The sequence below is a fragment of the Pistacia vera genome, unplaced genomic scaffold (assembly GCF_008641045.1).
Source record: "Pistacia vera cultivar Batoury unplaced genomic scaffold, PisVer_v2 Contig802, whole genome shotgun sequence".
NCBI classification, from domain to species: Eukaryota; Viridiplantae; Streptophyta; class Magnoliopsida; order Sapindales; family Anacardiaceae; genus Pistacia; species Pistacia vera.
Genome location: NW_022196671.1, coordinates 29349 through 101437, shown reverse-complemented (window position 1 = coordinate 101437; position 72089 = coordinate 29349). Strand labels below are relative to the sequence as shown.

The 72089-nt window shown below is 34.6% G+C and overlaps 1 pseudogene; it reads left to right on the top strand.

The window, feature by feature from the left end:
- The first annotated feature begins 16966 nt into the window (after positions 1-16966).
- Positions 16967-60076, top strand: LOC116117288 (annotated as a pseudogene).
- Positions 60077-72089: the final 12013 nt, after the last annotated feature.

Here is a 72089-nt window from a genome sequence, read left to right as displayed (position 1 = left end):
TCCAGGTAATCCATCACGGCTGGGTCGAGTTGTGAGCTCGAAGGAATATTCGTCATGGTACTCTACTGGACTGGAGGCACTTCGGGAGAAGTGTCATCCTGTACCCCGGGGATCTGCTCATTGTCAAGGTTGGTTTGCTTAGTTTCAAAACCATGAGCCATTTGCTGATGGATAGGACTGATCGGTCAGATATTCCTGATGAAGAGCAAATACTAAATCAAGCCCTTCTTCTAGCACCAAACTGTTGATGCTTGATTTTGACACCAACGACTCGCACGTGTAGAGTGCTAAGCGGACTTAGAAATTGCACGTGATATGGATATGTGCAACGAGAGAATAAACAAGAGATAATTTTTAAAGTGGTACAGATGTTCAAAAGCGAATCCTACGTCCACTATAGTTGTATTAATGGGTGATTACAACCAGGTCGTGTACAACAAGCTGAGTTACAATCTAGAGAGAATTTAAATACACAAAGAGAGAGTCTGCTTTAGAAAACTAAAAATGAGTGAATCTCGTAAATGAGAGAGGAGCCCTCTATTTATAGTCGAGGGATTCAAGGTAATAATCATGATTCTACAATCGGGTAGGTATGGTACAATTCCTAATTTTCTTCCCATTGGCTGATTGTACAGGAGATATTCTTAAATCGTGTAGGGCTTGGGTAGGTGGACAATTCCTAGCCACTCACAACCCATGCTTTCACCTGCTACATTGACGACAACTTTACCTCTTTTGTCCTTGCGCGACGTGGCAGCATTTGGAAGGCACAAAGCCTTCCTGAATTCTGATTGGCCCTTACTGGTGTGAGCTTATGTTAGCCCTGATTTTTTAGGCATAACAATACTTTTTTGCCGTAAACCCTATCATACACGAAAACATCAAACACATTTTTTTGCCATTAACCCAATGGTAAACGAAAACAATAGCATAAAAATCACTTTTTTTTTTCTTCTATACAACATATCGTAAACTTAAACAACAAAAGAATAAAAGAAGATGACTACCTACAAAAGTTCAAATAGTCGCAAATGTAAACCCTATCGTTAATAGCCTCAACAATGAAACAAGTCAAAAGTCTCGAGTAAAAAATCCAACTCATCACTCGAAGTCGCCTCAAAACTCGCCATTCACAAAAAAAAAACTAGCTGATAACAACCCGAAACCCTTATCATAAACACCATAAATGAACCCTAAACTCTAAACTCGCGAACCGCTAGTCCAACCGATCAGTGTAAGTCGCTGTTAACACTCACTAGTCACCGTAAACAATCATCAAAATCCAGTCGAACTCGTCAGCTGAAAGTGTAAAAGTCGTCGCTTCTAGAACACACAAAAGTAAAATAACTTTTGTGTTTCCTTTTTTCTTACTAAGGTCAACATGGGTTGGACACGTGTCATCGCCCCAACCCTACAATTACCCACACTTCAATTTTAAATTTTGATTTTAGATGCAAAATGTTAATTGACCACCCCACCCTTACTCATAACGGACTTTTGGCCATCTTGCTCTTCTTCATAACGAAATTTATTAACGGAATTCTTCTTTAGGTAGTAAAGTGGTATTTTAAAAATCTATGGGTTGGAAAGTGTCATTAAAGCAATATTCGGGTGGGAAAAAAGTCAGTTTACTCGATTTGACATCTCTATATATGATTATGATACAATGGTTTTCTTTACTCTCCCAATTTTGTTTAGTAGTTTTATCTTCAATTTCGAGTGAATGCAAAATAATATTACTACTAAAATAATAAAAATAAAGTGGGAACAATAATAAATAGCTTATCATCTTAATCATTGTGAACTGAAAAAGAAGTTGCAAATTTTCAAAATATTAATTTGCTTAGGAAATTAAACTCAATCCGAGGATAATTAAAGCCAAAGAAAGCAAAAGAGTTTCCCTCAAAGCAAAAGCAAAAGCAAAAGAGTGGTGAAAAACTCAAAAAAGTAAATAAAAACAAAACAAGCATAAAATTAAAGAATAAAACAACTTTTGTGTCTTACTGATTTTGTTAATCTCTATAATTATAAGCTACTGATTCTTGTTCCTATTTTACTTCTTATTAAATATTATTATTTTACCCTCATTTAAAGTTGAATATGAATTGTGATTTTGGAACCCTACCTGTTTTATCTTTAACCCCATCTTCAATTTTTTTTTTTCATTTTTGACAAGTTTAATATTAAACAAATTTACTATAAAGGATATTATATATATATATATATTATTTTAAATCATTATTTTATTTTACATAAACCCTAATTTTTAATTGTCAATAAAAATGAATTTGGCAACTCTTTTTGTATCAATAATTGTAAAATATTTTAACTACATATTTTTGTACCTCTAATGGGAAGTTTTGATGACAAAATTAAGTAGTGCGTATCGCAAAAGTCAAATTTCTTGTAGCATTAAAAGATTACATATTTCAAGCAAAACTAGTTGATTAGTTTACGTTGATTAGAACTCTATTTCTTTTAAATAATTTTACCTATGATTAAGTTCTTTTAATTTCATTAAAAGGAAAAAGAAAGAAGTACTGAAGTGCTTTTGATCTATTTTCATACCTAAAAGTCAAATCAAATTCGTTGAAGCAAAGGATTCCCATTCCCATTCCTATATGGATTCTAGTGAAGCAAACATGTAGTGACTTCTCGAATGAGTAGAATATTAATTTTTATATAAAAAATTTAAATTACATTATTTTGACCCTTTGTTTCTTTTATCTTTGTATGAGCAGTACACAAGTAGAATTTCATAAGCCAATACAAATAAAAAAAGAGTAATGCTATACCCACAATCTATTCTCATAAACTTTTTCTTACAACTCCTACGTGACAACTCGCAATTGGTTGGTCGTAATTTATTAAGTGGGACCCATTACGAACTGTTATGTCGAGGTTCTAAAAGGATGCTTGTGAGAAGAGGTTGTGGGTATAGCATTTTCCATAAAAAAAATCTTTTCAATCATATCTTACTATCTAGAATTATGGAAGCAAAAGTTCATTAAGAGGTTGATTGAAATAGAGAAAAGAAAAGATAAGTGCAAATAAGGATCCAACATAGCGACTCCATAAAGTAATACAATAAATGAAAGGATGAGGTAATTGTTATATGACACAAATTGAGCTTATAGGTCCCATGTTTATTAATTTCTTGAGACATGTAGATACAACAAGGGCATCTTTCACCCACCACTGAGTGACCTGATGATAAAAGAACAAATGAGGATCTAACATGGTCTCTCAAGTTCGAGTCCTCTTGAGAGTAGAAGAGTAGAAGGAGAATCTAAAATGATCTCATGAGTTTGAGTACTTACGGTTGCTAATAAAGGTAGCCATTAGAGCTCTTACCCAGCTGGTAGTTCTAGGGTTTCGGGGGATTAGTTGAGGTATGTGCAAACTGGCCTAAACACCCCTGGTCATTAAAAAAAAAAAAGAGCATCTTTCAAATTATATTGTACATATATTCATTATATTTAAGATCTCTCTAATAACCGCTAGTGGTTGAGATTTTCCATAACTTATAAGTTTACACCTAATAACCACTAAGTTATTTCATAAAGAAAAATCTTATCCTTAAGCTTATGAATTTATTACTCAACAAATATAAACTTAAAAGATGGGTGAATAGTTTTTTTTTTTTTTCTCAAAATTTACTCTAGTTTAAATTATAATCAATTCAAATCTTAATTAATTTTTTCTGATAAATCTAATTTTAGGATAATTTAAGGGAAAAATTTATTTTATACACCTAATAACCACTAATGGTCCTTGTGTAGTGCCCGCATTTCCCCAAGAGCAAAAATATAATTTCTGTAGAGGATATTACTTGCTTCTAAGTAAATAATTCAGGAGATAATCTCCTAAATAGGGAGTAGAATCATAATTAAATAGAGAATCGATGGGAATAAAAAATATGAGTCAAAATAGGAAGTGAATGTGGACAAGATATGGTATAAAGAAGGAAGAAGATCCCACATTCTCCTAAACTCTAACAATCCTTTCTCAACCCAAAAGTCCTACAGCGACAAGGAAAGTAATTCTTTCAAACTCTTCACTATTTCACTATATAAAGGGAGGCTAATACCATGGAATGATACATAACAATTCATACCGAAAAACCTCATATTCTTATGAAAAACAAAGCAATTGATTAGTTTGTAAAAGTGATTTTTTTTCCCCTAAATATCTAAATTTTGAATTATGAATTTGAATGAAAAGTTTGTACATGTAGTATTATTCTTTTTATTTTTATTGCAACCTCAAGGGGATTCATACATTCATTTCAATATTAGAGGGATTATTATTATTAGAACAATAAATATTGATTGATAATGAACGGATAAATACATATAAAAGGTTAACCCATTAAATACTTAATAAATATTGATAAATAATGTGTTTAATGAAAGCATGATGCCACATCAGTTTATATACATTAGTTTTACAAGGGCATGATCAACATCTCTTTATTTGACATGCTTTTTGACAATGATTTTCAAGCTTAAGATATACTAGTTTATATATTTAATTTGTATATGTAACACTACTCTTATGAGTAAGTTAATATGATTTTGAAATAATTTAATGACATGATTATATTTCCATAAGTTTTTGCCATTATGGTGTTCATCTTCACCTTCTTAAAGTTTCTCTCTCTCTCTCTCTCTCTCTCTCTCTCTCTCTCTCTCTCTTTTAATAGATAATCGCTGAAAGCTTTCCAGGTTTTCTCATCAACAATTAAAGAAATTATCCAAACAATTAGATTTTAAATTTTAAGTTGCTCCAAATTCATCTGATTTTAAATTTTCCATGTTAGTTACAACAAAATCTTGTAAAAATTGATTAATTTTGATCTAAACTAACTTGATCTAGTTTATTGGGAATTTTTATGAAAAATTAGGAACAGAATTTGGGGAAAGTATAAATTCCTTTTTATATTATTATAAAAAAAAAAATAAACTATTTAATTTATAATAGATGAATACAATAGAATGATAATGCTTAAGCCAACTCCTAAGCCATAAGATAAAGCCTACTAGTAATCTCAAATTAACTCTAATCAGCTTAAAATATGTTAATTGTAATCTAACTATAAGATAATGGAACTCAACACTAACCCTTGAAATAATAAAAAATAAAGAAAAACTATAATAAATTAGATTGTATAGGTGATAAAAAAATATTGAAGAATGAAAGTGTTATAATTTTAGTGGTATAAGGGTAATAGATTAAGGAGGACAAAATGTTAGGAAAGTAAAGTCGAAGGGGGCTATAAAACTTCGTTGCTTTCTCAGTTAATTGTTGTAGTAAAAATGAAGGGGAGGGAGGGTTTTTATAGCCAATGCCCCCTCCCCCATTCATCGCCTCAAAGTTAAGGCAGTGGATGGCCAATTACAGCACTCCTCCTTGGACATCCACTGCTTACAGAAAATTGTATTTAACCTTATTGAAGAGAAACCCAGTGAAAAAAAAAAAACTTAAGTAAAGAAATACAACTCTACTATAACGTAAAATTGGACGTGCTTCATACTGCCTCATTAAACACCTGGTCAAGAAAACCTTGTGGGACAAAACCTGATCAAGGAAAAAAGAGTACAGTGCACATATGTCTAGTACAATAAACAATATAATAAACTTTTCTAAAAACTCCCCCTAATTGATGCTCTTCTTGATTAATGCTCCCCCTCATAATGGTAGAATTAATTTAGTAACTTATTAAGCCATCGCATAGCGATGTTATACACTAACTTGTCAAATGTTGATGTTGGTAAGGCCTTGGTGAATAAATCTGCAAGATTATTGCAAGCGTATTTGTTTGACATCAATCTCTCGATTTTGCTAGAGTTCGTGAGTGTAAAAGAACTTCGGTGAAATATGCTTGGTTCTGTCTCCTTTGATATATCCTCCCATGACTTGGGCAATACATGCTGCATTGTCTTCATTTATAATTGTGGGAGTATCTGAGGTATGTGACAATTTGCATGTACTTTCAATATGATGGATGACAAATCTTAACCATAAGCATTCTCGGCTAACTTCATGAAGCGCAAGAATCTTGGAGTGATTGGAGGATCTAAAAACTAATGTTTGTTTTGTAAAGCACCATGATATTGCAGTACCATTGTAGGTGAAAACATATCCCGTCTGCGAGCGAGCTTTGTGAGGATCAGAAAGGTACCTAGCTTCTGTATAGCCAACTAATTTAGGATCATTAACATATTTCCTTGGATAAAATAATCCTAAGTCTTTTGTTCCATTGAGGTAACGAAAGACATATAACGAAAGACATGTTTGATCAGATTCCAATGTCGGCGAGTTCATGTACAGCTAAATCTTGCCAACAGATTCACTGCAAATGCTATATCTAGTCTCGTACATTGTGCCAAATATAATAATGCATCTATTGCATTTAGATACGGTACTTGAGGACCAAGTATTTTTTTGTCGTCTTCTTTAGGATAAAATGGATCCTTTTTAGGATCAAGAGACCGAACTACCATTGGGGTACTCAAGAGGTGAGATTTATCCATATAAAATCGCTTAAGGATCTTTTCAGTATAGTTTGATTGATGGAGCAAAACTCCATTTGAACAATGTTCAATCTCAGGCCGAGACAATACTTTGTTTTCCTCAGATCCTTCATTTCAAATTCTCCTTTTAAGTGTTTGGTAGCTTTTGCGAGCTCGTCAGGAGTCCCTCTTAAGTTCATGTCACTGACATATACTGCCACAATTGCAAATCTTGATTCTAACCTTTTTATAAAGACACACGGGAATACAGGATCATTGATGTATCATTCCTTAATCAGATATTCATTAAGACTACTATGCCATATTCATCCTAATTGTTTCAACCCATATAATGATCTTTGTAATTTTATTACATACATGTTCCTTTTATTTGCTTCTAGCACTTTGAATTTCAGGGATTTTCACATAGAAATCAGTATCCAGTGTACCATACAAATACGTAGTGACAACGTCCATGGGACACATATCGAGCCCTTCTGAGACTGATAAACTAATCAAGTATCAAAATGTGATAGCATCCATCACTGGTGAATACATCTCCTCAAAGTTAATTCCGGGTCTCTAAAGGAAACCTTGAGCCACTAGTCTGGCCTTATACCTAGCAATCTCATTTTTCTCATTTTGTTTCCTTGTGAATACCCACTTATATTTTACAGGTTTCACGTTTTCAGGTGTTTGAACTACAAGTCCAAATACATTACGTTTTGCGAGAGAGGTCAATTCTACTTGAATTGCCTCTTCCTATTTTAGCCAATCATGTCTTTGTCGACATTCATCAACAGAATGTGACTCAAACTCATCATTCACAATTTCAGTAGCTAGTGCATATGAGAATATGTTATCGATAATAGTTGTCTCACGATTCCACATTTCTCTAGAGTGAGCATAGTTTATAGAAATTTCTTCATTTCTATGTTCTTGTATTCCTTCAAGGATTTCTTCCTTTTTCAGGGGTTTATGTCCTTTTAAGGACTATTAAAAGTTAGTTTAGAAGATGTGAAATTATCTATTATTCTAGTATTGTCAACATTGGCACCTATTTGGTTCTATGCCTTTCATTTCCGAGGAAAAGTATCCATGGCTCTAATCGGCCTACCATGCTTCTAGCGTGTAACAGATATATCAATCGTTGCCCATATAGATGTTCATTGGTAACATCAATCCTTGCTAGTGACACCAGGAATTTGATCTCGTTATTTTTGCTACATCTGTAAATGCACCAGACATTTGGTTGGCAATATTTTGCAAATGTGTTATTCTTTGCACTTGAATTTCAGATTGAGATGTGCGAGAATCTAAATGAGACATAGAATTCACTTTCAAAGAAATTTCAAGCCTTACTTTAGAAGGCTTTACCTTTTTCCCTAAGGGAGGAAATATTGTCTCATCAAAATGGCAATCCGCAAAACGTGCGATAAACATATGACCTGTCAAGGGCTTAAGATATCTGATAATGGATGGTGAGTCATACCAACATATATTCCCAAACGACGTTGGGGTCCCATTTTCGTACGTTGAGAGGGTGCAATTAGGGGTGTAAACGAGCTGAGTGTCATCTTAAACGAGCCTGACTCGGTTAAGCATTAGACGAGTTCGAGTCGAGTCACGAGTCGATTGAGTTCGAAAAATTTGGCTCGTGATTGGACTCGAGCTCGTTTGACTCGACTTAGAAAGCTCGATTATGACTCGTTTAACATGAGCTCGAATTGGCTTGATTATGGCTTAATTATGGCTCGTTTGGCCCTTTTTTAATATAACCTGCAGATCTTGTTTTACATAAATCATATCCAATTTTTGATAAATTTGCATGTAAATCAACATAAATCACATCCAAATCAACATAAACAATGTATTACACAACAAATTATACAATCCAAAAAAAAAAAAAAACACGAATGTCCATCAAAATACATCAAAATTATCATCAAAACGGCGTAGAACTCAAACTTTTGGAAGTTGAATCTCCAATGGTTCCTTTTGTATCTGAAATTTTTTTTTTAAAAAAAAAAAGTTAATATCAAAACAGCAACAAATCAGAAAAAACCAATAGCAAAAACAGGGGCAGCAACAAATCAGCCTAACCAACACAAACAGCAAAAGCAGGGGCAGCAAAAAATCAGCCCAGCCAACACAAACAACAAAAGCAACAATAAAAAAGCAGAAATCTTTTGCAAAGGGATTCGAACCTTTCAAAGCCAATAACATATAAATAATTGTGATTTCATCAATGTAATTCAACTTAGAATATAACATTATTCACACAATTAAACCATGAAGCGAAGTAGTTAACCGTAGACACAACAGGATGATAAATGCACAAGGCTTATGAAAAAAACCAAAAATTTCCAGCAAGAATTAGCTCAAATGCAGTCATACTTGACATTCAAAAACAAAATATTTTAAGAATATCATAAGAAAGCTCCAGAACTAACACTAAAGTAGCAATAATCCATAAGGCTCATATAGAAACCCAACTACAAACAACTAAACGCAACTACAACAATCCAAAACAGAAACCCAACTATAGACAACTAAACACAACAAATTTACAGAACAAAAACTAAAAACAAAGAAATTCCCGGCGCAAACCTGCTTATATAGCCAAAAAAATCCAGATTTTGTGAAGGAACAAACTTGTTGCAGTCGAGATATGCTAGTTAATGAACTCCTCACAAATTCTTCACAAAAATCGGTGTTGTCGGCGATGGACAGGGCGACGAGAAGCTGTGGTTATTGGTGATTGGGTAGTTCTTGTGTTTGTGGGTGGCTTGGTGTGATTTTGGGGAAATTGTTTTTAGGGAAATCGGGTTTCTTGATTAGAAATGTGAAAATAGGGTTCTTGATTTTGGGGAATGCATTTACGCAATTTGGGTTAATTTTGTAATTTTTTAAACCTTTTAGTCTTTTACATATCAAATTACAAAACAGACCTAAAACTTGTATTATGCGCAAAAAAACCCTAAACGAGCCATTATTGGCTCATAAGCCGAATCGAGCCGAGGCAGGGTAGACTCGAACTCGGCTTGGTACCTAACTCGAGTCGAATTCAAGCCAACTTGGCTTGATTAAACTCTTGCCGAGTTCGAGTATTTAATGAGCTGAGTCGAGCCGACTCGCGAGCTGCTCGGCTCGGTTGACACCCCTAGGTGCAATTGGAACTTACAAAACACAACCAAAAGTTCTTAAGTGGGATATATTAGGTTGATGTCCAAATACAAGTTGTATGTGAGAGTATTGATGATATGCAGTGGGTCTTAGGCGAATTAACACCGCAACATGTAAAACGGCATGAGCCTAGGCAATAGTCAGTAATTGTGTACGTAATAGCAAAGTTCTTGCAATTAATTGGATACACTTTATAAATGACTCCGCCATACCATTATGGGTATGTACAAGTGGTACTGGGTGCTCAACATCAATTTGAATTGCTGTACAATAATCATCAAATGTCTTTGAGGTAAACTCACTAGCATTGTCCAAACGGATTGCTTTAATTGGGTAATTTGAAAAGTGTGCCCACAATTTGATAATTTGAGCCAGCAATTTGGCAAATGCAACATTAGATGTAGATAGTGAACAAACATGTGATCATCCTGCCGATGCGTCAATCAGTACCATAAAATAGTGGAAAGGTCCACTTGGTGGATGAATAGGTCCACATATGTCCCCATGAATTCTTTGTAAAAATGATGGGGGGGTTGGTGTTGGTGGGGTGGGGTTTCTAGACCAACTTTACTGATGGGTGGCTTAAGTGCGAATTTGCCTTATGAGCAAGCAAGACAAGCAATTTCATTAGGTGATAGAATCTTCAGGTTCTTTAATAGGTGCCCATGTGAGTTTTCTACGATCCTACACATCATAGTAGATCTTGGATGACCAAGAGGGTCATGCTAAATCTTAAAAAGTTCAGGATCAATGAACTTCTGGTTCATAGCTGTATAGACTTCAACATCCTTTAGGAATGTGTAATATAACCCTGATGAGAATGTAGGGAGTTTCTCTAGTACATGCTTCTAGCATGAAATATTAGCAATGATGTATAGAAACTCTCCATCTTTTTCACTTAAAGTTTCATCCATTGAGTCGTATATCTTTGAAACTAAGCAAATTTCTTCTGAATTTGCTAGAATATAAAGCATCATGGATACTTAATTTAGTTCCGCTTGGTAACAAGAGTGTTGCTCTTCCCGAGCCCTCAATTATGTTTATAGACCCTGATTTGATATTTATTTTAACTTCAATAAATGTCAAATCTGAAAAATATTTTCTATCCCGAAGGATGGTGTGCGTCATTGCACTATCTATTATACAAATGTCTTCATCATTATTGGATATCAATGTTTCATTTTTTAACTTCATCTTTCACTAGGGGTGCACTATTACTCTTGTTAAACTCTTCGTACTGATAACGTGTTATAATTTTAGTGGTATAAGGGTAATAGATTAAGGAGGACAAAATGTTAAGAAAGTAAAGTCGAAGGGGGCTATAAAACTTTGTTGCTTTATCAGTTAATTGTTGTAGTAAAAATGAAGTGGATGCGGGGTTTTAATAGCCAACGCCCCCTCCCCCATTCACTGCCTCAAAGTTAAGGCAATGGATGGCCAATTACAACAGAAAGAGAAATTTCAAGTCAATATAAATTAGGGGTGGCAGAACAAGTATTGATACGCCAACTTGACACAAATACAACACAGTTTAAGCGGTTTGAGTTGATATGAATAATGTTTGGGTCCAAATAGTGCTACCATCGACTTTCATGTTGACACCACTGCCTAGACTACCTGGAGATCTAAGTAATGTCGATAGTATTGTTGGATAGACTGTTCAATTTTTTAACTTTTAATACTTTTTATCTTAAATTTTACTGTTAGTATGTTTTATTAATTAAACAAAATTATTCATGAAAATAGTTATTCTATGCAATATAAAGTGAACATTCCAACAAATTTAATTACTGATGTATCAGTACTACGTTAATTATTGGATTTTGTGGAGTAATATATTGAGAGTGTTTGATCCCACATTATAACTTTTAACTAAGGTTCATTTGTACAAGTGACTTAAATCTAATTACATGCAAATTTAAATGACTTAAATTGAGTCATTTAAACATTAATGACTTGTTTAATAATTTTTCAACTTATGCAAAATCTTTTAAATGAAAAAATAAAAATAAATCATTTCACTTTCGTGTGTTGACTCTAATTAATACCTTTATTAAATTAATCAAATTTACTAATCTAACAAAAGCTTTCTTACTTGCTTTTATAACCGTTAAGACGCCATACTCATCCTACTTGTAATTTGTAACATAAATCTGAGTATTTTGACATAATTTCATTTTCATCATGAATTGTTTTTGAAAATTTTAGCTACAACTAAATCATATAAAAATATAATTAATTTTGATTTATCAGGATCATCGTATAATGGAGAAACTATTTCTATCTCTAATTATTGTCCACATTTTAGAAAGTCTATCAATAAAAATAGATGAATAACAAATAAAATTCCGATGTCCAATCAATAACAAGGATACTTAATTTTCGTTTGTCAAATCATTTATTTAATTTAAATTGACCTCGAATTTATGAGATTACCTAAGAATGTCTAATACCTTAATTGGGCACACTATCACTTTGGATTTTAGACACAGATCGATTTGTATTTGTAACATCAAAATTCAAATCTGAGTTCTCATGCAGAACCTCTTGTTATGATTTAATTAATTTCTTTATTTTTAAAATATCTTATACTTATAACAAATTCTTCAACTATGATTTTGACATAATTTTATTTTCATCATGTTTATGTCATTATGACGTTCATCTTCAACGTAATTGAAATCCTTTAATTTTTTATTTATAAAAAAACAGTAAAAATAAACTTTTCATGTTTTCTTATGAACAACTAATGGAATTATCCGGAAATTTTTAATTTTATTTCTAAGTTTCTATAAATTCATATGAATTGTTTTTGAAATTTTAGTTAGGGATATTATTAACTTAGGTGCAACATTTCTTGAAATGCTAAAAACAGGACACAAGTTTTAATTTGTTCAATTTAGCACCACTAAAATATTAACTTTGTTTAATTTAGGAACAAAACAAAGAAAAGTATCAATTTGTTCAATTTAGGGACACTTGCTATTAATTTTAACAGAAATCAACAAAAAACTTAGATACCCCTAATTATACATTTGGCTTTAGTCCTTCAATTTTAATTTTAAAAACTAAAATAAAAATAAAAATAAAAAAATTAGATAAATATTTAAAAGTATGTTTGATTTCAAAGTTTAAATATTACAAATAAGGGAGAAAGTCAAAATAGAGGACACATGTCAATAAAAACAATTGAAAAGAGACAAGTTTTTAAAAAGACAAAAATAGGGCACTTAACGGTATAAGACCATTTAAGTTAAATAAAAAATGTGTTAGGATATGAAAAGTCTATTATACCCTTATTAATTATCTTCCACGAAATTGACCGTTATAATATGGATATAGAATATGCAAAACGATTATTCAAACCTTTTAAATTGACAAAATTCCAAAAATAAAAATTAAAAACTATATCAGGTAATTGATTTTATTTTGGTTTAGTTTTACTTTTTAACATTGGTAGTTATATTGTATTCTATAATATTAAGTATAAAGGCCTGAAGTCCTTGTTGATATTTCAGGGTTGTATTTGTAATGTTTACAACTATACTAGGGTTTTTTTTTTTTTTTTTTTTGGTAACAAAATAGGTCTTTAAGTGGTACGGTGCGTTTTGATATAACCACTATTATAAATGTTGCCCTCCTTCTGTAACAGAATTTTAAGAAATGCAAAATTCAATTTTTTCTCTTCTACTAAATTTTGCTCTGTTATATTTCGTTCAATTAGTTACGTTCTTGATTTTGCTTCTTCAATCGTTTCATGGTATCAAAGCCCTAGACAAGCGTCAATAGCTAACTCGATTCCTGAATTCTCCAATTTCAACTCTAAACGTGAAATTGAACTAGCCACTGGTTCAAGCTCTGGAAATTTAGTTGTTCATTAAATTCTTCCTGCTCTTTTTGTGAAATTAGTCGAAAAGAATTATGGCTATTGGAGGTCGGAAGTCTTTCCTTCTCTTGCCTCTCACGGCCTCGATGGATTTATTACTGGTGAGAATATCTATCCTCCTCTGTTTTTAATCGAAAAATCTACTGAAAGTGAAGAACTAATAAAGAAATCAAACCCTAAGTTTTACAATTCTAGTTAGCTGGTTGTTTGCATCTATTTCAGAATCTATGTTCAGACATGTAGCTAAGTGTGTGAGTGCCTATGAAATTTGGAATACATTAGAACTCCATTTTCAATCAATTTCGAAAGCCAGGACATTACACCTAAGAAATATGCTACAAAACACAAAATAAGACTCCTTAAGTATGAATGAGTATGCATATGTTTTAAAGATGAAGGAGTTAGGTGATGAGCATGTGGCTAGTGGAGTTAATGTTAGTGATGAAGAGTTACTCTTGTACATTTTGGATGGTCTTGGACCAGAATATGACGCTGTAGTGGCAAGTTTGACATATAATAGTAACACAACAAGTATTCAGGAAGCTCAATTTGTTCTTCATAAACATGAGTTACGGTTGGAAATGTGGAATAATGCCTTGACCAACTTTCATGAACATCTTACCTCTGCACTGATTGCCTCCAAGCAAAATTCTGTTGAGTCTTCTATAAGAGTACCTACTATGGCTAGAAACTCATTTAAGAACAACTTGCAAATGCTACAGTCAGGAATATCAGGTTACTCTCCATCCTCAGATTTTGGTTATCAACATAGTGTTTCACCTAGTGTTTCTGTGAATCAGTTAACTCATCCTATAGGAGGGAATGTGAATTCTGTGAATAATGGTTATCTAGGACGTAATTTCGTGCTTAACAGACCAATCTATCCTCAAGCTTTTACATCTGGTGGTGCTCCTTTTCCAAACAACATGATGAAAGGAAGTAGCAGAGGTAGAGGATATTTTAAACCAAAATTAATCTGTCAAGTTTGTGGCAAATTTGGTTACTCTGCTCTGCAATGTTATTATAGATTTGACTAGGGTTATCAAGGCTTTCTTAACTCTTCTTATGTTGCTCCAGTTCAGTCCTCTACTTACAATGTTCCAAGTCTATCACAAGAAAATTTTACAGCACATAAAAATTTTGTAGGACTTTCTGCTGAATCTGTTCAAGGTCTGCTAGCTACTAGTTACCTACCTAATGGTTCTACTCATAATTCCTATGCTAGATTTCATGATATTCTAGTGTTAAACCATGTCTGAATCACATTTGATCAGTTTCACTTACTGATCCTTCTTCATATCAGCCCTTACCTCAATATCAGAATACTAATGTTGGTCCTTCTACTGTCTCATCTACGACTGGTCTTGAGGTACCATAGTCTGTAGGAACTTCCTATCTGGTAGTAACAACACCACATACAATAAGTGATCAAGCTTGGTATTTGGATTCAAGGGCATCTTATCATATGACAACAAGTGGCTCTAATCTTATAATGAAGTCTCTTTATCCAAGAGGTTCCAAAGTGCAAGTTGGTAATGGAGATGCTATTCCCATTACTCACACAGGTATGCTTATGGTTTCTTCTTTTGATACTCATAAAGTTTTTCAACTTAAAAATATCCTCTGTGTTCTGCAAATTACAAAAAATCTGTTGAGTATTTCTTAGATTACTAATGACAATAATGTCATAGTTGAATTTCAATTGGATGTTTGCTTGATAAAGGACAAAACTAGTAAGGCTGTTCTACTCCGAGGCACTGTGAAGAATGGCTTGTATCAACTGGAACTATCAAAGAATGTTGTCTCTCCTCAACATTTGTCCAGCAATAATGTCTCATCCTCTATTGTGTGTTCATCAGCACCAACTAAGTCTTATTCCTCTTCTAAGTCTCATAATACTACTACTAGTTTGTCATCAGGAGTTGTTAAGCAACCTAATTCAGAATTGTTTAGTATGGTTAACTCGTTTGCTTATGGTTTGAGTTGTAATAAAGACATGCTTAGATTTGTATTTGTTATGGCATGCACGATTGGGTCATCCCAATGTAAGAACACTTCATGCAATCTTAAATAAGATGAATGTAAAGAATAGTTTGAGTAATATAGCTGTTTTTTGTGAAGCATTCCAGTATGGCAAATTACAACAGTCTCACTTTCCAATTTCCAATTCGAGAGCTAAAGTTCCCTTAGAACTGGTACACTCTGATCTATGGGGTCTAACCCTTGTTCTCTTTAAAGAAGGTTACAGATACTACATTATTTTTGTTGATCATTTCAATTGCTTTACCTGGATTTATCTATTAAAACTCAAGTCCGAAGCTTGTGTTGTGTTTGTCCAATTTGATTACTTTGTGGAGAAACAATTAAATGCTAAATTGAAGTGTTCACAAACCGATTGGGGTGGAGAATATAGGTCCTTCTCTGGTTATTTACAAAAGTAGGGGATTATGTTTTGACATTCTTGTCCTTATCTCCATCAACAAAATAGAAGAGTAGAGAGAAAACATAGGTCTATTACAGAATATGGTTTATCCCTCTTCGCACATGCTGTAATGCCTTTAAAATTTTGGTGGTCAGCCTTTAGTACAACTACTTATTTGCTCAACAAGTTACCTACTCCAGCCTTTGATTTTGTGTCTCTATATTATGTGTTGTTTAATCAAGAACCACTTATTGTGAGTTTAAAGTCTTTGGTTGTAGTTGTTGTCCTTACCTTAGACTATACAATAAACATAAGTTGGTTTTTCACACTAAAAAGTGTGTCTTTCTCGGCTACAACTTGTCTCACAAAGGCTATCTATGTCTTTCCTCCACTGATAGAGTTTACATTGTCAAGCAAATGAAATTCAATGAATCAGAGTTCCCTTTTAAATCTGGTTTTCAACCTTCTTCTGTTGATGATTGTCTAGTTGAGTTAGCCGTACAAAGTTCTGGTCAACCCTAGGTACTACCAGCATGCGTGTCTTCTATTGAGTCTACCTTACTTCATTCTTCTTCTGCTCAGTCTACTAAATCTTCATATTCCAATGTTGCTAAATCTGTTGCAGTTGCTCTTGGTCCTGTTATATCAATGTCTTCTTTTGCCTCTCCAAATAGTTCCTCTTCTGGTGGTATAAATGCTTCTCCAATACCTCATTCCTCTTGTCCAGTGCCTACTTTAGAACAAGATTCTCTTTCAGCCATAGATGTTCCTAGAATTCAATTGGAAGTGGTGCTTTCACCTTCATCTAATACATCTCCAAACACACATTCAATGATCACTAGATCTAAGAGTAAATCTGCTGCCTATGGATATCAGGCCCCGGTCTCTACTTCCATTATTCTCCTTGAACCAAAATTAGTTATTGAAGCTCTACAAATCTCTGAGTGGCAATAGGCCATGGATCATGAATATCAGGCATTAACGAGGAACAAAACATGGGAATTGGTTCCATATGAGGAAGGCATGAATGTGGTTGGTAGTAAATGGGTTTTCAAAACTAAATTAAACTCAGATGGTACACTCCAAAAGTAAAAAGCCAGGTTGGTAGCCAAAGGCTTCCAAAAAACTCCTTGGTTGGACTATTTCGACACTTTTTCCTTGGTTCTTAAAGCTGCTACCATTAGGATCATGTTGTCCTTGGCTGTCCATCATAGTTGGTCCATATAGGAACTTGATGTCAATAACACATTCCTAAATGGGTAACTCACAGAGCAAGTTTTTATGGCTCCTATTGAAGGATTTTCTGTTTCTAATTCTTCATAAGTTAGACATGTTTGCAGGCTGAACAATTCGTTGTATGGTCTTAAACAAGCTCTTAGAGCTTGGTTTGACAAATTAAAGAATGCCTTACTGTCAATTCCACCTCAGATGTTAGCTTGTTCTACTATCAAAAGGAGAAACAAGAACTATATCTTTTAGTGTATGTTGATGATATACTTGTGACAGGTAATGACCCTCAGCTTATCTCCCAAGTAGTGACTAATTTAAATGCTACTTTTGCTCTAAAGACTCTTGGAGAGGTTCAATATTTTCTTGGCTTTTATAAAACAAAATTCTTCTGGTTTGTTGTTACCTCAAGCCAAATATGCCAAGGACCTACTTCTAAAGGCTAGTATGCAAGACTCTAAACCTTGCCTAACACCTATGGTTATAGGTTTGAAACTTGGTAAAGAAGATGGAGAAGCCTTTGATCAACCCACATTATACAAAAGTATTATAGGTGGGTTACAATACTTAATTTTGTCTCGGCTAGAGTTAGCTTTTTCAGTCAATAAATTGAGTTAGTTTTTACAACATCCTACAGTTGTTCATTGGACAGCATGTAAAAGAGTTCTTTGGTATCTTAAAGGCACTTTGGATCATGACATCTTGTTCACCAGAGACAAACCTTTTACGTTAGAAGCTTTTACAGATGCAGACTAGGCTGGAGATGTTATTGATCGTTGGTCCACTAGTGGATATAGTGTATTTTTAGGTGGAAATTTGATCCAATGGTCATCCATAAAACAAAGAGTTGTCTCTTTGTCCTTAACTAAAGTAGAGTACATGTCACTTAGTCAAGCTGCTACTGAGTTAGTTTGGGTGCAAAATTTGTTTAAGGAGATTGGTGTGTCTATAGCTAATACTCAAATTGTGTGGTGTGACAACATGAGTGCTGGGGCACTGTCATCAAACTATGTATTTCATGCCCGAACAAAACTCAGCAAAATTTATATGCATTTTGTTAGGGAATTGGTAACTAGGAAGTTGCTGCATGTTCAGTACATTGCCTCTGAGTATCAGATAGCAGATGTCCTGACCAAGGCCTTATCAAACTCCAGGTTTGCAATGTTACAAGACAAGTTGAAGGTTAGTTATGTAATTCCAAAAAATGAAGGTAATCAGTCCTGCAGTTCAGGTGATCAGTTCTACAGTTCAAGTACTCAGAGCTGTTAGTAGTTTGTAATACACTACTCTGAAGTACATGACATGCTATTGGTATTTGAAATCAAGTATTGAATTTGGAGGACTGACTGAAAGAAACAACATGAAGAGGTGGCGAAAATGTAGATTGAAAACATGAAAGATTGGATTAATAGGATTCAATAATTTCAAACAAAGTTTGAGAAACATTATACCTTCTCCTTTGCTTAAGGTTGATGAAGCCAGAACTCAAAGAGATGAGTACTCCACACTTTAACATCACCTTGAGAAAGTAAGAGAGTGGCCAAACCCTAAGAGAGAGATATTGATTTCCTTTTGAGTGAACAAAGTGAATGAATGACCTAAAATGCAACCATTTGCATTTATATATACATGGGCCATTTTGCAATGAGTTGTTTTTCACTTCTATGCCCCAATAAAATATTATTTTAAAAGGAGCCCACGCATTTATTATTTTACCCTTTGAATAATCAATATTATTCAAGGGCCAATGTAAACTAAACTAGTTTACATTAACAACCCATAGGTTTACCCTTTTGCCCTTTAACTATTAAAAGGTTATTTTCGTTCATCTCATTTATCTTAACGCTTTAAGATATAATAATTAAATGCAATTAATTATTGCTTGACCATTTTAACCCTTAAAATGTCACAAATAATTTTCTATGTAACTATTACCATAAAAATCCCGTCATTACCCTCGGAAGGTGCTAGCCCTCTTCGGATAGTCATTTCTCTCTCTTATCCTTCTCTAACTTCTCAAGGCTATTGGTGTGACCATGTAGGTCCACTGTGGATTAGCTGTGAGCTGGTTCTAGATGAATTCGGAAACCTGTCCGGAGGCCAAACAACTATGGTAAACATCTAGCAATGTGCCATAGTCCCTAAACCACGATGAAGAAAGACTTCATCTAACCCATTTCAGATCATATGTACCATGCAGGTAAAGTCCCTCCATTGATATATCCTAATCGAGCACGGATTCATGGAACGTCAAAATCCTAAACTCGATCTGAAACCGAATCGTCGATCAATATGTTCGGAACTCGTCATCATGAACTTGCTTTCGTATGACTAATAATAGACTTTGGCCAGAGATTCTGATTTCCGACATTTATCGACGTTCGACCAGGAACTCGAATTCGGATGGAGTCAGCGGTACTCCTGATCCTATATTTCCGAGTCAATGGATCCTTTCTTGACCATCGTTCGTTTCTGCATATGAACAACACATGACCAAATAGGCTTTATCATACGAAACATGGCTAGTCTCGTAGTTATACATCGTATGAACCATACGCATCCGTATCGGATTTGACCACAATGTCTCAGGTCAAAGGATTATATCGTGCACTGATATAACCAAACGATAAATCATTGACTACATGCTTTTCCAAGTGATTTGTCGTTATTCAGTCATGTTCGAAAAACAGTTCACCAACCGCTAATCCATACTAATGCCCCAGTGACATGACTATCGTCGTCATCCATACTTATATCAACTCATGATATCCTTTGGAAGCATCCAGTATGCCTACTATGCACTATAATTGCCCAAATTATATTGCTTCCGTAGGGAACCCTTTTGATAATTCATTTAGTGATTAAATGAACTATCTGGACAATTCATATACATACTTTATTTTAAATGCATGACTAAATAAATGAAGCAACTTATATTTATGAATTGAAGAACTCTTTCTTCTATTATTTATGATATATTGATACAAGACAAAATACTCTGAAACCAACAACACGAATGGTTTCTAGGGCATACACTAATATATTCTAACACTGACATGTTCTGGCAAAATATTATTGATAAAGTGAATTCTCCAGGCATCATTTTTTGTTTGTAACCACCAAAACATTAGTTAAGAATTGGTGGGAGAAGCTGTTAAGGAAGTTTAGCTTACAGGAGCATATTGAGTATCATAAACTCAACACTTGAAGAATTCAAAAGTTCTTAAGTTTTTAACGGAGTTCAGTTTATGGGAAGATATTGAATATTATAGATTCAACAATTGAAGAAGTCCTTATTGTTAGGAAACGACCCGGTTGCACAGCGGAAAACAAAAATTTTATACAACCGTAGATCGTTCCTTTAAGCCCAAAATCAAGGCACAAATTTTACAGTTTATGTATAATATCAAGAATCTGCAGAAAATAAAATAAATCTAAAGTTTAGATTCATACCCACGTTGGAGGCTCCACCAATATTGTCTCTGAACGTGTTTGCTACCGATCCAAGTATAGGATCGAACCGTAGAGGTCCACACGAAGACAATCAACAAGAACCAAGGAGGGATTTGCTAGATCCTCCTTGGCCTTAAGAAATCAAGAAGAAAAGGAGTATTTGATTTTTCATCAAAAGGATGAAAGTGGCGTGGAGAGTCTCCAAAACGCTGCTGTGTGTTTATCTTTTCTTTAATCAAAAAGGCAAAAAAATGAATTAAAAATTAATCACACAAACACTATTCTTTTTATAGGCAAACCAAGTTTCCCTATTCCCACATGGAATGGGGGGCTTGGCTCCACCCAAACACCCCATGTTCCAAACACTCCCAAATTAGATATTTTATTTATTTCATCATTATTTCAATTAAAAATCAATTAAATTATATATATATTAACATTTAACATAATGAATAATTTATTTAAATATATGCGAACAAATATTTAAACGAATTTCACATTATTTAATTTCTAATAAATTAATAAAGGCTACGACCGCAGCAAATTTAATTGCACTGTGAAATTACCAAAATACCCTTTCCCCAAAACAAAAACGCCCTTCTTTCTTCTGGCTCTTAAATTATCTTCTATGTGTGTGACCTAGGCTCCTCATCATACCGGTATTGTATATTACGCGATTAACACCAATTAATCGTCTCACTAACACAACCACGATTGGCCCCTACAAGGCATCATGGCCACCCGTAATAGATTCGATTCAGCAAGTAGCAACCTGTCAACGATATGGTTTCGTACATAATCCTTTCATCATCTTTATCTCAACAGACGAAGCATAGCAAAGTGTCACCTTCGGTTACTCTCGATTTATGTATTCTTTTCTGGACCAATGACCTGTATTAATCCGGATAGAGCAACAACTCAATCCCACTGTGGCCACAGTTTTAGTGTCATGCCATTACTGAATTGCGCTGTGGATAACTTCTCCCCTACCCGGGAGTGATGATCCTCTGTCAATCCACCATAGTCTGATACCTCTTGATGCACCAATCACCACCGTATTGACAGCTCTGAAAGAACTGCATAGGCTAGTGTCAAACTCACCAATCGGTGCACAAGGCCTCTCGGGATCTCAAGTCTAGGATCACATGCACCACCATTGTTAGAGGATTTTTCATAGACATAGGGTACCATCCATATGGAATCCTCTTGGGTCAGTCCTGAACTTGCTGCATGTATCGCCTACAGCAAGCACCCATGTGTTGCACCAGGTTCACCAAACACCTTGACAAGTGGATCAGTCACTGCCTTTACAGGGTCTTTCAACACTATGATAGCCTTACCGTATTATCTGTGCCCTTACTTCAGAAAATACTGGGCTACGACGTTTCTAGAATGGCCACCATATGTGCTCATAGGGTTTCTCACTATCAAGATTTGAACACTTGATACCCTCGTCACGATTTACCATTTAGGACATATATCATACATATGCAATAATATGATTTACGCGATATAGAATAAATGCCTTTTATTATTGATTAATGCATTATTACAAAGAGTCAATTCTACAATAATTGATTGGCTCTAGGGCATCTACTCTAACAATCTCCCACTTGCACTATAGCCAATCATTCTGTATTTGATACCAATGATCTCAAGTGCCTTTCATGCTTCTGCTGCGATAAGGCTTTGTAAGTGGATCTGCGAGATTGCGTCAGTATGCACTTTACTAATCTGCACTGTCTTTCCTCTCAACTATCTCTCTTATGAGATGGAATTGTCGGAGTATGTGTCTGGCTTCTGATGAGACCGTGGTTCCTGGCTTGAGCAATTGCTCCATTGTTGTCCACTAGATGTCTATAGGATCAACAATCATGGGAACCACACCAAGTTCAGTGACGACTTCTTAATCCAGACTGCCTCATTGGCCGCACTGACAATGCAATATACTCAGCTTCCATTGTAGAGTCCGCTACAGTGCTTTGCTTGGAGCTCTTCCAGCTCACTGCACCGCTATTGAGATAAATACAAACCCTGATGGCGATCGATAATCATCTTTGTCCGTTTGGAAACTGGCATCACTGTATCCTCTTACAGTGAGCTCATCTTCCTCCATAAACCAAGAAATATCCTTATTCCTCTTCAGGTACTTAAGAATATTCTTGACAGCCATCCAGTGACGCTCACCTGATCCGATTGATATCTACCACAAGTGCTCAAAGCACATAAGACATCAATCCGAGTACATAGCTTGGCATACATGATAGATCCAATTGCTGATGCATATGGGATCCTCTTCACCTATCTCTCTCATCTTGTGTTTAGGACACAATTCCTTAGAGAGATTAACACCATGTGACATAGGAAGAAATCCATTCTTGGATTCTTCCATACTGAATCGTTTCAGTACTTTGTCATATATGCACTCTGACTTAGGCCAAGCAACCTACGCGATCTATCACGATAGATCTTTATACCAAGGTGTAGGCTGCTTCCCCTAAGTCCTTCATGGAGAAGCACTTGGATAACCAAGTCTTTCCCGACGTAAGTTTGGTACATCATTCCCGATCAGAAGTATGTCATCGACTACAACACTAGAATGCTACTGTGCTCCCACTCACTTTCTTGTAAACACAGGGCTCATCTTCGTTCTAATGAACCGAATTCTTTTACGGCTTCATCAAAACGAATGTTCCAGCTCCTTGAAGCTTGTTTGAGTCCAAATGGATCTCTGCAACTTGCATACCTTATTAGCTTGAGTATCAAGAACGACCATCAGGTTTTTCATATACACATCCTCCTCAAGGTTTCCGTTCAGGAAAGCAGTTTTGACATCCATTTGCCAAATCTCATAGTCATGATATGCAGCAATTGCAAGCATAATCCGGATGGATTTAATCATGGCAACAGGCGAAAGGTTTCTTCATAGTCAATGCCATGAATTTGTTTGAAACCTTTGGCACCAGTCGTGCTTTATAAGTATGCACATTGCCATCCATGTCAGTCTTATTCTTGAAAACCCATTTACACCCTATGGGTTTTAACCCCTTCAGGTGGTTCCACCAGAGACCACACTTGGTTTCGGGTACATGAGTCCATCTCAGATTTCATGGCTTCAGCCATTTAACGAATCTGGATCCGATATAGCGTCTTCGTAGGTTCTGGGTTCATCGTCTTGGTAGACAGTGTCACCATATTGAGTCACGAGATAACCGTATCTCTCGGGCTCATGGCGTACTCTTCCAGATCTACGTAGCTCTTGTGCTACCTGAGATGGTTCACTTTGATCCACAAGTTGTGGAGTAACCTTCTCATGATGCTCAACCACTTCTTGTGGCACATCATCCCGTCCTTCGTCTATTATATCTTGTGGTTCTAGAACTTCATCGATTTCTACTTTTCTCCCACTAGTACTTCTTAGAAAATATTCCTTTTCTAGGAAGACACCAGATCGAGCATCAAAAATTTTGCGCTCTTCTGGGTAGTAGAATAGTATCCTTTGGTCTCTTTGGATACCCCACAAATATACATTTACAGGATTTTGGGCCCAGCTTGTTCGAATCAATTTCTTACATAAGCTTCGCAACCCCAATCCTTAGATAAGACAAGTTGGGCTTTCGCCCACTCTATAGCTCATATGAGTCTTATCTACAACTTTGAGGCACATGTTCAAAACGTGAGTCGCAGTCCTCAGGGCATAACCCTAAACGATACAGTGTAATCACTAAAACTCATCATGGACCTTACCATGTCAAGTAAGTTCCTATTCCTCCTTTCTGACACTCCTTGTGTTGGGGTGTATAAGGAGGGGTGAGTTGTGATACTATCCTCCACATTCCTTCAGGTACTCTGAAAACCCTGAGCTTAAGTATTCACCTCCTCGATCCGACCGAAGAGCTTTAATACTTTTGCCCAACATATTCTGTACTTCATTCCTGAATTCCTTGAATTTATCAAAGGCTTCAGATTTATATCTCATATGGTAGACATAACCATATCTACTAAAATCTCAGTAAATGTGATAAGTATGAATATCCACCTCTGGCTTCAACTGTTAGTGGACCACATACATCACTATGATGATGCCTAACATTTCATAACCCTTTCACTTTGTCCTGTGAAAGGAGACTTGGTCATCTTGCCTAAAAGGCTGACTCGCATACCTCAAATGACTGCAAGTCAAAAGGGGCCAAAACTCCATCCCTTTGAAGTTTTGCAATGCAAGTCTTATTAACATGACACAATCTACAATGCCAGAGATATGTTTGGTTTTGATCGCTATGTTTAGCTTTCTTGGTTTCAATATTGAGAATATCTTTATTGTTTAAATCAAGAACATATAATCCATTATATACCCTTGCAATTCCAAATAGAATACCATTCAAACTAAGGCACAATCCATTAGATTCTCAAAATGAACCCCATATTATCCAAAGGATACTAAATAATATTTCTAGAATAGAAGGTACGTGATAACAGTTATGTAGTTTTAATACAAGGCCGTAGGCAAAGATAAACAATAAGTCCTACAGCTAATGTAGCCACATGAGCTCCATTTCCAACTCGTAGTCAACCTCTCCCTTGGCAGCACTCTACTCTGCCTTAGTTCTGTATTTAGTACAAATGTGAGTACCACATCCTGTGTCCATGACCCAAGATGTTGAGGAGAGAAGTTAATCTCAATCATGAATACCTGAAGTCGTATCTCTGACTTCTCTTGCTTGCGAGGAAAGCCTTGCAGTGTTTCCTCCATGGCCAGCTTGCCACAAAAGAAGCAGACTACCTTGCCCTTTCCTATGCCACTCTCAGGCCCAAGAGCAACCTGTCCTTTGGGCTTGGGCTTGGGCTTGGGTTTGGCCTTGCCTTACCCTTGCCGTTACCCTTTGCTTTACTGGCAGCAACTAGTAAACAGGCTTGGACTTTTTCAAGTCCTGCTCTGCAGTCCTCAGCATGTTCAGAAGTTCTGACAGGGTTTTCTCCATCGTGTTCATATTGAAATTCATTATGAACGGAGCATAAGAGTCAGGCAAGGATTGCAGAATTAAATCCATTTGTAATTCTGCATCCACCCAATCCCAAAGTCTCAAGCCTCTCAATGTGCTCGATCATCTTGAGCACATGAGGACCAACTTGGGCACCCTCAGTCAGACGACTCCTAACAGGGCTTTCGACACCTTGTACCTCTCATGTCGAGCATTGTTTCGTAAAGCTCCTTGAGGTGTAGAATAATGGAAGAAGCATCCATATTCTCAGCTGCTTTTGCAACATAGGTTCATCGATGCTAACATCAGCATTGTACGCTATTAGCATCATCAAGGAACTTTTGATAAGTATCCTTAACTTCCTGATGGCATCAACAGGCTCAGCCATGTATGCTTTTCAAGGATATACAATTTTTTTCTGACTTGAGTATAATCCGAAGATTACGATATCAGTCTGAGAAATTGGTCCATCCAACCTGTTTCTTTTTTGATTATCTGTCGCAGGTTCATAATGCTCATTTTTGGTGAATCTACAATTGCAGATAAGATAAAGTTATTATAAAGTTCATTATAATTTAATATGTGTCTTTTATTAAACGATGCTCCCACTATTTTACTCAAGCCAATAGCCCTCCTATTAACTCGGGAAGCTCGTTGGCTTTCCTAGTGGACCGAGATCCCTCCTTCCCATTTCAAACCTTTGCTTTGGCGACACAGCAAAAATGAGTTGATTAGTGGGCCAACAAACTTAATCCCACCAGTTGATAGCTCCCACTATCAACCTCAAATGTGAAAGCCAACAAGCCAATCACACAATCTAATGGCTCCAACCATTGTCCTCGTTGATTCTCGTATCAGTAGATGGACACTACTGTCACCACGTACACACAATATGTGTACTGCTCTACTTTGCCTATGACGCATTCATCAACCTTCGCTTTGGCGAACAAGCAAAACCATCATTTTAAGTCGACCCATCACCATTAAGGAAAACTCCATGAATTTTAACCTCCCCCTGGTAGAAGTGTACCCTTCGCTTTGCGAACAGGTTCCGACGAACAGTGGTTTGATTAAAACCATGGTGATGGAACATGACTTAATATACTTAGTTGAGGTTTGTTATTTATGTCTCATCAGATTATTATCTTTGTTAGAAAGACATTGTTTGGCATGTTATTCAACATTCAACCTTAGCATGCATTCTAAACAAAATATTAAACGTGCCGGTACATGGCCCAACTAAAACCGATCTCCTCAGCCTTGAGGAATCGGTGGGTCACCTAGGGGTCCTGTAATAAATCTTGAGTCTTCAAGTATGGTTGCCTCGTCCTTTGCTCCGACTCCAAGTACATTACAAAAAACATCATTCTAAATTTACAGTAAAAATTAATATTAAACTATTTTACATCAACAAATTTAGAAACCTCGATTTACATTCGAGGGGAATGAAGAAAAAAGAATGTACACAGAGAGGAGAGAAGGCAGGACCCGCATGCCCTATTTAAAATATTACAGCCATCATACCCAAATAATTTAAAACATTCACCCTTAGGTCTAGCTCATGTACCGGCACCATGCAATATCAACCAAGTACAAAGCATACATTTCAAAAATATCAAATTTTTTTTTTTTTTTTTTGAATTGGGTGGGTTTATTAATTAATTACCTCTAAAATGTGCAGAATGTATATTGGCTTTACAGGTTATTAAAACTACAGATTAGCCCCTACGCAAAAATACAGAATTGGAAAGCTGCAGGCTTCGCCGCGGCGAAGGTTTTATCTTCGCCGCGACGAGGTTTACAGTATGTACTTTGCCGCCACGACTTCGCTGCGGCGAATGTTTATCTTCGCCGTTGCGAAACTTTCCAGAGGCACATCGCCGCGCGAAGCTACCTGGAAATCCCAATTCGTACAGTTCGCGTTTTTGTAGTTTTTCGTGTACAATCATGAATCCAAACAAATCAAACGCACACACATTCAACCAGGATATTAACCAACCAATAATACTTCATCAACCATTATTAAAACAATTTAACAATTGATTCATTCATTCAAAAGTGGATTTACAGATTTTTCAGATTTCAAATCTGGGTTTTTCATGGCAGATTCATCAGGGCAGCATGTTATCAACAAACACATGAATCAACCATTCATAAAACCGTAAAATCTAGTACCTTAGGCTCGATACCACTGTTAGGAAACGACCCGATTGCACAGCGGAAAACAAAATTTTATACAACCGTAGATCGTTCCTTTAAGCCCAAAATCAAGGCACAAATTTTACAGTTTATGTAAATATCAAGAATCTGCAGAAAATAAAATAAATCTAAAGTTTAGATTCATACCCACGTTGGAGGCTCCACCAATATTGTCTCTGAACGTGTTTGCTACCGATCCAAGTATAGGATCGAACCGTAAGGTCCACACGAAGACATCAACAAGACCAAGGAGGGATTTGCTAGATCCTCCTTGGCCTTAAGAAATCAGAAGAAAGGAGTATTTGATTTTTCAATCAAAAGGAAGAAGTGGCGTGGGAGAGTCCCAAAAGGCTGCTGTGTGTTTATCTTTTCTTTAATCAAAAGGCAAAAAATGAATTAAAAATTAATCACACAACACCTATTTTTTTTATAGGCAAACCAAGTTGCCCTATTCCCACATGGATGGGCTTGGGCTCCAACCCAAACACCCCATTTTGCCAAACACTCCCAAATTAGATATTTTATTTTTTCATCATTATTTCAATTAAAATCAATTAATATATTATATTATATATATATTAACATTTAACAATAATGATAATTTCTTTAAATATATGCGAATAAATATTTAACGGAATTTCACTTATTTAATTTTTCTAACAAATTAATAAGGCTACGACCTCAGCAATTTAATTGCACTGTGAAATTACCAATAACCTTTCACCCAAAAGACAAAAACGCCCTTCTTTCTTCTTGCTCTTAATTATCTTCTATGTGTGTGCCCCTAGGCTCTCATCATACCGTAGTGTATAGTATCGTGATTAACACCAATTATCATCTCACTTATACACAGACCAAGATTGGCCCCTAGCAAGGCATCATGGCCACCCGATAGATTCAGATTCAGCAAAGTAGCTACCTGTCAACGATTGGTTACCGTACAATTCGATCCTTTCATCATACGTTCCTCGACAGACGAAGGCAATAAATAGTGTCAACCTTCGGTTACTCTCGATATTATGTATCAGTTTCTGGACCAATGACCTGTATTATAATTCGGATAGAGCAACAACTCAATCCCACTGTGACCACAATTTTAGTGTCATCGCCATATACTGAATTGCGCCATGAGATAACTTCTCCCGTACCCAGGAGTGATGAATCCTCTGTCAACCCCCATATCTGATACACTCCTTGATGCACCAATCACCACCGTATTGACAGGTCTGAAAAGAACTGCGTTAGGCTAGTGTCAAACTGCACCAATCGGTGCACAAGGCGCTCCGGTGATCTCAGTCTAAGGATCACATGCACCACCATTCTTAGAGGATTTATTCCATAGACCTAGGGTTACCATCCATATGGAATCCTTTGGTGGGTCGTCCAGTGAACTTGCTGCGATAATCGCTTACAGCAGCACCCATGTGTTGCACCAGGCTGTCACCAAACAACCTTGACAAGTGAGATCAGTCACTGCCTTTCGACAGGTCGTTCAACACTATGATAGCCTTACCGTATTATCTGTGCCCTTACTTCAGAATAATACTAGGGCTACAGACGTTTCTAGAATGGCCACCAATGTGCTCATAGGGTTCTCACTATCAAGATTTGAAACACTTGATACCCTCCACGGTTCTACCATTCTAAGGACATATATCAATACATATTGCAATAATAATGAGTGACGCGATATAGAATAAAATGCCTTTTTTTATTGATTAATGGACTTATTACAAAGAGTCAATTCTACATAATTGATTAGCTCTAGGGCATCTACTCTAACCCTTATAAAGTTGTTGAGTATTTTGGTTTAAGGGAAGATATTAATTATAAAGGCTTAAAGTCCTTGTTGATATTTCAGGGTTGTGTTTGTAAAGTTTACAACTATACTAGGGTTTTTTTTGTAACAAAATAGGATATAAGTGATACGGTACGTTTTGATATAACCCACCTTATAAATGTTTCCCACCTTCTTAACATAATTTTAAGAAATACAGAAATCATTTTTTTCTCTTTTACTAAATTTTGCTCTGTAATTTTTCGTTAAGTTAGATACGTTCTTGATTTACTTCTTCAATCCTTTCATATAATGTCCAATAACTCTCCCTAATTTTTTTTTTTTTTTTTTTTTTTTTTTGTAACACATTATATAATGAATAACATTTCTTCTATATAGATTTTGAGTTTCTTTTTGTTTTTTTCCCCTTGATTACACAGTGTAATACATTGATCAAGTTTTAACTTTTGGTGAAAATTAATAAAATTTCGCGAACATGAAATTCACATGCTTGTTACATGTACAACTAAACCTAAATAAATAATATTTACTATTATATACCAAGTTTTGCTAGCGATTTAATGAATTTTCCTTTCAATATTTTTCTTGACATAAGTCACATAATATTGTGATATGTTATTTCCTTATAAGTTATGGTTTTTTTTTTTTATAGATGTTTATCTTTTAATGGCTATTAATATATTTTATAACTCATTTAACTTCATCTTATATAATCAAATAGATTTACCAATATAACCATTTTAAAGTTAAGTTAATGTGAAATTATGTTATCTAACCCTAATTTGGGTTGTAAATTGAAAACTAGCTTGAAAGTGTAAAATATCTAACCACCCTAGCCAAACCTAAATTTTAATTTTTTAGAGTACAAAATTACCCCTAGTTACAAAGTCATAACTCTAAAGCAAAACTCACTATCTAAATATTCAAACTATACCAAATCTTCATTTCCCTAATTGAAGGAGGTGTTACTGAATGATTTTGTTCTCATTTTGCGTTATTCAGAACTCCATAAATAGAGAAAAGGTATGTTATGTTACTAGAAACTTGTAAACATTTAATTATTTGTAACTTGTCAAATGTATGTTTAGAAAACGTGTAAACTAAGGTATTTTTGGTAAATAGTTGTTTTAATATGTAAATTGAGTTTATATTTCTCTGAGCATGATGAAAATGGGTGGTATTCGGCATATTTGGACGTGAATAGATAGGGGTATCATATACATTGGACCTATTAATAAAAAAAGCGTGCTAGAGGTTGAAGACGATATGTGTTTGATACCTTCTATAAAATAAGTATTGGATAATACGGTTACTGATACGTGTCGAATAAGGGGGTTTCGGTTAACTTATGTTTTGTCCAAATGACATATATCCCTATCAAACACGTATAAGTCGTTTTGGAAAATTTATCGAATTTTACAGATTTTCCTTGCATATGGTCCTTGTGTTTTGTTTATTGATGAATCAATGGTTTTTTTTTTAAAGAAAATAGGGCCCTTGGCTGGTGTTCTTGTTAAGTAAAGAGGACGATAGGACATTCAGAATAATAGTTCACATAAATATGTTGAGTACAATACAAAAGCACTTAGAATACCTAGACATGTGAACTATGAAGACCTTGTGGTTAGGGCTATGCAAAACCGGGTACCCGAACTGGTTTTGTCCAAAAAACCGGCTACTCGAATATTTGAGTACCCTTAAAAGGGTACCCGCAAACCAAACTGCTTTTTAGGGTACCTGCTTTTCCAGGTACCTAAATATTCGGGTCAATTCTGGTTACCAGGTTTATTTTTCCATGAATTTTTATTTTTCATGAATTTTTACATTTGTTTTTCACAGCGGAAACCAAACCTTCCATGAATTTTTATTTTTCACATTTCAATTTGCAGATACAATTCCTTCCATATACTACATCAACTTCTAATTTAATACCTTAAATACTTAAGATTTAATATACACCAAACATCAAATGTTTTGCAAACAAATACAATTCATAATTTCCAAAAAAAAAAAAAAAAAAAAACAGTAATTAAAGTCTTTTACATTTGTTCCACCAAAAAGCGAAAGAAAAAAATGTCTCTACATTTAATCCACCAAACATAATACTGCAGCAGCAAAAACTTGTAGAAAATGGCAAAATGCCCTAGAATCAGACCAACAAAGAGCAAACTTTTAGCATCACTACCATCAAAATCAACACTACAATTCAAAACTTTACTCATCATTATAAGCAATTCAATTAAAACAACATAAGAATAGTGATGAATAAAAGTATAAAACCAAACCTTGAATCAAAGACTGAAGAATGAAGAAGCCAAAACGTGAAGAAGATGTCTGACGTGATGGACAAAAGTGAGAGAAAGATTTGAAAAAGAAATCAAGTAGATGTAAAGTGCAATTAGAGTGAAGAATTTGAGAGAAATGTGTAGGTTACTGGGTTAAAATTTTAGGGCAAATACAATTTGGGGCTTTTGCCTCTTGAAAGTTCAAGGAAAACGAGGTTTAAAAATCGGGTTTTTTATTTATTTATTTTTTTAATAAAATCGGGTACTGGGTACCTAGTTCTCTTAAAATAAATACCTGATACCTAAACCGAAAATTCGGGTATCGCATAATAAGTACCCGAAACCGACCTGAAAAATCGGGTTCTATTCGGTTCGATTAGCGTGTTCGGTTCGGTTAACGGTTTTTTTCACACCCCTACTTGTGGTTAATCAAAGTACGAAACTGCTTCTGATCTTAGGATCCAATTTTGACCTCCTTCTACAACCCATTGCTTTTATCCATACTTCCATCTTCGCATACTTATGAAGATTAGTTCTTACAAAAGATGAGCAACCCGTCCAACATCGAATTGCCTATATTTCACCTGTTGGATTGTTAAGAAAGAGACAAGATGCATGGACAAAAATTTGTATTGGACTGCTATCAGGCCTAATAACACTTGACTCCACTTTGGAGACCATCAACAGACGACCCAATGCCATGACCCAACTCTCGGTTGGTCCTATATTAGAGCCAACCCCTTAGAAGGTTAACTCTATGATATGGACTACTCTACAACTTGGGCCCATTTATGAGTCAAACTACTCAAAAGGGTTAGCACCACTTTTAGGACTTTGAGTCTCATGAGGATTCTAACACCCCAAGGACCCTGAGTCCTACAGGACTTCCAATATCTTGAGGATTCCAAGTCTTGCACAGATTCTAACTCTTTGAGAACTCCGAGTTCTACAAGAACTTAGACCACCTTGGCTCTATATATATATATATATAAAGGCCAGTCCTCTCAAAAAGAGATTCGAGTCCATTCACTAACTCACACAGATACAATTCTCCCTTCTTACTCTCTTGCTCTATCACTAGCAGTTGTTCCTTACCGTAAAGCCAAGTTTTGACCACTCTATGCTGGTAGTTGCGCCTTAGCTCCACAATCATGGTAAACCCTTCCTCTTTTCTTTCCACTCTGGTTTCACGTCACAATTGTGCTAACTTTAGCATCAAAGTTTCTACTTGCTTATCATTGTTATTATTTTAAGTTCTTAACTTGAGTGATTGGTGAAAGTTTTTATTTCGTAATTATTTTTAACCCCCTTCTAGGAATAGTTTGCCATATAGGGTTTTACACACTGTATCAATATTTCCACGCAAATTTAAAGAGATGATTTGATCAAGTTGTTACCGAACTCTTCAATGACAAGTTACGAGTCTTTTCATAAAAAAGACACTCCAGTTGTTTCTACAAATTCATTTATGCATGACAATGGTGATAGTACAATTACAATTAAATTCATATCTCCAGCAGCTCCCACTGCTCCACCTTTAAATTTATGTAGAACACAATTTATGATCACTCCTATCTCACCGATTAAAGCAAACTCTAAACCTGGACTTCCAATACACTCATTCAAAGCTTCTAGTGCTCCTGTATATCATTTGTATGATCTAGTTATAGGTCATAAACCTCTTGACCTCGATTGCCAGTGTTTCACATGTCTTGATAACCCTATGAGTGAACCTAATGAATATTATATTCCAAGACAAAATTCTCAAATACAGAAAAGAAAGAAAAATAGATGTAGTAAGAAGGATCTCCATTCCATATTTGACAAAAATGATATAAAAGTTGGCCTCCTTGGTCAACCATCAAGTAAATTTGACTATTATATCAAATATTCCAAACTAGTCTGGAAAAAACCTAATATAGAACCCTCATAGGATTCCTTTGAGAATCTTGATCCATCACCACCTACAACTCCCAAACACTTACCATATTTCATCAAACCTTTACCTTGTTATAAACAAACTCTTAAGTGGATTGCAAAAGAAAACAAGACGGTGACATCCCCTCTTGTTTCTTGCCCCCCAGTTCAATCAGTCATGATGTTTCAGCCAACTAATCCACAAATCTCAACTTAAAATTTCTCTTATAACAATAATTTTCCTTCTCTTAAGGAAACGATGACTCAGTAGCCAAAAGTCATTCCTTCCAAAACCATACAACCTGAAGACTCTACAAAATATTTATCACAAGCTGAAGCAATTCTTAATTGGAAAATTAAGAAATGCTTTTGCTTAGATTAAAGTCATGACTAGAATTAAGCAAAAAATCAATATGGTAACTCATCATGTGGATTTCCAGTTCCAAAATCTTACAATGTTGATTTCTTGTCTACAAAACCAAATTGATTAGCTTCAACAAGAATGCTTCCACATGATAAAACACTCTCATAGCCAGTCAGCTCAATTTCTTCAAAAGGATGTAAAAAGGAGATCGCTCAAGATCCATACGGCCTTACTCCAACATGATTATCTCAAACAGAAACTCAAAGAACCATAACCTTTTCTTACATCTCCCTAGATGCCTAATCCTTTTGACTCTTCACACAACTAGAAACCTTCCTTATCTTCATTTCCAAAAACCAGTCAACCTTTAGTCTCACCACAAATGACTTTTGTTGTTGTCCAAGCCTTTTGAAATACTGAACAATTAAATGCCAGACTTCGTAAAGAACATGATGATCAATACAGACATGTAAGAGATCAAAAGCAGAGTGAGAGATATGTATCAAAAACACTTGAATCACCTTGCAAACCCTTTAATAATCTTCCTAATGCACTTTCATCAAGTCATTTAGTTCTTGTATCACCAAAGCCTCATCGTCCTTTATCTAAGGAAAAGGCTCCTTTGCAAATGATGATGGAAGAGCAACATAATCCTACAAGCACTGTCGACTCAAATGTTGTTAGTTCTTTTCTTAAAGAAATGGCAATAAAAAAACTTCCTATAGTCTCTGGTGCCATTGATGATTCTCAATCAGAAGAAGTTTCTTCCTCTTTGCCCACAGAGAATGAAGAAGACATGTCCACTATTTGTTTGTAGTCTTGATTCACACTTGGATTTTAATCCACAATTAATGGCTTATTAGGCAGATCCTTCAAAGCAACCTTTTGTCTCAGAAGTTGATATTGAAATACCGCAAGATGATGATGAAAATATGCCTCCACTTTGTCAAAATACAACTAAGAGTCATTTTAATGTAGCCTCTGCCAAGCTCCATACGTTTACTCTTGACGATCTTCCTCCATCCAAATAGAGAGGTTGAATATTTGAATTTCAAGCTTGGTTACAAGCAAAAATGCTTAAACCTAATGCTCAGGTTTATATTGGTCTCACTTAGTTCCCAACTCGTTTAGGTGGAATCCTCTGTGATTGGTGGATTATTCTTGGTGAATATAGGAAAATGTTATTTATCCAACAACTAGATATTAATCAAGCGTTATATGTAATATATGATGAATTTTGTGGACTTCCTCACTTTCATGAGGATCAGATGAGAGAAAAATTTTTCAAGATGAAATGTTGTTCTCTCAATAAGAAAGATCTTGACAGACACCATAAAGATATGTTGAAAATGTATCATGTACTTAAAGGTATGGATGATCCAAATAGAAGCAAGGTTTCTTACCTTCCATTACAGAATCTTTAAGTCACTAAGCCACTAAAATCATGCAATCATAGAGCAAATCTTTGGGCTCAACTTCTTTTAAAGAAATTCATCAGTGTGTCATTCTTGCTCTAGAAAAAACTTTGTTCTCAAAAGAAGTTTTTCGATGATTATTTAAAGTGGTCAAAGCAACTCATAAAAGTTTGTCAAAGACCAGATTTGCAAATCAAATGCAAAGCGGATCGTTCTTGCAACTGTGCTACTAGAAAAAAGTCTAATTCCAAACACATCAAGTTCAAGCCCTATAATGCTCATTTTAGACAAAAACCTTGACATTTCCAGTTTTGACAATTTCTTCAAAAAAATAAAAAATAAAATAAATAAACACTGTGGAAAATGTACTAAACAATGTTTCTTGTGCTAACACCTTGGTCATTTTGCAAAAAATTGCTCAAATAAGCCCAAACAGTCAACCAAAATTATCTAGCAACTTTCTCAGCTTACTAGTCTCGACTTTTCTGATGATGATATAGAAAGTTGGTTTTCTCTTGATGATGAACCAACTCCAAATACTGTCCTTCAATTTGCAGCCACTAATACTAAATCAAGTATATCAAATTCTGATTCTAAAGACTATCATCTTTCTTACCAAATCCAACATCTTTCTCAACTCATGCCAGAACAATAGAAATAGCCTTTTCATGTTCTATCCCTTTATCCAAAGTCCAATTTTTCCCTACCAAATATTCCAACCTTATTGCTCTCATATCTTTTTTTGATATTGGCACTTCTCGCATTATTATCCACCCTAAAATCCTCACATCATTCCAGTGGAAATCTCATGATGAATATTTTCAGACTGTAAATAGCGAAGTTTTTACCATTCATCTTATCAATAAACCATCAAAATCCAAATTTTCCCAGAATGCTTCACATATTATAAGGTCATTGATTCCAAATAACTTGGAAAAGACATGGTTCTAGGTGTTAATGTTTACTCAAAACTTCATAAACTTAGAATTCTTCCAAGTGATATTCATTACAATATGTTTTTCCAATCTTGGATGACTCAACATAATCTCTTTCAGCTTGCTCTTGAACCCATTGAAAAAATCAAGTCTTGGCTCATATCTCATTCTTGTGCAAATTCTCATGTAGACTTTCTTCACAATTGTTCTCACCTATTATGGCAGAATCGAGAATTTTTCATTCATCTTCCTTTTATCAAAAGTGAAGATATCAATCCAACCAAAGCCAATCACTTTGTTATGTCTCCTAATCATCTCAGTCTTGCTCAACAAGAATGTGAGTAGCTCCTTTCTCAAGGGCTCATTGAACACACCGACCATCAATAGGCATGTGAATCTTTATATGTCAATAAATGTGCTGAATAGACCAGAGGAAAACTTTGCCTTGTTATTAATTACCACCCTTTGAACTTTTTCCTCATAAATGAAAAATTTCCTTTACCATCCAAGGATACCTTATTTGCCAATTTGCATGCTGAAAGAACCATGAAGAGGTGGCAGAAAATGTTGATGGGAAGCATGTAAACAAGACATGCATGCAAAGATGTGGATTAATAGGATTCAAAAATCGTAAATAAAGCATAAAAGCATTATACCTTCTCCTAGTGCTTAGGTTTGATGAAGCCAAGATTCAAAAGTATGAATCCTCCACACTTTAACACCACCTTGAGAGAATGAGAGAGTGCCCGAACCTAAGAGAGAGAGCTTGTTTTTCTTTTGAGTGGACAAAATGAACACTTAACCTAAAATGCAACCATTTGCATTTATATATACATGGGTAATTTTTTAATTACTTGTTTTTCACTTGCATGCCCCAATAAAATCTTATTCTACAAAGAGCCCAAGCATTTATTAATTTGCCCTTTGAATAATCAATATTATTAGGGTCCATGTAAACTAAACTAGTTTACATTAACAACTAATAAGTTTACCCTTTTGCCCTTTAACTATTAAAAGGTTATTTTAGTTCACCTTATTTATCTTAATGCTTTAAGATATAATAATTAAATACAATGAATTATTGCTTGACCATTTTAACCTTTAAAATGTCACAAATAATTTTCTATGTAACTATTACCATAGAAATCCTGTCATTACCCTCGAAAGGTGCTAGCCCTCTTCGGATGATCATTTCTCTCTCTTATCCTTCTCTAACTTCTCAAGGCTATTGGTGTAACCATGTAGGTCCACCGTGGATTAGCAGTGAGCCGGTTCTGGATGAATTCGGAAACCTGTTCGGAGGCCCAACGACTATGTTAAACATCTAGTAATGTGCCATAGTCCCTAAACCACAATGAAGAAATACTTCATCGAACCCTTTTTAGATCATATGTACCATGCAAGTAAAGTCCCTCCATTGATATATCATGACCGAGTACGGATTCATGGAACATCAAAATCCTAAACTCGATCTTCTATCGAATCGTCGATCAATATGTCCGGAACTTGTCATCACAAACTTACTTTCGTATGACTAATAATAGACTCTGGCCAGGGATTCTGATTTTTGGTATTTATTGATGTTTGTCTAGGAACTCGAATCCGGATGGAGTCAGTGGTACTCCTGATCCTATATTTCCGAGTCAATGGATCCTGTTTCCGAATATGAACAATGCATGACCAAATAGGCTTTATCATACGAAACAAGTCTCATACTTATACACCGTATGGACTATATGCATCCGTATCAGATTTGATCATAATGTCTCAAGTCAAAAGACTACATTGTGCACTGATATAACCAAACAATAAATCATTTACTACATGCTTTTCCAAGTGATTTGTCGTTATTCGATCACGTTTGAAAAACAGTTCACTAACCGCTAATCCATGTTAATGCCCCAGTGACATAACTATCATCGTCATCCGTACTTATATCAACTCATGATATCTTTTGGAAGCATCCAGTATGCCTACTATGCAATATAGTTGCCCAAATTATATTGCTTCCGTAGGGAACCTTTGGATAAATTCATTTACCGATTAAATGAATCATCTGGACAATTCATATACATGCTTTATTTTCAATGCATAACTAAATAAAGGAAGCAATTTATATATATGAATTGAAGAACTCTTTCTTCTATTATTTATGATATATTGATACAAGACAAAATGCTCTGAAACTGACAACATGAATTGTTTCTAGGACATACACTAACATACACTAGCAAACTCCCACTTGCACTAAAGCCATTCGATGTTTTATCTTATACCCATCTTCTCAAGATGATGGTCCAATTACTTCAGTATCATCGCCTTAGTTAGTGGATCAGCTACATTTTCTAGTGAAGGTGTCTTCAGAGTTATAATCTCTCCAACTCTAACAAATTCTCTCAAAATGTGATACTTGCGCTGAATGTGTTTGGATTTTTGGTGTGCCCTTGGTTCCTTTGCCTATACAATAGCTTCAGTATTGTCACAGAACATGCTTATCAGGTAAGCCATGTTTGGAACCACACCAAGTTCAATTACGAACTTTCACATCCAAACACCCTTCTTTGCTACTTTTGAAGCAGTAATGTATTCAGCTTCTGTAGTGGAGTCTGTTGTAGTTGTCTGTTCGGAACTTTTCCAACTAACAGCTCCATTACATATAAAAATGTACCTTGACGTAGACTTTCTATCGTCAATATCTGATTGGAAATAAGAATCTGAGTATCCTTGAATGTTTAATTCTGAACATCCATAACTCAGAACTAGATCCTTAGTTCTTCTTAAGTACTTAAGGATCGACTTTACAACCGACCAATGTTTCTCCCCTGGATTTGATTGATATCTGCTCGTAACACTTACAGCATAAGCTATATCAGGTCTTGTACATAGCATTGCGTACATTAAGCTGCTTATGATAGACACATAAGGCACATTACGCATCCGCTGTCGCTCTTCATCAGTCTTTGGACCTATCTCTTTGGAAAGATGAAGACCGTAAGTGAAGGGCAAGATACCTTTCTTAGAGTTCTCCATGCTAAATCTTTTTAGCATTTTCTCTATCTACAATTTCTGGGATAATCCAATTACCCTTTTTATTCTATCTCTATAGACACGAATGCCAAGGACATAGGTCGCTTCTCCTAAGTCTTTCATCGAGAAGGTTTTGGATAGCCAAACTTTAACCTCTATCATCATGCCTATGTCATTTCCCATCAAAAGTATGTCATCTACATATAGTATGAGAAATGTGATGGCATGATCTTTAACCCATTTGTATACATAGGGCTCATCCGGATTCTTGACAAAACCAAACGATTTGATTATGTTGTCAAATTGAATGTTCTAGCTTCTTGAAAGTTGCTTCAATCCACAAATGGATCGATGCAATTCGCATACCTTATGTTTTTCAGCAAAGGATACAAAACCTATTGGTTGTTCCATATAGATGTTTTCCTTAATAAACCCATTAAGGAAAGCTGTTTTGACATACATCTGCCAAATTTCATAATCATGGTATGCTGCAATGGCTAGCATTATACGGATGGATTTAATCATAGCTACAGGCAAGAAGGTTTCCTCATAATCCAATCCTTGTTTTTGAGTATAACCTTTCGCCACCAGTCGAGCTTTGAAGGTCTCTACCTTCCCATCCTTGCCAACTTTTCTCTTGTAGACCCATTTGCAAAACCTATAGGAACTATTCCTTCTAGTGGATCCACAAGTGACCATACTTGATTAGAATGCATTGATTCTATCTCAAAATCCATCACTTCCAGCCATTTTCTTGAATCTCTATCCAGTATTGCTTCTTTGTAGCTTCTAAGATCATCACCATGATCATCTACTCCCACTAAGTAAGATTCAAAATCTTGCTCATGTAGGAACCCATATCTTTCTGGAGGTTTTAATATTCTAGAAGACTTTCACACTAGAACCATAGTATCTGATATTGAGGTTCGCTGAGTGGACGTTCCAGCTTCAACAATCTTGGTTCTTGGCTCTTCGAACTCTTTATTGAGTTCAATATTTTTTCCAACACCGCCTTCCTCTAAGAACTCGTTCTTGAGAAAGCGCGCATTTCTATTGATCTAAACTCTTTGATCACTTGGGAAGTAAAAGTAATGTCCTAAACTATCTTTAGGATATCCAATGAACTGACCCTTCTCGAATTTAACATCCAGCTTATTAGATTTAACTAATTTAATATAAGCTGGACAACCCCAAATCTTCATATAATTCAGACTTGGACGTTTTCCATACCATATCTCAGATGGTGTTTTCTGGACAGTTTTAGACGGGACCTTATTAAGGATGTGCATAGTGGTCTGGAAAGCGTACCCCCACAGAGACATTGGCAAGTCTATAAAACTTACCATCGATCGTGCCATATCTAATAGGGTACGATTTCTCCTTTCAAACACTTCATTAAGCTGGGGTGTATAGGGATGAGATAATTGTGAGATGATCCCATTTTCTTTTAAGAACTCCTGAAACTATGTACTCAAGTATTCACCCCCACGATATGATCGTAGTATTTTAATACTCTTTCCAGTTTGATTTTCTACTTTATTCTTGAATTCTTTGAAATTTTCAAAGGATTCAAATTTGTATTTCATTAAATACAAATACCCATATCGTGACATATCATCTGTAAAGGTAATGAAGTATTCAAATCCTCCCCTAGCTAAAGTGCTGAATGGTCCACACACATTTATATGTAAGAGTCCTAATAGTTCTTTAGCTCATTCTCCTTTATTCTTAAATGGAGACTTGGTCATCTTTCCTTGGAGACACGATTCATCGGTTGGATAGGGTTCAGAACCCAATGAGTTTATGATCCCACGTTCTCCAAGTTGTACTAATCTTCTCTCTCCTATATGACCCAACCTATGATGCCATAGAATTTTAGGATTTGATTCAGATCGAGCTCTTTTAGTGGAAATGGTATTGATTGAAGCATAGTCATTTAGTTCCAAGACATACAAACCATTTGTATTCACAACTTTACCAACTAAAACATTTCCAAAATTTATTGAACATTCATTTCCATTAAACAGTACATGGTAACCTACTTTACACAAAGCAGAAATAAAAATGATGTTTCAAGTGGCTTTTTCAAAGTACAATACTTTGAATAAATTCAAAACATGTCCTAAAGGTAGTCTTATTGGGCAAGTCCCCATGGCCTCAGTTGCAACTCATGTCCCATTTGCCATCCTCAAAATGATCTCGCCCTTTGTTACCTCAGAACTATTCTGAAGTACCTGCAAAGACATACAAACATGAGATATTGCTGTTGAATCTAATATCCAAAATGACTCTCTGAATTAACACTTAATTCATATTCAATCATAAGATGTTGGTTCGTACCTGCTTTTCCTTTGCCTATCCTCAAACTGTTCAAGTATTGAGGACAATTCCTCTTCTAGTGTCCATCTTCTCCACAGTGGAAACATTTTCCCTTTGCATTGGCCTTCTCTGCCTTTGTTGTTGGCTTCTTGAAGCTCTTATTCTTGGATCCAACTTTTGGACCTTTCTTTTGTTGCTTTTTGGGCCTTTTATTGGTCCTGCTAGTGGAGGTGGCAAAGACATCCTCATGTCCTTTCCCTTTCACATTCTGTCTATGAAATTCTTGAATCACATTTAGTAATTCTGAGAGGTTTCACTTAATCCTATTGAGATTTTAGTTAGTTATAAACAGTTTATAACTTGAAGGAAGGGATTGTAGAATCAACTTCACTTTGAGGCAGTCTGGCATGACCACCTCATATCCATCCAGTCGACCTAATCCATTGATCATCTGGAGGTACCTTTCCCTCAACTTCATGCTAAAGAGGGATGCACATAACTCATACTTAACCATTCTTGGATTTTCACTGTATAACTTTTGTAAAGCTATGAGGGTATCATAAGCATTCGAAACCTTTTCGTGCTTAGTCTGAAGTTCTTTATTCATTGAGGCTAGCATGTAATTTCTAGCCCTCTTACTATCCTCTCTCCATTTTTCAAAAGCATCAAGCTCAGCTTGTGGAGCATCGAGTCCAATATCAAGTGGAAGAGGTGCTTCCAGGACATAAGCAATCTTTTCGAAATCTAGAACGATTATGAGATTTCTTTGCCAATCCTTAAGGTTGGGTCCAATTAACATGTTGTTATCTAGTATCTTTAGGAGAACATTGTTGGCCATTTTTTTGCTTATATATCACAAAGATGAAACTGTTAGAGTAGATGCCCTAGAGCCAATCAATTATTGTAGAATTGACTCCTTGCAATAATGTTCATTCATCAATAAAAGACATTTTATTCTATATCGAGTAAATCATCATTGTACGTATTGATATATGTCCTTAAAATGGTAAAATCGTGACGAGGGTATCAACTGTTTCAAATCTTGATAGTGAAAACCCTATGAGCACATATGGTGGCCATTCTAGAACCGTCTGTAGCCCTAGTATTATTCTGAAGTAAGGGCACAGATAATACGGTAAGGCTATCATAGTGTTGAATGACCCTGTCGAAAGGCAGTGACTGATCCCACTTGTCAAGGTTGTTTGGTGACAACCTGGTGCAACACACGGGTGCTTGCTATAGGCAAGTTTACTAGACTGACCCACCAGAGGATTCCATACGGATGGTAACCCTAGTGTCTATGGAACAAATCCTCTAACAAATGGTGGTGCATGTGATACTTAGACTTGAGATCATTGGAGCGCCTTGTGCACCGATTGGTATAGTTTGACACTAGCCAAACGTAGTTCTATTCAGAGCTGTCAATACGGTAGTGATTGGATGCATCAAGACTATGGTGGATCGATAGAGGATTCATCACTCCCGGGTACGGGGGAAGTTATCTCACGACCTAATTCAGTAAATGACAATGACACTAAAACTGTGGCCACAATGGGATTGAGTTGTTGCTCTATCCAGTTTATAATTCAGGTCCTAGTAACTAAATACATAATTTTGAGAGTAACCAAGGCTGACACTATTGCTATGCCCTGGTCTTGTTGAGATAATAGATGATAAAAGGATTGGATTGTACGATAACCATATCGTTGACAGGTAGTTGATTCGCTGAATCCGAATCTATCGGGTGGTCATGATGCCTTGCTAGGGGCCAATCTTGGTTTGTGTTTAGTGAGATGATTAATTGGTGCTAATCGTGATACTACACACTACTGGTATGATGAGGAGCCTACGAGTCACACACATAGAAGATAATTTAAGAGTTAGTTTATAAGAAGGGCGTTTTCGTCTTTTTAGGCAAAACGGTATTTTGGTAATCTCACAATGCAATTAAATTTGCTGAGGTTGTAGCCTTTATTTAATTTGATATTAAAATTAAATAAGTGAGATTATGTTTAAATATGTGTTCGCATATATTTAAATAAATTATCATTATTGTTAAATGTTAATATATATATATATATATTAATTGAATTTAATTGAGATAATGATTATATAAAAATTAAAATATCTAAATGGGGTTGTTTGGATACAAGGGGTGTTTGGGTTGGTGCCCAAGCCTATTCCATGAATGCAACACTTTGTGAAATTAATATTTAATTCATTTCAATCATTTGATAAAATCCCCAGCCCCCTTTTTCTCTCCCACGCCAGTTTTCCTTTTTGCTTGAAACAAAATTTGCTTGATTTTGTTCTTGGTTTTTAAGGCTAAAGAAGATCTAGCAAATCTCTCTCTAGTTCCTTGGGGTTATCTTTGTGTGGACTAACGGTGGTTCGATCCTACCCTTCGATCGGTAGCGAAACTAATTTACAGTTAAAGTTAGAGGAGACTCCAAACGTGGGTATGGTTTCTTAACTTCTAATTGATTTTTCTGCAGATTTGTATTTAATGCATAGATTGTTAAATTTGTACCTTGATCTTGGTTCTAAGGAACGATCCATGTTGTTTATGTTTTTTGTTTCCGTTGCCATAACTTAATCGTTTCCTAACAAAAACTGCAAAGAAAAATAATTTTATTAGTTAGTGTCTTGTAATCATTTTAAACTTTTTATTGCATAATCAAATTAGCTCCCACTATTTTATTCGAGTCCTACACTCTCTTAGATAGGATTCAAAAATTTTCGTTGGATTAAATTTCTTAGTGGGGAATCAATTTCTTATTAAATTCAATTAACCTCACATAATAGAATTCTTGGTCAATTAAGTCTAATAAGTAGGAAACTATTTTCCTTTTATATCACTATATAAGATTTGATCTATATTCCTTGTCCTAGCTTCAGATACCTCACATAATAGAATTCTTGTACCCTAGGCTAGTTAAATCTGAACCACTGTGCTTTCTTAGGATGACATTTTCATCATGTCCTCACATAATAGAAATCTTGGTCAAGATGAAAATATCAATCCAAGAACAAGATCAACTTAATTCTATGATATAAAGATCATATCCCGCACATAATAGAAATCTTGGGATATTAAAATTTATGTTAAAGAATTTAGTTATCCCATAATGGGAGACTTGGATTTAATAATTTTAATTGGGGAGATTTAGGTTTAACCTTAGTTAATTAATTTTTTTACCATGCCATGTTTAACTAACTTTCCATACATATCACATATATGCATAAATTAAAGCATGTGGGTTGACCATAGGGCTTTTCGAAAATACATCCTACAGGTAAACTATTTACCCTAATCCTATATCTTCGATCGGATCATCATTCGGATGCTCTTCGGGTTCCCGTCCAGCTGATTCAATTACAAATTGGATCTTAGGCACGTAGGCCCGATTAAAATAAATAAATAAAATTTAATTATTACAAGTCATTTAATAAAATAATATTACAAACACCTTTGAATATTTTGAAAACTAAATAGCACCCATGATCAACCCTCTAATCTAATATTCATCCATTACATAAATAAATATTAAACATTCATACCAAATATAATAAACAATTATTTAAAGGCATGAATATAAACAATTTAAAATATACTAATATATATAAATATATCTCATATATAAATAGATATTATATATATGCATGTGATAACTTTATCATAACTTTAGGGCATGTAATAATTACACATTTCAAGGGAATCATTACACAAACACTCTTGTCATATTTCACCCAAAGATATAATAATGATTTTGTTATTTAATTATTAACATCATTTCAAGACTTTTCAAAAAAGTCATGCATGACATAGATAAATGAGTTTTATTACTTCAAGAGTAATCATTCTAGGACACAAGTTACTTTAAATAAAGTAATGATTTTTATGACACATTTATCTTCTAAAAAACAATCATATCATCTTACATCACCCTTTTTTTTTTAAACTATTCAAAAACAAATTATTACATTTCAAAAATATAATAATTTATGCCATGCAATGATGCATTATATGATAATTTAATCAAATTAAATATCATACATTAAAATTACCATCATCATGTATATATAATATCATAATTCATCACATGAATTAATAATCCATAACTTCATGCCAACATCATTTTCCACCACTAAACACTTGCAACATTTGCATACTTAAAACTTTTAGAATGTCAAAGCATAAACAATGTAATCAAAGTCATGTAAATGAACATGCATGATTATTTCTTTAAATAATCATCATGCAACATTTCCCAAAACATTATTCATCAAAGCATGAATGAGATGACAAATTTTATGGCAAAAAATAGTCATGGCTGAACATGACAAATATGAAAGCCATAACATAACACATGCATGTAGTTCTCAATACATCTCATGCAATAACATCATCCATGCAAACATTATCAAATTTTAACACATATAATCATATTAGAGCAAGATGAAAAACACATTTTCACAAAGTAAGGAGATGGCCGAATCATATACATGCATTAAACATGCTTATTCCAACTAACAACTCATTCAATACAAAAGTATGCTCATTATCAACATTACTATCATTCAAAACACATGAGAATGACATGAAAAACAAACATTTAACTTTGATCTAGGTGTGGCCGAGACATGCATGTAAAGAGTTGGGATGGAAAACTCATTTTTTGAACCAAAGCACTAACATGCAAACTCAACAGTGTATGATGAACATGTGAACCATGGAATAACATGACTTTTGCTCAAAACCAACATGCAAGGAGCTTTTAAGCTCTAATACCATTTGAAAGAACCATGAAGAGGTGTGGAAAATGTTAATGGGAAGCATGTAAACAAGACATGCATGCAAAGATATGGATTATTAGGATTCAAAAATCGTAAATAAAGCATAAAAGCATTATACCTGCTCCTAGTGCTTAGGTTTGATGAAGCCAAGATTTAAAAGTATGAATCCTCCATACTTTAACACCACCTTGAGAGAATGAGAGAGTGGTCAACCTAAGAGAGAGAGCTTGTTTTTCTTTTGAGTGAACAAAATGAACACTTAACCTAAAACGCAACCATTTGCATTTATATATACATGGGTCATTTTGTAATTACTTGTTTTTCACTTGCATGCCCCAATAAAAACTTATTTTAAAAAGAGCCCAAGCATTTATTAATTTTCCCTTTGAATAATCAATATTATTCAAGGGCTCATGTAAACTAAACTAGTTTACATTAACAACCCATAAGTTTACCCTTTTGCCCTTTAACTATTAAAATGTTATTTTAGTTCATCTCATTTATCTTAATGCTTTAAGATATAATAATTAAATACAATGAATTATTGCTTGACCATTTTAACCTTTAAAATGTCACAAATAATTTTCTATGTAACTATTACCATAGAAATCCTGTCATTACCCTCGAAAGGTGCTAGCCCTCTTCGGATGATCATTTCTCTCTCTTATCCTTCTCTAACTTCTCAAGGCTATTGGTGTGACCATGTAGGTCCATCATGGATTAGCCGTGAGCCGGTTCTGGATGAATCCAAAAACCTGTTCGGAGGCCCAATGACTATGGTAAACATCTAGCAATGTGCCATAGTCTCTAAACCACGATGAAGAAATACTTCACCGAACTCTTTTCAGATCATATGTACCATGCAGGTAAAGCCGCTCCATTGATATAACCTGATCGAGTACGGATTCATGGAACGTTAAAATCCTAAACTCGATCTTCTACCGAATCGTCAATCAATATGTCCGAAACTTGTCATCACGAACTTGCTTTCGTATGACTAATAATAGACTCTGGCTAGAGATTCTGATTTTTGGTATTTATCGATGTTCGTCTAGGAACTCGAATCCGGATGGAGTCGACGGTACTCTTGATCCTATATTTCCGAGTCAATGGATCCCTTCTTAACCATCGTTCGTTTCTGCATATGAACAACGCATGACCAAATAGGCTTTATCATACAAAACATGACTAGTCTCGTACTTATACACTGTATGAACCATACGCATCCATATTGGATCTGACCACAATGTCTTAGGTCAAAGGAGTACATCGTGCACTGATATAACCAAACGATAAATCATTGACTACATGCTTTTCCAAGTGATTTGTCGTTATTTGGTCATGTTTGAAAAATAGTTCACCAACCGCAAATCCATACTAATGCCCTAGTGACATGACTATCATCGTTATCCATACTTATATCAACTCATGATATTTTTCGGAAGCATTCAATATGCCTACTATGCAATATAGTTGCCCAAATTATATTGCTTCCTGTTAGAGTCATCAAAGTGACTCTATTTTGTTAATAAAAATACCCCATGTGTGATTAAATTGGAGTATATTGAGACAATTAAAGAATTTATGAATTTATTCACGAAAATTGCTTCGTAATATTTTTCTTATGAATTTAACATGTTTGGAATGATTTTGGAAAGGATATGAGTTGATATTAGGTTGTGGTTTATGGATTAGGGGTGATTTTGTCTCATTTATGCTATTTAGGGGGTAAATTGTCATATTTATAAGGGTTGATTTTTTCACTTTTTAATTATGCAGGGACCAAAGTGAAGTTGTTTCAGTTTGTCTATAAAAAGAAGACGAAAGGTCGCGTGCAGGGGAGGCTGTTCACCTAGTTTTTCGGCGAGCTCCAACGACCCTTCGTCTCCCTTCGACGATGATTCATCTTCCCCGACCATCTATCATCTTCATCAGCCGTCAACGTCATCGTGGGAAGTGAAGAGCTGCTGCGACGTTTCATCTTCTACCACTGCGACGCTTCGCATTCTCGGCCAGATTTCTCCATTTTTTGGTGACGTTTCAGCTCCCCAAGACTTGATCTTCATTCCCCATGGTCGGATCTAGCATTTCCAAGCTTCAGCCGCCGCAAAAACAGTCAGAATCCATCATTTTGCTGCCACGCCTCTTCATCTTCTAGCAGAGATCTTGCTCATTTCCGATGACTTTTCACCTCCCTAGGATGTGATCTGAACTCCCTATCACCAGAGCTTTCCATCAGTACCTTCGGATCCCATTTTCGCCACCATTTTCCGGAAGACCCGTCGGAAAATTAACGTTTTTCGGCGAGTGCGATTGTTCGTATTCCGGGCCGTCCGTTGATCATTTTTGGTCCTTCTTCGCATCATATCATTGTTGGTTACCTCCTCTCCGCCATGATTAGCTCCGTTTCCACCGTTTCAGCCTCCGTCATCACCATCATGAGCGGTTGAGTTCTCGGTTGTCTGTTACGGTGTAGGCGAGATCGAGATTGACTTCATTGATCTCCTCTTCAGCTCTCGACTAGTTGGATGAGTCCGAATGTTGGACATTTGGTTAAGTTTCTTGTATTCAGATTATATTTGTTTTCGTTTCAGTTTGTTTGCGATGCTTTAATATTATTCTGATGCTCAACGTGTTGAATTGATACTGTCCATTGAGAACCTTTATTGATATGCAACTTTTCGCATAATTGAATGTCGGCTTGAGATTATTGAATGTTGATTATGACTTTAAATTGCTTCGGTACTGATTGCAATAAAGTTGTAGTAGCGTTTAATATCATTTCTACTAGGAATGCATTTATTGTGTAATTAGTTGATTGGATGATATAGGTTGATAGGTTGTACTTGTTAACGTTGTACCAACTAGTGGTGCTTAAGGGTTTAGGATTTTTCGGTTAGTCAATGATAGTCTTTAACCAATCGATCTGTAACTAAGACGACGGGGAGACATGATAGATTATACCTAGATTGTCGGGAGATATTTCTATTGATTTGCCTAGCCTTGTAGGTTTAGGAAATTGAAGAGTGAAGAGAGGAATTGTGAGAGTTGGTCTTGAGTCAAACCGAACCCGTAGCGACAACGCTTTTAATATTGTGTTTTAGTTAGCAATTTATTTAATGCTTTTAATTTCCTGCAAGTAATTAGTTTCCTTAGTTTTAATCAATCATTTTGCCAATTTCTCTTTCGTTAACTCAAATATACATTAGGTCGTTAGTCTTGCTCTCTGTAGATTCGACCCTGCTTACCGTAACTATGGTATTTAGGTTTAATTTTGTGACTGTGACGTCGGTCTAACACTTCCATAAGGAACCTTTGATAATTCATTTATCGATTAATTAATCACTGGACAATTCATATACATACTTTATTTTAAAAGCATGACTGTAAATGAAGCAATTTATATATATGAATTGAGAACTCTTTCTTCTATTATTTATGATATATTGATACAAGACAAAATGCTCTGAAACGGACAACATGAATGTTTCTAGGGCATACACTAACATACACTAAACATGCCCACAATTTTTTTTCAAAGTTTGATCTTAAAGCATGTTTTTGGCAACTTGGATTCATCCTGTTGATAGTCTAAAACAATTATCTGTACTCCTAACCACATTACCAATTGTCAGTCATGCCTTCTGGTCTTAAAGTTGTTCGTTCCTTGTTTCAAAAAGCAATGCAAGGATATTTGCTCCTATTCTTCATACATGTCTCATCTACATAGATGATATCCTAGTTCTCCAAAAATGAAGAATCTCATGTAAATCTTCTCCAATTTGCTGATATAATACTTCATGGTATCATGCTTTCTAAGAAGAAAATGCAGATTGCTCAAAGAAAGACTGATTTTCTTGGAATGATTATTGCTAACGGCAAGTTGAACTTCACCCCACATTAATAATGAATTCTAGAAATTCCCAGATGTTCTTACACATGAAAGAATTCAACAGTTCTTAAATTGTCAATTACATGAAAGTTTCATCCCCACTATTTCTCGGATCACTACTTCATTGTCTCAAATGCTTAAGAATAATCCTCCTCAGTAGACTACCAAACAAACCACTACAGTTAAGAATCTTAAGCAGAAAGCATTCCTTACTCAACCAATTAAAATTCCTTCTTCAGGCTACATACTCAAGAGGGTATAGTTTTTTTTTTTTTTAAACAAGATGATGCAAAAATTCTCCATCTATGTGGATATCGAAACTACCAATTCAAGCCTTATCAGCAACATTACCATTCAACATTCAAGGAAATTTTAGCAGTTAAGCATGCGATTGAAAATTTTGAGTTTCATCTTATTAGACATCATTTCATTGTCAGAAAAAATATGAAGTCTTTTAATTAGATGCTCCGATTAGCAAGAAAAAATTCTAGCATCAACAACTGCTGATGGTCGTAATGGTTTAGTAAGTATTCCTTCACTATTCTACAGTCTACACATCAAAGGCCACACCAACATTATAACAGATTATCATTCCAGACCCAAATGCAAAAGTCAAAAACCCAATCTAGTTTGTTTCCTAAACCCCATATCTCAATTGCTTCCTTGCTACATGTTCCATTCACTATCCCAGTCCAATCCTTGTTCCTCTTCATCTACCCTTGTGCTAGATACACCAGCTGAATTCAATGACCTTGTCAACACACATGCCATTGATGATAATGCATCCATACTCATGTTTTCTTATCAACTCCAATGCATTCAACGTTATGGTCAATCTATGTTTAAAATGTTAGGAGTCCTCCCAGATTACCCAGTTTCAAAAATTTTATATTTACCTCCTAGTCGAGGTATCATACTTCCATAAGAGTTATTATGACTCTTTTGGTATATATTACACCTATTATCACGTTCCTATTCAGTTTCCTATCTATTACATGATTAATGTGATTTCTCAATATCAGTCATCCTCAAATGAGTTAATATTTCCAGAGGAGTTATTATGATTCTTTTGGTATATGTTACATCATTATCACATTGCTATTCAGTTTCCTGCCCATTACATGATTAATGTGATTTGTCAATATCAGTCATCCTCAAATGATCAGTTAAATTCACTGATGAATTTGCTCAAATGGTTTAAGCCTTTAGACAAATGGAAAACCCTTTTCATCCAACAACTTGCTCAATACAAAGGTCCTAGGTAAACAAAAGAAGTATGGTCCATAATGTTCCTTCATAGATATCATTTTATCAGATCAAATGGTTTGTATTATTCAAAACAACAAGTGACCTTCCATAGATCTTATATGTATGACTTAGTTCATAACATGTTTGATCATTTGATTGAGGTTAGATCCATTCAAAAGATACTTTTTGAAAATAATCAAACTACGTTATCACCATCCTTTCATGAAGACGCTCAAACAATTTCCTTTAGATTACACAACACAATTATTTCAAGCCAAGTAGACATGCATAGATTCACTTATGGCTGACTTAAATTCCACCCCAGATACATTAGAAGCTCAAGATTATCCAGAATGGTGGTATCCAAATTCATAGTTAAACACTTCTTAAGAAAAGGAACTTCAGCAGGCTCGTGATAATTATCGTCATACATGCAAGAAGCAGCATGTTCATGCATCAAGTCCATCACAAACTTTCTCTTCAAATCTTCATCCAAATTCATCTACCCCACAAATCCTTGTTGATTGGATTCAAGCAAACGAGATGCCTTGTTTTTCGTGATGAAGACTCTTGGAATGCTACAAATTTATCAGATGATTAAAGCTCTTCTATATGCAAATTTATCATGAAGAAAGTTTTTAGGTGCTCTGTGTCATAAAATAAATGTTTTCAGATACTATATGTTATAAAAGTGATGTATTTGTCATTTATGTTTATTTGTAAAATATTAAGAGGACATATGGTAGTTGGGCTTTATCTTTCCAATATTTTTCTTGTGTCTACTAGGTATCAAAGATGTTTTAATTATAATGTCAAGTTGTCAACTATTTATTTATGGCCATGTGATTAGGTTTGTATAATTATGAATGGTTTCTACCATTCCACCCTTGTAAAAATTACTATAAATAAGAAGCTTTGCCTCTTGTTTAAGGGGAGAGCAAAAGTTAGAAAAATTCCTTATGTTTTCTTACTTCCCTTGAACTCCTTCTTCAACCTCAATGATTTTGTAATTCTCTGAAAATGGTGACAATTACAAAAGACCCATACTACTTCTAAACACTGCATTTTCACCCTTGTTTTCTCTACAATATCGATCTAAGCCAACTTATTGGTTTTGATAGTTGTGTGTGTGTGAAGGATTACCTCCCCTCGGCTATTAACGTCTTTAAGGAGGTTTTGGTCACACTACCACTACCACCCTCATGCTTGTACTATCTACAATTTCACCCTTGTTATTTTTTACTAGTTTTTCTTAGATGATGATAGAAGTTTTGTGGGTGTGTTTGTGTATGAGGGATAAGAGAAGGGTTTTGACTATGAAAAACCCTTTTCAGGTGGCGTCGGTCAGCTATCATAGTTTCCCCATGTATGTATTTATCCCCATAGACTTCTAGTGTTGTCTAGGAAAGCTAGTACCCCAATAATTTAAAAAGGATATTTAATAATTATTGGGGTGTTTTTGATAGTATTCGAAAAGCTTGGGTATAATGAAATACGCAATCACACAAGGGGGTGTATAAAATAAACCGTTTTTCTTTTTTAAGTTTTCTTAATTTTTCAAAATTTTTAAAAGCATTTTTTTAGTACGTTTTTATTTAGTATTGTTGATTTTAGGTTAAGGATTTGTGCTATTTAATTTTTCTTTTAAGTTTTTTTAGTTATTTTAACTTTTTATTTATTTAAAATGAGTCGTTAATAAATTTTAGGGTAAATTAACAAGTTCAAAATATAATTTAGGGTAATTCCTAATTTTGTTTGGTCAAATTCAGTCAACTTTAATATTTACTGGGATCTAAGTGGTAGTTTACTAGTTTTACGAGCTTTAGGGGGTACAAATGTATTAATTCTTAATAATTATAAAAAATTAGGTGTTTAAAGTATTAATCGCGTATACGCGATTTTCCTTTGTCAAATCATTTGTTTGGTTTAATTTGACCTCCACCTTTCATGAGATCAAAATCAAGTGTCGAATCACATTATTGGGGCATGTTGTCACTCTTTCAAAGCCTTTGGATTATAGATAGAGATCCTGGTCTACTTCTAATACATGATCCAACGGGTGACAAAGTGAGTTACAATATGTGAGTCAATCAAGCAAATGGGGAAGCATCCGGCTATAATTAATAAAAATTAAGGAACAACAATAATTGATTAGAGAAATTGATTATAATTTAACCAAAATGGTAGAATGTCTAATCAAACAAAACAAACAATGTATTACGATAAAAACTCTCATGAATATTAATATTAAATTCAGCACAACCAAAATCTAGTACTATTTTAAATTAAAATTTAAGGTTTTACCGACTCCATTGTCTTGTTTTATTTTGTTTTAAAAATACAAACTGTTTGTCTTCCTCTCTCTCTCTTCTGTTTCTGTCTTCTCATATTTATATCCGACCATCCACTTTCTTAAAAGCCTATTTCTAGTAACGAGAAAGAAACTCATATTATCGAAATCTCAAGAGCGGACTGCTCAAAGCGCTTCTCCGAAACCCCTTTTTCAAGCAGCAGTATCAGACTCTTCTCCTGAAATGGTGCGTATTCATCTTCTCTTTCACTGTTTCGTTCTTTTTTTTAGTTTTCTTTCTTTTTCCAAAACATTCTTGACGATACCAAATATATATATTTTTTTGTTCTTTAACAAAACTAGCTGTTTTCCAGCGATTGAAAGGGGTTTAGAGTGTTTTTTTTGTTTTTTGTTTTTTTTTTTTTTTTTTTTTTTTTTTTTTTAATGTATATTATATTATATTTATATTTGCTTGTGAAAATATGCTGGGAAGCTTAAAGATAATTATGTTAATTTTTCGTGAAATTAAAATTTTGCTTAGGAATCATTATTTTTTCTGTTTATTTTTGCTTTAAGACAAAATAACATGTGCTGTAACCATAGGTTCTGTCAAATTGCAAGCCAAAACACATTGGAGTTGTAGAGCATTAGATGACCTTTTTGTCTGAGATTCAAAACGGAATATAAAATATTACCAAATGTTTTTTAGAAACAATTTGAACGCAAAACAAATTTTGACCCTTGTTTTAGACTCTTCAAAAAACTGTTTCTAAAACCACTTAAATTAAACTGTTTTTTTTTTTTTTTTATAAACAATAATAATAAAACAACTTGAAATTCGGCAAACAAAAATAAATTATTTAATGTCAGTTACGTAAATGAGAAAGCATTTGCTTGGCTGATTGTGATTTGGTTGGGAATCGCTTTGGCCGCGGTCCAATGCTCTGTTGTAAATGTTGGTTCTCCAAATGGTGGTATTAACAAACGCCACAAGGTACATGTAAACCCAGGGATATTTATGTTGTCTTCAGGATCAGTTGTCAGGAGGTATTTTTATTATTTTCGGTTTGATAAAACTAATTTATTTTACATTAATATTTATATAACTTCTTATAATCTCAAAGATGATATACAATATATGGTGGGTTTTTATTTTATAATACAAATATCCTACCTAAGACAATATATATAGATTAAATATAGAAATTATAGTTACTTTTCACACTCCTTTATCTATAAACTCCTTTTTTCTTTAATAATAATATAAAAAAGGTTTTCGGAGATGTTCTTATATCACTTAAAGTAATCTTACCGACTTTCTAAATTTTATATCCTTTTCTCTTTTTCTTTTTCTTTTTCTTTTTCCTTTTCTTTTTCTTTCACGTCTTTATTTTTTTTTCTATATTTATGTGGTTCTTTTTTTTATTATTATTAGAGTAAACGACTTTTCCTAACCCAAGATTTACCTTAATGACACTTTTTCACCCAAAATTTTTTAAAATACTGTTTTCTCATCTAAAATTAATATTCAGTTACTATCAAAAACCGATTTTGGCGGCGAAATTTCTCTCCGTCACCACCATTTAAACCTCCAGGCTCCTCTCTACAAAACCTCTCTCACTCAGGCACTTGATTTCTCGTTGATTCCAACGATGAATATTTAATCGACCACCACCATCTGATCCACCGGCCTCCACTTTACAAAAATCCTTTTACTTTGACTCCTAGTATCTCGTCGAATGCTGACTGAGAAAATGAAATGTATTTTAGGTATTAACGGAATATAAACGTTGAGTGAGAAAATGGTATTTTAAAACATTTTTGGTGGGAAAGTGACATTATGGCAAACCTTAGGTGGGAAAAAGTCGGCTTCGTTTGTTTTGTTTTTTTTCAAAATACTCTATTTCTGTCCTTAAAAAAATGCATGTTTGTTTCCCTATTCTCAAAATCATATCCTATAATATTCAACTTTTAAACCCCTCTAGGTTTATTAATTTAACTAAACACCCCCAACAAAAAAGTTTTTTAAATTGACAAAAACACCCTCACCCACTCACATTTATCAAATTCCAGCAACCACCGTAGGAAACTGGTCGGAATCTAGCGTAATGGCGCACTACCGATTGGATCTGGTCAGTAGTGCACCGATCTGGCCAAAAAATGCTAGATCTACGACCAAAGATTTGGCTGTTGACAACCAGATCTTTGGTCACATTTGGCAGTCAATGACGACTAATATATGACCATTATTGACCGTCAATGACAACCATATCTTTAGTTGTCATTGACGGCCAGATGTGACTAGATTTGGCTATCAACGACAAGATTCGACCGTAGATCTAGCCAAAAAAAGCTATAGCGGTGCACGACCGGCTAGATCTGGCCGGTCGTGTGCAATGAAACAAGATTTTGGTGGTGGTGGTCGGAATCTAGCAACCGTGGGTGGGTGGAGGTGTTTTTATCAATTTATAAACTTTTTATTATTAGGGGTGTTTAACTAAATCTTACCTCGTAATAATAACTCAACTCAACTTAACAATAATATTTCAAAAATACTACTCAAAATAATAAAACAAACACAACCGTGGTTACTCTTATTATTATTCTTAAAATTAAAGTAGCCGACCCTGATTATGCCCAATTGACTTTTACATATAGACTTTACAAATTAAAAAACCAATTGGGTAGCACTTATTCTGATGATTATGTGATGAATTTAGGAGGCGTGTTAAAGTATTTTAAAGAAACTTCGTTTTCATACATGCTTTGTTTCCGATCAGACATTTGTTGATTTACTTGCAAGATATAATAAAGTACAACAAAAGTTTATCTTATAATCATAATTAATAAATTAAATATCTTTCTTTATTACTTTTTTGATATGATCTTACAGTCCAACGTAATATTCTTTTTAATATAATAAGTTTGACTTAAATTCACAGTAATTTCATATTTTTTCATGTTTTCATTTCCCCATTTTACAGTCCCATATTCATTATATTGTCAAATTTTAAAGGAGTCTTCTCAACGCCTGGGTTTAATCAAATAAAAAAGTCTTTATCAGAATTTAGAAATAACAGAAATTCCCCTGTTGTGAGTGAGCCGTTAGTGTACGGTTAGAATTTATAATACGATGAGTTAATTAATATTTATCAAATTGCCTTTTTTATTTTGTGTATACTTTAACTTTAAGGAGATTTTTTGTATTTCTATACGATAAAGGAGATTTTTGTTATTTAATGTTCTCCAGGTTATATTTTTATTACACCAATTTTAAACGTATTTTAGCTACAACTGTGCTTATGAGAGCTGAAATGTGGTATGGTGTGGTGCAGGTTAAAGATGAAAAAAATAGTTCTAACAAAGCCATTGATGTTTGAGGAATCAAACGGTGATTACAAACTCCAAATATTCTACAACGCATTTTAAGTCTTTTTAAGAAATATCGACCAGGAGCCGATCTCACGCGCTTCAGGCAAGTTTTAATATCTCCCAACTTTTTTGTTTAATTTTAGGTCCCTCCGTTTAGGCAACAGTTAGTCTCTGTTCTGAGAGGAATAGCAATTGGGTGGATTGGGATAGGTTAAACCCAACCCAATTAATGAGTTAAACCCATATAAAATTTAACCACCCACTTCATTATATAAGTTAAGATATATCGAGGTTAAGGTGGAAAAGGCCCAATCCTAACCTATAAACTGGGTTGGGTGGGACCCGCCCAGACAAGTTTTGTTGTCCTTCCCTAGTCTGAACCTAAATGTCTTAGTTTCTAATTTGTCTTAACTTTATTTATTGGTTTGGTTGGTGGATGGGTGGTATATATGCTCAGCTTTAATTTTCCAGTTTTGACAATATGTATTATTGACTTTCGTTGACTTGCCTTTGAAAATTCAGCTGCCACAACCTTCAACGTTCCCAATCACACCTTCAATGTTATGGCGAGTCAGTGTACTGCATTAATAAAGATCTGTTGACCATTTGCACAACATGTGAGAGCCACTGGAGAGATTCACATCCGTCGTCGCTTGGAGCATTTCCACCGCACGGCCTACCATTTTGGCTCTGCTCCTTTCAATTCCGTTCTTGGAGAGACTCACCATGTTTCTAGTGGCAACCTCAATGTTCTATTAGAACAGGTATTTGCACTTCAATTTGCATATTAAATGTCGTGATCAATTTTATGTTTGTTAATTGTTGTGCTTAGCGGGTTACACAGTATCCATCATCCCCAGTATCTGCGCTCCATGCAACCAATGAAAGGAAATTTGAACTTATTTGGTGTCAACATCCTGTTGCCAAATTCTATGGTATTTTATTCTTATTTAATGGTATAATTAAAATATTATTAAGTTTATTACGTAATTATTTGAAATTAAAACTAATTGTTGTAGTTACTTCAGTGGAAGCCGAGGTTCATGGCAAAAGGCAATTAAAGCTACATAATACAAGAAACTTACGAAATGAACTCACCAAAACTCTTGATTAGATTTCTTCCAGTGCTGGACTGAATGGTTGGCAACGTTAGAATCAAATGCCATGAAAATGGCCTAGAAGCGAGTTATGTTTCAGAGGCGGTTCTTTACTGGGCGTAGAGGAAGACTATTAAGGAAAAATCTTTGAATCGTTATCAATGCAGACTCTGTATGAGATCGATGGCCACTGGGACAGGTACCTAAATTTTGTATATTAAAATTTGCAAATATATAGTGTGAACAAATAATAGAGTTACAACATTAACCCCCCAGAGGTTGATGAAATAATAAATAAAATATCCCCCTAAAATTTGGAAATAGCTAAATCATAGCTGTTAGGTTTTAGTGTTAAATAAACAGTAGAGAGAAATTTGGTAGTACTTAAATTCATAACAATGTAAATTCTAACGGTTCATAGGTTTTTTTGAGAACATAGGGGTATATTTGTTATTATATAATACTCTGAGGTCTATTTTTAACTCTAAATATATTTTGCTTTTATTAATCTCAAATTTCAAAATTATAGGACTGTCTCAGTGAAAGATATGCAGAAAGGGAAACGTAGAGTAATCTTCGATGCAAAAGAAATTCTTTATGGCTCAAAACTCCTATTGCTAAGGATTCTCAAGTATGTTATGAATTTATATTTTGCAATATGCATGTTTAATTATGATAGATTTTAGTTAGATAATAAATTTAATTAATTGGATATGCCTACTAATAATAAAAATGTTATCACTTTCTTTAATTTTTTTTAACATGTCTTGATTGACCTACTTATATTGAGAGGGGTTGGTGACCAAACTCAAGATTTTTTTTTTTTTTTTTTTTTTTTTTTTTTTAATTTGGTTTTTTTTATTTTATTTTAATTGATTGCATTTGTATTATATTTCTCGATTTGATCCCATTCATCAACTCTTCCCATGTTTTAAATTATTTTATTTTGAATTTGCCCCCCTTAAGGTTAAATCTAAGTCCGTCCCTAAATGCATGATGAAACTAAATTAGACAGATTGGTTGAACGTTATTCCATTATTGTCACCAATTATTTAATGTTTGAATATCAAAATTGAATGTACAAAAATACTTCTTCCGTGAATATATATGCATGCATGAACTCTTCATATCATGTTAAATTAAATATAGTTCGTAGGTACTTAATATATATGGGTTTGATTTTCTTCAGGCAGTGTGGCCAAGCGAATCAGCGGCGGTATGGGCTGAGGTGAGCCAAGGCATATTGAATCAAGAGTGGAGAAAGCTAGAGATGCGAAGAAAAGTGTTGAGGAGAGCAAAGGAAGCTGTTGAGAGAAAGAGAGTCAGCAGGTGAAACTTGGGTTCCCAAGCATTTTAATCTGACGCAAAGCAAGGAAGAGGTTGGGACTGCTCACCTATTCAGGAAAGATTACCACCAGCTCCATTGTTGTCCCTCTTTGATTTGATATAGAATTTTAATGTAATTATTTGTTTCTTAAGTAAAGGAATAAAGGATGCAGAATTCTATGAACCCCAATTAACACCATTAATTGTCACCACCATTAAATGTTAGTAAGTTGGTTTATTTCTTTTCTGAGAACCCGACTTATAGACTTGGGTCAACTCAGCCTTCACCACTCACTCCAACCCAACCACCAAAAAACCACTTAAGCAAGAAAACAAAATTAATTTGGTTAATAACTGGAGAAATTAGTGGATTTGTTAAACTAAAGACTAACACGCCAACATGACAAATTTTGATTTGTTTAGGCGGGTAGCATTAACTCTAATCGTATTCGTCTCATATTCAACCCGTTGTTAATTGTGACATATTTAAGTTGACGGTTCTCAACCCACGAACTATTTAATGACACAAATAATAAAACGGTTTACCTCAACCCACAAACCTATTTATGACTCGTGAACCAATTTATGACATGATTATATGTTTATGACACAATTAGTTTGTTTATAAAAAAATCAATAATATAATAAGGTATGACATAACTGAAATTTTAATAACAAAACAATAAAAAAAACATATTTTGTTAATTAAAATCAAACATATTAAGATAAACCCCCCCCCCCCCCCCCCCCCCCCCCCCCCCAAAAAAAAAAAAAAAGAATACACGATACTGTATTAAACTGGTAATCAGGACGACGGAGGGGTCAGGAAGGCCAGCTGACCCTCCTTAAGTTTTGAAAATTTTTAATTAGTTTTACAAATTTGCCCCTAAATGAAAAATAAATTACAAAAGAACTCCAATCCGTCAAATAAGTTAAACTCTCATTTTTCTTTTTGGGTTGTCAAAACTAAACTCCTCTTCCTCTACTTTCCAGACCGGTTTTTCTCTATTGCCCATAACTGATTCAACAACTTAGATTTCAAAATTTTTCCTAAATTTCTAAGTCTTTATCCACACAAATGCAGTTTTCTCCCAACTATCAAGCAAACAAACCCTTTTTTTCTTTAATTTGTCAAGTAATACTAATACATTTTATATTTGTATTATTTTATCTTGAAAGTTTAAGGTTAAATTATTGATATTGGGACCACAAATTGTACCCTTTTTTTGATAATATCTTAGATATGCAGCTTCAAGAGTTGAATAATCGTTTTAATGAGGTAAACATTGAATTGCTTGTTTGTTTGATATGTTTATGTCCAAATGAATCATTTATTGATTTTAATAAACAAAAATTGATGCGCCTTACCAAACTTTATCTAGAAGATTTTTATGACTTAGAACTCATGACACTTGATTCTCAACTTGATGTTTACATTTTGGATATGTACTCTAATGTCAAATTTATGGGAATGAAGATCTTGCAAAAATGATGGTTGAAACTAAGAAGGATAGAATATTTCCATTTGTTTATTTGTTGATGAAATGTAACCCTTAATGATGTGGCAATGGCTTACTTGAGGGATAGATTGGTGGATATGAATACTTTAATTCTAAATGGTGAGCTTTTTCATATTAGATGCACAACTCATATTTTGAATTTGATTGTGAAGGATGGTCTTAGTGAGATTAAGGATTGTGTTAGCCGAATTCTTATTTCAGTTAAGTCTGTGAGGAGTTCTCCCAGTAGAGCCCAAGCGTTTGAAAGATGTGTCAAAGAAGAAAGGGTAGCTTGTAAATGTACGGTGTGTCTTAATATCGCTACTCGATGGAACTCGACTTACCTCACGTTAGATTCAGAAATAAAATTCAGAAAAGCTTTTAAAAGGTTGGAAGATGAGGATTGTGAAGGATGGTCTTAGTGAGATTAAGGATTGTGTTAGTCGAATTCTTATTTCAGTTAAGTCTGTGAGGAGTTCTCCCAGTAAAGCCCAAGCGTTTGAAAGATGTGTCAAAGAAGAAAGGGTAGCTTGCAAATGTACGGCGTGTCTTGATATCGCTACTCGATGGAACTCGACTTACCTCATGTTAGATTCAGAAATAAAATTCAGAAAAGCTTTTAAAAGGTTGGACGATGAGGATCCCAACTACAATATTGATTTTTCACATGATACTCCTTTAGATGAAGATTGGGAAAAAGCAATTGTGTTTGTCAAATTCCTAAGGAAATTTTATAAAGCTACAAATAGGATATCGGGGTCTAACTATGTGACTTGTAACAATTATTTTCATGAGATTGTAGGCATTGTCATTTCTTTAAATGAATGGGAGAAATACTCTAATCCTTGTCTTCACATAATGTCAAAGAGAATGAGGGAGAAACTTAACAAGTATTTTAGGAGTCTTGACAAAGTCAACATGATGGTGTTGATTGCAGCAGTATTAGATCCTTAAAATAAAATGAAATATGTGAGCTGGTGTTACAAAAGATATATGTTGATGACTTAGAAAATACTAAAAGGGTGTTCGGAATCGTGAGACACGTGTTACAACAACTGTATAAATTTTATGATGGACTTCCATCAAATTTAGATGAAAGTCAAGCTTCCAATTCATGTCCACCAATCGGAAATGATCAGCCTTTAGGTGTTGATGGTAGTAGTGAGTGTGATGATATTGCCTCCGACCCTCTAAGGGAGGCATATGTGGAAGAGATGGAGGTAGAGGTACATGATGGAGTTAGATTGGTACCCCGATGATAAATGTGAATCTGTGAGGTCTGAGTTGAATGTATTGAAATCGTGTAAAATAAATGCATCAAAGTATACAGTTCTCTCGCATGTGGCCAAAGATATCTTTGCAATCCTAGTGTCCATAGTTGCGTTCGAGTTAGCTTTTAGTACATCAAGTCGTGTACTTGATCAATTTTGGAGTTCTTTATCTCCACCGATTGTTGAAGTGTTGATTTGTACACATGAATGATTGAGATCTACACCAATTTTAGCTGAAGATGACTTGGAGGATGCAGCGGCTTATGATGCGGGTATAATATCTATTGGTTTTATTCTTATCCCTTTAATTTATTGGTAAATAATTTTATTCAATGTTTTTACTTTTTAAGCTACTAACTGAATTTCTTGTGTTTATTTTGTAGAAATGATTGGACTTCATTTATTTGATAAAGGAACATCCACGACTAATTTGAAGAATTAGACATGAAGTTTAAATGTTTTATTGATTGTATTTTTGAATTGTTGTGTTTCTTGTGTTTATATTTTTGTTATGTTATTTGGCATGATGAATGTTATTTATAATTTTAAGTTTGGGAACAGTAGTTGGCCTAGAGGTGGGCATTTGGGATTGGGCCCAAAATCCCTAGCCCAAAACCCGGTCTTTTCGGACCAAGCCTAAGGAGGAGGGCCCTCCTCCAACGCCCGGGCCTGGGCCCAATTTTTTTTGAATTTTTTCAATGTAGTCCCCTGCATAATTACATAAAACCCCCTATCAATTTTAAAATAAACATAAATTATGAGGGCTAAAATTAAATTTTACAAAATTTATAAAAAAAAAAAAAAAAGTTTTACTAACTGTTGGCTGCTGCAGTAGCCAACGGTTATATTTTTTTTTTTAACCGTTGGCTGGCAACGGTCACATGCCAACCAACAGTTATAATATAAATTAAACCTTTTTTTTTTTTTTTTTCATTACACCCCGCCCCCCCAATACACTATAAATAACCCTAAAATCTTTCATTTTTTCCACACCAATCAATCTCTCAATCTCTCTACTCCAAATCTCCAATCAATTTCTATTCAATTTATATTTATATTTATATTTATTCATATTATTTATTTATATTATTCAATTTTTTTCTATTTTTCAATATCATATAATTTCATATTTTTATTTAATTTCTTTTCATTTTAATATTTATTTTATCATAAATTTATAATGGCTTCCCCAAATGAGTTTTATGTTCATCCACCAAAGAAATGGAAGGCTTCAATCCATTTTCACCATCCTCCAGAGGAAGCAGCTGCAATTCCACAACCACATTCGGTCAGGACGAGGTGTAGCCAAACACATGTGAGATGCGAGTCAACGGGCACGGGCATAGCCCAACCCCCCTGACCGTCAAAGAGGTCGTGTCTGATGATGACGATACTACCAAATCAAACAGCCAAAGACAAATGAGGAGGGAGAAGAATCGTGTGGGATATGTAATTTTGTGGAACCATTATGGCGCTGAGAAGGGGACTTCGAAGATGCGACGACACGTGGAGAAGAAGCACCCACAAATAATGCAGTTGCCCGATGCATCTTCAAGCGGATCAGGTAGACAAATTCAAACTTAACTTAATTTTAATCCACAATCCTCAACTCTCTCAACATGACAATACAATGACATGTTGCATGAGAGGAATAGCAAGATATATAGTTGCTACGGACTCTCCATTTGTTTATCTGAAAATCTTTTTTTATTCATATGGTTAAAACTGCATTTTGTCCAGAATTATACCCCTGTTAGTAGAACTACAAGTAGAAGAGATATACTAAAACTTTATAACAAAATAAATAATAAACTTAAAAACGAATTTCAAAATTTTAGGAATATATCTATTGCACTTACATCAGACATATGGGCTTGTAGATCAAAAACCGATTTTTTAACTGTCACAGTACATTTCTTAGATCATAATTGGGGTTTATAACAAAATTGATAGGTTTTAAACCATTATATGAAAAACATAGTGCTGAAACTATTTATTTTACAATTCTTGAAGTTTTGCAAGAATATTTATTAACTGATAGAGTTGTAGAATTAACGCTTGATAATGCAGCTGCTAACACCGTGACAATCTCTTTATTTGAAAAGAGATTGGATTCGCGTGGTGAAGACAAATTTTTTCACCAGAGATGTGCTTGGCACATTATCAATTTGATAGTTAAAACAGGTTTAGATGCTATACATTCGAAAACGGAGAGGGTGCGCAAAGCTATTAGATTTATCGTCAGCGGTAGCAATAAAAGATGGTAGGAGTACGTCAAATATTCTAAGCAAGAGGACCCACCGGTTCGACCTTTGAAGTTATGTACAGACATGCCTATCCGTTGGAACTCTACCTACTTGATGTTGGAAAAAGCTTTGCCAACCACGAAACAAATTATAGATTTCGTCAACCGGAAGAACCGTCCAGAGGAAGTTGTCAGCTATGATGATTGGGCGGTTTGTGAACTTTTTTATTCATTTCTTCAAATTTTTTATGATGCTACTGATACATTAAGTGGTATTTATTATCCAACTACTAATTTAGTGTTAGATATTTTACTTCAAATTGCTAAAATTTTTGCTCAATATAGATATAATAACATTTTAAGTGAAATTGTTTTAAATATGGAAGAAAAATGTAAGAGATATTGGTTAGATATTTCATTCTTATATGGATTAGGCCTTATTCTAGATCCTAGGTTTAAAGTACACGTAGTTAACTGTATAATTACTGAGATAGGCCAGCATTTAGGACATGATTATACGTCTTATTTGACTGACTTTAAACAAAAATTGGATAGCTTTTTTTCTTTATATGAGAACATGTACAATGGAAGTGGAAGTGGAAGTGGAACGTTCAGGAGAGAGGATCCGGACCTTAATGCAGCCCTTCATCAAGGATCGAGCAAGTGGACGTATGTGGAACGTGGCGGAAGTAGCAGCTCCAGCTCATACATACATGGACCAAATGAGCTGAATCGCTACCTACAAGTGGATATGTCCTTTATGACGATGAAGGAGCAACATGATATAGATATTCTTCAGTGGTGGAACCAACATGAAAGTCGATTCCCTATTGTAGCCCAAATGGCACGTGACATTTTATCTGTGCAGGTTTCTACAATTGCATCCGAGTCAACATTTTCAACGAGTGGTCGAATTGTTGAAGACAGAAGATGTTCTTTAACCGATGAGATGATTGAAGTGATAACGTGTTTATGAGATTGGACTCATGCAGAAAGAAGACTACAATAGCATCCTGAAGATTCTGAACTACTCGAACTCTTTAGGAATACATATTTGAATGATGTAAATATTGTTGACGATGAAAATGAATAATTTAATTAAAAAATTATTTAATTGTTTATTTGTGAAGCCGAAAGCGTGAATTGTGAATTTATGTTAAAATTAAATTTAACTATTAATTAATTAATTAATTAATTAATTTTTAAAATTAATTAAATTTTTAGAAACTTACTAATCTACCCCTAAAAAATTCTAAAAACCCCCTATAAAATTTCGTTTCGCCCCCAAAATATAAAAAAAGATCAAGAGGGAAAAAATTGTCCAGGTCGATAGGACTGGTCCTGGGCCCATAGGACTGGTCCTTAGGACCGATTCGGGTCCTCATTTTGCTCATGGGCCCAGGCCCGGGCCTACTTGGGACTCGTCCCTGCCCACCTTTAAGTGGGCCAATTGTAGCAAATGTGATTTAATAAAACTAATTGTAGGGTGTATGTGTGAATTATGTGAACTGCCAGCGGTGTATTTGTAAATTTTTTAGGGTGTATGTATTTTTAATTTTTTAAATTAATAGCGGGGTAATTAAAATTTTACAAGGTACCTAGGAAAGGAACTGGAACCTGCATTTCAGGTTCCAGTTCCAGAAATTGAAGAACCGGAATGATCGGTTCTGATTCCGATTCCAGTTCCTTTTGCTAGGAACCAGCTAGTTTTGGTTCCTAGAAATTCCAATGGGTACTCGGAACCACTTACCCTTAATCTATACAGTGGCAAACATATGAGGGGTTTTCTAAAATATCCCCCAACAACATTTTATTTCTCTTGTTGCCAAATTTTTTGGAAAAATGTTCAAATAGAGGCAAAATTAAGTTTTTTGAATGTTGAAACTGAATAAGAAGTCTATGTTGGACAATCTAAATGGTATATGAGAAAGATGTAAGAATAAGGTCTTAAAAAAAAAAAAAGACTTACTTTGCCCTAAAACAAGTACCCTTACCTTGGTACAGTTGCATCGACTATCATTTTATTGACCATTGATTTCTCAACGCCCATAAGACAACACTTTATAAGTTAAGGCCCAATCTAGGGTTGTTATAACTTAAGATATATTTGATTATTTATTAAGCTAGCAACTAAAAAGAGTTTGGTAAACCCCTTTAAAAATTGATAATCTCTAACGTTAGTAATAAATAATCCATTTAGTTAAGCGTTTAAAAAATAGGCTATAGTAGCTATTAAGATTAGAAATTTCTTACTTAAGTTTGAATTACCAAAATACCAACAAATTGATATAAATTAGAAAACAATTTTACATGTTGATGCCAAATTTTGCACCAAACTAGAGTTGACTGTCTTGCCTTTCGGACCACGATGACTTTCCTGTTATACCTTTGTGGTTGACAGCAGTGCCGATCTCTCCCCTTGAAAGAAAACAGCAAAGGCTCTTGCAAAACTATAGGGTAAGAACGAGGGCTGGAGGCTAATTATGGTGGCGGTCAACTTCAATTCAGAATGCTCAAGTTCAAGTCTTTTCCGTACGAATATTAAATTATTATTCTATGCCTATTAGCCCCATTTATATAGTGAAATAAAATAATGTTTGAGAGAGTTTACTTGTTGATGTAGGACTTATGATTGAGGAATGATTATTGGAGTTTTAGGAGAGTGTGGGATTCTCTTCTTAGTTTAACTCACTTTCCTTTTCTCCGTAGATTCCTCAATTAAGTATGATTCTATTTCCTATTTTATGGATTATCCCTAAAATATTTTACTTTATGCGCAAGTAATATCAAATAAGAATTTATAATTTTGCCCTTTGGAGAATTCGGGCACAACAATATATAATTATTAAACTAAATTAAAGATTTAAAAGTTTTTTTCTTATAATAAATTTATTTAAACAGCTTAATTAAAGGAAAACATCAATTTTGGTCATTTTCTGTAACATATATAATTTTTTAAAATCACAACAATATAAAAATTAATCTATAACAAGTACCATATAACTATTTTTCTAAATTTGATTATTTGCACAATAGAATCACCATAAAATATAGTAATTATAACAATTTTTAAACTAGTTCCAAATCTAATTTATAGGTTGATTAATCTCCCATGGTAGCTTTGTTACGGGATTTTCCTAGTTTAGTTTATAATTCTTTATTCTTTATAAAATTACTGGTGACCGAAAAAAATTTATAGGTTGATAAATACCTATCAGTTTATTTTATTTTATGTGAAGAAGGAAGACAACAAGGGAGAAGAGGGGTAGGTGTCTTACCTGGATTTTTTTATTTTTAAAATTTGACAATTATTATTAAATTAGCCCTTATTTAAAAAAATGTTAAAACGCTCACACGAGTTATTGACTTTGTTTGTCTTCAAATAACCCTAATACATATAAGCCCACATGTGCGTTTTTGACTTTGTTGTTTTTTTTTAACTTGAATAGTTGTATATTTAGCCACTTGGATCAAGTGTCAACTACATACATACTAACTTAAGTAGTTGACATTTTGCATAAGACCGAAGTGGCCTTTATATATATATATATATAGCCACTTTGGCTCAACTTGATTAGTTCTATGAGAGCCAAGTAGCCTACAAAATATATTTGTCTAGCAAGTATATGCATTTCTTAAACACCGATTTCAAGACATTTAATGTAAAACTTTTAGTATTAGTTGAATTATATAATATTATTGTAGGTCAATCCTAGTCTATAAAGTCATTTATAGTTAAAGAAATGCTAAATAGGCCTAATAAAAGTCCGCTCACATACAACTAGCGCTTCTTGAAAACCGGTGGATTCACCACTTTATGGAGCAATTCGGTGGGTTATAAAATAAGAGTTAACGACATGTTCCCACCCAAAAAATGGTTCATTGACAAATTCATACCTACCTATTTTTTAAATACCATTTTACTACCCATAGTAGAAATCCACTAACCGTTTTCATTGTGATAAAGGGTAGTATGGTCATAAGTCATTAGTAAGTAAGGGTAAAATGATCAATTGACATTTTGTACAGAAAATCAAAATTTAAAATTGCAATATGGGGAATCATAGGGCTGAAGTAATAACACGTGTCCAAGGAAGTTGACCTAAGGAAAAAAGAAAAGTAGAAGTCATTTTACTTTGGCGAATCTTGGAGGAGTCGATGTTGGGTTTTCGTCTAACAAAGGTTGATTGCTTTCTTGTGATTCTTAACGGCGATTTACACTAACTGGTTGGATTGGTTGCCAGCAATTGTTGTGTTTAGGATTCATTCATGGTGTTGACGATCAGTGTTGTTATCGAGGAGTTTTTTCGGCGAAGGACAAGTTTGATAGGCTACTTCGAGTGACGGCTGACTCGAGACTTCTGAGTTGCTTCTTCGTTGAGACATGCAACAAAGTTGCCATCGTTGAGACTTCTGAGGTCGGTGTTATTCTTCGGTTTTGGGAATATCATTAGTTAAGTTTTTACGTTTTTATGGTAAGGCATGCAACAAAGTTGCCATGTTTTGGGAAGAATTAAAGACAAAGAATTGTTGGTTTTTACGATATGAAATAGCAAAAAATTATTATTATTTCTTTTAAAATAATGGATTTCAAACGAAGTTTTCTTATTTTATTTGTTTTTGTTATTGATTTTGGTTGTGGGTCCATTTTAGTAATAGTTACAAATGTCTCCTATAGTTTGTTATTTTTTTCCTGCAGGTGGGTTAGAAAACATAGTTGGAAGAGACAAGAATCGTCATGAATGGAATTGCTTCACATCCTAATAATATGGGTATCTCATGCATTGATTGTTGTTGTGTTGTTGTACCCTTTTTTAAGCATTTGTAAACTTTTTGCATGAATGCATAAATTTAGGGATTGAATTCATGGTTTGAATGTTTTGTTGCATGAGGTTGGATTGTTGTTTGCTGACATTCTAACTACCCAGTTTAGCTATGGTTCATATTTTACATTTTATTGACAATCGCATGTTTGAACTGTTGTGGTTTTTTTTTTTTTTTTTTTTTTTTTTTTTTTGGCTTTTTCACTAATTACAATGCATAAGTTTTGATCATTGTGTTGTCTTATGCTTTAATAGATGTTTTAAACTGTGTGTCAGTATAAATTTTGGACCCAACAATAGTGTAAAGCCTAACATTAAAGCTGTTCTAAACTGTGTAAATTACAACTGCTGAAATAACGGTGTAAATCTGTTTGAATTGTGTAAAATCTGCTAAAATAACTAATATTGTTTCCCTTTTTTTGATGTTATGTAGAACATCCGTAGCAACTATGACTACATCATCCTTGTTAAAACCCAACCTAAATCAATATACTCATCAACAACAATCTAAACACACAATCAGTCACAAAACAAACCACAAAGCAAGAATTTTACCATGGTTCAACTATCCTTTAAGGGATAGCCTACATACACGTTGAGCTCCACAATTGAAGGGCCCTCTACACTAAACTTATCCTTCGTTCAGTTTACACAAACAACATTCAACTCCTCTCTATAGATTTCACAACACTCTCACCACTCTCTTGATACACAACTGTAGACTAATCACAAGAAAATACTCAACCTGTCACTTCCTCACCCGAAAGTAAACAAAAAACCCCTAATATGTGATCACTTGATCACAACTCAGAATACAGCAATCACGAAGAATTTTAGATGCAAGAACAAAGAACCCTTATAGAGAAGAAATCACAAAAAATGAGAGAGAGTAAAAATTCTATGCTTTAGTTGAGTTGTCACGTGAAGGAGGGGTCTTTTTATATGGTTGGGCAGGTGTCACTTTGAGAGCCATTGGATCATTCTTTAAATCAAAGGTCACTAAAGGTGTAAGCAAAATGGCAGCGTTCTGACTTCACCTTTAACAATCTCCACCTTGAAGTCAGTCTTTTGTAGTAACACATCAACCCATTCCAGTGCAGAGAACCTTCCTACAATTGCTTCTTAGCTCTACCAACCCTTTCATCCAATGTGTAGCGAATTCAAGCAATGCTTGAATTTTGCTGCAGTAACCACTTTTGTTCCCATGTCTGTAGGGTTGTTTTCAGTTGAAATCTTCCTCAATTCTATCATGCCCTTTGCAATTAAGTATCTGACGAAATGGAACCTAACATCAACATGTTTGGTTCTCTTATGATATACCGGATTTTTGCTTAAGTGTATGGCACTTTGACTATCTGAATAAATGACTGCCATACTGTCCAGTAGACTTGCCTCCTTCAAAATTCCTCACAGCCATAAAACTTCCTTGAACACATCTATCATAGCCACATATTCTGCCTCCGTAGTTGACAAAGCTACCAATGGTTGCAGTTGCGACTTCCAACTGACACAATTACCTCCCAAGGTAAAACAATAGGAAGTCGTAGACTTCCTTGTGTCTCTATCCTCTACAAAATCAGAATCTACAAAGCCAAGTAGATCAAGTAGAGTTTCTTTTACAATGATTCAATCCCACATGCAAAGAGCCATTAATATATCTAAGCAACCATTTCATTGCATTCTATTGTTCCATTCTAGGGTTAGCCATAAAACGATTGAGTAATGAAATAGCAAAAGAAAGATTTGGTCTTGTGCTTATCATAGCATACATTATAGACCTTATTGTGTTAGAGTAAGACACATTTTCCATTTTTATTAACTTAGAGTCAGATTTGGGACATTGAAACTTGCTAAGGGTGAAGTGACTTGCTAGTGTCAGGTTCACAGGTTTAGAATTTGATATTCCAAATTTCAGGACTAGTTTTTGTAGGTAAGAACACTACTGGATCCTTAATTCATGGTTTTTTCTAATCCTTTCAATAACCATCCCTAGGATCTTCCTAGCACACCCTAAATCTTTCATAGCAAATTCTGAATTTAGTTTTGATTTCAACTCAGTTATCTTTGATGCAGATTTACTTATTAAAAGCATATCATCTACATATAGCAGCAGGTATATAGGCATCTTATCAATAGAGGCACAATAAAAACAACTATCATATTTGCTCATAGAGAACCCAATACTCAACAGAAAGGAGTCAAACCTCTTGTACCACTGCCTAGGTGATTGTTTAAGGCCATACAATGACTTATGTAACATACGAACATGATTAGGTAGTTGTTTATCTATGAAACCAAT